Source organism: Notamacropus eugenii, chromosome 4, assembly GCF_028372415.1.
Source record: "Notamacropus eugenii isolate mMacEug1 chromosome 4, mMacEug1.pri_v2, whole genome shotgun sequence".
Classification (NCBI taxonomy): Eukaryota; Metazoa; Chordata; class Mammalia; order Diprotodontia; family Macropodidae; genus Notamacropus; species Notamacropus eugenii.
The window spans coordinates 289558719-289630807 of record NC_092875.1 but is presented as its reverse complement, the minus strand read 5'-3'; the positions used below and the strand labels follow the sequence as shown (position 1 = coordinate 289630807).

At 36.8% G+C, this 72089-nt stretch overlaps 1 non-coding gene across 1 annotated transcript; it reads left to right on the top strand.

The window, feature by feature from the left end:
- Positions 1 to 37426: 37426 nt before the first annotated feature.
- LOC140502951 (U6 spliceosomal RNA) lies at positions 37427 to 37533 on the top strand. The gene has a single exon (XR_011966668.1). It is a non-coding gene; the product is annotated as a U6 spliceosomal RNA (small nuclear RNA).
- The last annotated feature ends 34556 nt before the right edge of the window (positions 37534 to 72089 follow it).

Here is a 72089-nt window from a genome sequence, read left to right as displayed (position 1 = left end):
AGCCATTTACCTGACTTTTGAGCTCTTTGTCAAGGTGGTTCTCTACTTCCAGTGGGAGTGGGAGGTGTACTGTCGGCTGCTTGATTCCCCCCAATCTGTGGGCTTAGAGCTCCAGAAATAGTGGGTACAGTGCTGCTGTGGCTGCCTAGGGTTCCTACACCCCCTCCCCACTTCAGCTGCCCTGGGTTTGGGACCAGACCACTCCACTCTCTGGCACTGGTCCACAGGCTTTTCCCACTGACCTTCCAATTTATCTTCAGCATTTTAGGGTCATGCAGTCTGGAAACCACCACAGATGTGAGAGATTCAGTCTCCCCAAGGCTGCTCAGGTCCCCTCTGTGCACTCACCGCCCACACTGGAGTGCGCTCTGCTCCCAATGTGGCATGATAGACACTTCATGGTGACCTTCCAGGCTGTTTTGGGTGGGAGATTTGCTTCACTCTGTCATTTTTTTGCTTCTGCAGCTCCAGAATTTGTTTAGAGTCATTTTTTACAGGCATTTGGCTGAGCTTGGTGTGAGTGCTTTAAAAAGTCCATGTTGTTACTCTGCCCTCTTGGCTTCACCCTTCTATAAATAAAAGCTTTGAAGGTGGAGATTCAATAACTTGTTTTTAGATTATATAGTTCATAAGGATCTGAGACAAAATTTGAACCCAGGACTTTTTGACTCAAGCGTCCTGAATGCTAACCACTGCATAACAGTGGTTCAGGATAGTGAGAAAAGAGTTTGGCAGCTTTTCCTTGGTGTCTCCCCCTCCCCACATTTGCTCTTCCAGGATTAGGAGTGGAGTTATATGCTGTCAATAATATGTGCACATATTTCCTAGATATATAAACTTGAAGTCCTGACTTCAAAAGCTAGGGTCAGCGATCAGCATGTTCATCTATTTTTTAATCCAAAAAGATTCCACTGTGGATCTCATATGTGCTCAAAATTGTACAAAGCAGTGTGAGGACAAAGAAACAGTTAAAGACACTGTTGCTTCTCTTCAAAGAGATTCTACTCTATCTATGGTGGTAAGACATGGAATGTAGGAAACAGTTTGAGAATGACACAGAAGTTAGATAAATGCAAAAGTAAAACTGTTCCCAAGTAGTTTACATCACTGTTTGGAAGAGATGTGCACACAGTAAGTAACACTATAAGCTACAATACACAGGAAATCTGGGGAAATTGAAGGTGCAGTCAGATTTCTTTTGGGAATTTATATTATACTTTCCACCATCCCAAGTGGTTTGTACACACACACACACACACACACACACACACACACACACACACACACATGCACACACATACACACACTAAAAATGTCTTTTAGTATCAATAATATTCTGGTGAAGTTACATAATTTTGAATACTCTTAGAAGAATAAAGATTGGTGACTCAAAGGGAATCTGGTGAAAGGAAACTGTAATTTATTACAATTTATCATAAACATCAAATATTCAAGGAATTTTCTTTTCTCAATTTTTTCCCCTTGCTAGCATGTATTAGAAGGTTTATGATTATTCCTCCAGATTTTCTGAGGAAATAATCTATAAAAGTTATAATTTTATAATCAAGTCCCTTTTAAATTATATCAAGGTATAAAATAGCTTATGGATAAATCCCAAAATGAATGGTACAGATGAGTGACAGGAGTACAGAGAAGGAAGGGGAATATCATCTGGAGGACCTTACTAAATCTCTCATAGATTTGGACTCTAGCATAAAATATTCCATAACAGCGGCAAAGAGGTTTGATGGACATAGTTGTCTTAATTTTATGCCTCCCTTGACATTAATAAGCGGAGAGTTCTGTAACATTACTTTCAGACTAATACTTATATTCAAGCAACATAATTGATTGAGGCCCTCCTATGTGTATCAACACTAGGTACTGTGGGAATAATGTGTTACAATGATATTAACTCTTTACACCATGTTTAACAGATTTTCATTTATTGAGAGAAAAAGTATTTGGAATTTCTTACAGAATGATCAATAGAAAATAAAGAAGTGGACAATGTAGACAAAGCAAAGACAGAGGAGAATCTGAAATCAAGGAAAGAGACTTAAGGAAAAAAAGATTGAGGAAAAAAAGAAAAAGAGCCTAACTTCCTTAAATGTCTTTTCAGTGGAAAGGAAAATGCTTTTATACAAATACAATACTTTCCCAAAAATGCTAGGATGACTCACAACACAGTCTACATATCATGTAATTTTCCTATACATATTCAACCCAGCTGAGGTAATACTAGCCATCTCTAACAAATAATAATAGGATGCCCATAGCATTTTAATATAATATATTAATGGATTCCAGTTATTTAATTATAGCATGATATAATGGAAAGCATTTATAGTCAGTCATTAAGACAGATCAAGGTAACATTTTCCCCAATATTGCTGAAGAACAGTGGAACTGAATATTGATGGAACGCAAAGCTATTACCATGGTGAAGAAACAGCTTTTCCCGTCACTAAAAGGACAAACTGTAATCCATCTGCCACATGTAATTTGACAATCTGCAATGCTTAAACAGTAGGAGGGCAACATGAGTCTTCCCAAACTGCAATGCTGATGGAGAAGGTTTCAGCAGTTCCCAATTACCATCCTGGATAAATGTCTCACTTGAGACGGCTGCTCAGCAGTTAGCCAGGACAGCCTGGCACATGGGAACCAGGAGTATTTTCCAATTAGGTTTGCTCTGGAAGGAGCCAATTATCTGAACAGGAGTAATCAGAGTCGCAGGTCTGTGACTTGGCAACTTTAACTGGTGTGTTGCTGCATGCCTCAGGACCAAGTGGAAGCTCATGAGGTCATCACCTTTTTGTGGCACAAGGTGACAAAATTTACAAAGGAAAGAGCACATTTTCAGTATTGAGTCAAAATTTTTAATACATTTTTATTTATAATGAAAGAATCAACATCACAGAATGCCATAGATCCATGTTATCCAATATTATCTCAAGATACTATCTAGTTGATTATGTTTACTAAGAAACTTTCCTGGCACAAACTGAGAACACAAAGCTGCTTGTTCCAGGCGTAATTCACTTACCATATAGAATGCTTTTATAGAAAGAACTGCTTTTATTAGAGGGTTAAGAGGGTCAGGCAAAAGGAATAAACTTCTCTACAGTTAGTTGCTTATCTGAGGTGAATGAATAAATAAAAAATTTGCTAAACAATTACTATGTCCCAGGCACTGGGTAAATAAATATACAAGTAGAACAGTCCTTGTTCTCAGATAACTTACGTTCTAATAGAGGGAGACAATGCATATGATGAAGTAGTAGGTAGGGAGGAGAATTTTGCTCTGGGAAATCACAGGAATGGTAAAAAGATCTATAGCAGTCAATTGTCCAATGACGATATTGATTTGATTCCCAGAACATAAGGTAGAAAGCAGAGTCAGAGGGTGATACACATTCAGCAGGGAATATGAAAAGATTCTGAGAGGGATGGCTGTGAAATATGATTTGAGACTGGTGGGATATAGTGAAGCAGGTGAGTTTGTACTAACTTATCAGGACAATTCAGCCCCCAAACTCAGAGGTTACTTAATCTATGATCTTTGGAAGCAAGGACCTGAGAATACTTTGAGGGAGAAGGGGACAAATGGCAAAATATCTGGGGTAGATGGATGTGGATATAGGAATTCTGTGATAACTTTGGGTATCAAATGATAAAATACATTCTTAGCTCTCTACACAAAACTTTCTATAACCTTTAAGAAGCCAGAGTCAGACCCAATGAACACTAGTCTGGTCAAACCACATTTGGTCATTCTTTAGGCTACATTTTAGGAATGACATTGATAACTTATCCCAACCAACTGATACTCAAAGCAGGAATCTGCTTAATAATATCCCTGAGAAATAGTCATCTCTTTAAGATAGGGAACTCACTACTTCCTCAGACTATACATTCTACTTTTGGACAAAGCTTTGATAGAAGTTGGGCAGTGTGCTTCATCTTCAGGCCCCCATATTGGCAGGATGTCTTAAACTGTTATGCATTCATTCTGTGCCAGAGAGGCAATGTGGTATACTGGAAATGCCACTGGAATTGATATCAGAAGACCAGTATTAGCATCTTTCCTCCTGTACTTGTTAGTTATATGACCTTGGAAAAATATTATATGTTTTAAATACTATCTCTTTAAAGTGAGAAATCCTTTGTAAAATTCAATTGGTGTTAAGTTGGGAAATTAAAATTTGGTTTTAACTACAGGTCCTTTAAAACAGGGGAAATCATATTACATAATGGCTCAAACCTAGGGCAATAGAGGAAAGACACTCATAGAAGATGTAATAGTTTTGAACCTGAGGTATGGGATAAACATCCAGAAGTTGGATCCAACATCCAGAAAGAAGCAGTTAATGTTCCAAAAAACTATAGTCAGATTCACACAGATTCTGGCAGGTTATACTAAAAACCAGCAGAGACACTGGAATATAATATTCCAGAAGGCAACAAGATACAGGCTTTCAACCAAGAATATGTTACCTTGCATGGCTCAGTATAATCCCATGGGAGAAAATGTACCTTTCATAGGATAGAGGATTTTTCCAAGAATTTCTGCTGAAAAAAAAGACTAGAGTTGAGTAGGACTTCAAAATACAAACACAACAATCCTGATAAACCTTAAAAGATCAATTTATATAAACAACAGGAAGGAATTGTATGGAGATGTAATGTTAGCATTCTAACAGGAGGAGAAGAATGACCCTTTAGACAGAGCCTTAATATCTTTAAAATGTATTGAAAGGAGTTAAGAAAAACAGAAGTCCTTGGGAGTGGATTAGTTCTGTTTTGAGAATCTTAAGAGGGAAAAGAGAAGGGAAAATACAAGGAGAAATACACTGGAGTAGAAAGAAAAAAGGAGGGTAGACCTTGCTATTTGTCATAATTGGAGTAGGTGAGAATAAAAGCCTGTAATGCAGGAAGGGATGGGATGAATGAGCATCAGATAAGCCTCATTTGTACAAAACAAAGGAGGGTTGAACATACGCACAATTTGGTGTAGAAATACATGTCAACCTTCTTGGAGAAACATACGATGATGGGGAGATTTTAAAAGGGAAAAATAACGTTAGGGAGGGAATAGTCATAAGCAAAGTAAGCTTCTCCATCTTGAAGGAAAGATTAAAAATGGTGGGCAGCGGGGGAAAGGGAGAAGAGCAAAGAACCGCAATCTAAAGGGGCAGATGGTTCAGTAGAAAGTGTTGAGAAAGGTAATATCTGGCCTCAGACACTTACTAGCTGTGTGATCCTGAGCAAGTTACTTAACCCTGTTTGCTTCAGTTTCCTCTTCTGTAAAATGAAATGGAGAAGGACACGGCAAACCACTTTAGTATCTTCACCAGGAAAACCCAAATGGGGCCAAGAAGAGTCAGACATGACTGAAAACTGCTGTACAACAATAAGAACCTAAAGATATCCCTAAGATAGCCTTTTAGACAATTAGAGAATAGTTGAACAAACTGTGGTATGTGAATGTAGTGGCATATTATTGTGATGTAAGAAGGGACAAAAGAAGTTTTCAGAGAATCCTGAGCAGTATGAACTGATGCAGAGTGAAATTAGCAGAACCAGGAGGACAATTTATATAGAAAAGCATGTGTACAAAAATGCAGTTTGGAAAAGCTAAAGAACTCTGATCATAGCAATGACCAAGCACATTCCTGGAGAAGCTACTTCCTGTTAAAGAAGGGAGGGGCACAAGATGCCAAACATACATCTTTGGCAAGAACACAGTGTTGATTTGTTTTTCTTAGCTACTTATTTGTTGCAAGTATTCTCCCCTTATCCCCATACCCTCTTTTTTTCTCTCAGTTTTTGTGTGAGGGATGGTTTGAAGGGAAATAGTAATAAGAATACCAAAAAATAAAGCCCTTCTCAGCAATGCAAGGATCTAAAATAATTCCAAAGGACTCATGATGGGAAATTGCCACCCATATCTACAGAAAGAACTATGGAGTTTGAATGCAGAATAAAACAGACTATTTTCTTTTTTGTTTTGTTTTGTTTTTTTCTCATGATTTCTCCCACTCATTGCAGTTCTTCTATGCAACATCACTAATGTGAAAATGTGTTTAATAGGAATGTATGTGTAGAGCCTATATCAGATTGCATGCCATCTTGCGGAGGGAGAGGGCAAGGAGAAAATTTAAAACTATGGAAGTGAATGCTGAAAACTAAAAATAAATTAATTAATTCATAAAAAATAAAAGAGGGTTATCATAATATTTTAAAAATACACAGAAGAAAACATAAACATATGAAGTATCTGAGGCCAGATTTGAACTCAGAAAGAGTAGTCTTCTTGGTTCCAAGCCTGGCTCTGATACCAGGTCTGGCATACTCTGTACTGTACCACCTAGCACCCTCTGTACATAGACCTTATACCAATCTTGTTGCTTTTTCTCCTGGAAGGACAATTAGTCTTCAAAAAAAGGAAACAATGAGAAGTCTTGTAGGAACAGCCAAATGAGCAAACTCCAAAGCCTTCTCTGAGCATCTTTAATTGTGGAAAATGTGGGTCGGACTGAGTTAAAGTCACTTCATCAGCAGCGCTGATTTTAAAATGTGGATTTTGAAGGGTAAGTCTTCCTGGATAAGCAGATGCCGACAGCAGAATTGTAGGGTGTCTGTTGCCAAGGGCACAAACGATTTCATTTTCCAACTTTTGTCAATATCAAACATTTATGAATTTTACTTTTTTCTCATTTCAACAAATCAAAATGTGATTATGGTGCCTTACTAGACAAATTCCAGCTCATTATTGATTCTTTGGTTGGTGCTCTCCTTAACATTTATTCCAGAGCATTCACGTAATATATATTGTGAACTTATTTTTAAAACCTCGAGTTTTTTTATGTGGGAACATTATTCCTTTATGATTCCAGTATGTAGCTAAGTTGATATTAGTTATTACAGTAACAAAATCATTCTTTCTTCCCCAAAGCTGAATTTTAGTTTCTAGCATGATATGTGAATGAATGAAAAAGCATTTGTTGAGCACTTCTTGTGTGCCAAGTCCAGTGCTAAGGGATAAGAGGTAAAAATACAAAACTCAAGACAGTCCTTACTCTTAAGGAGTTTATATTTTATTTGGGGGAGACAATACACATAAAGTAGTGGTGGCAAGGGAGAGATACTTTAATTCTGAAAGATAGGTATGGTGAGTGGGGCTATAGGGGAATAAATTAACATAGCCCTTCCAGGAACAGCCTCAGGAGCTAGGAATATAGGAGGGAGGGTATGGCATGGTGATTGTAAAACAGCTGATGAAACTGTTGAGAAGACTGTTGGGTGTGGGGGGAATAGAGAGAAATTTAAAGATATTTGACACATTGTGTTGAATAGAAATGTAGAGTCTGGCTTATGTGAACGCTGAAATTTGTGTATTCTTCTAGATTTATTTTAGGTAAAGTCTTCATTTTGTATTTGGTCCTGATTTTATTTCATTAATGTGAGGAAAATCTTGTATGGAAATTTCTTTCAGTGATGCACATGGCCAGTTCATCTGTAACATGGATTTAGAGCATTTCCTCAGGGCTCAAGAGGATAAATGATTTTCCTATGATCACATAGCTGGTGTGTGCAAGAGGTAGACCTTGAATTCAAGTCTTTTTGACTTCAAGGCCTGTCCTCTGTCCCCCCAATTCCTCTCTTAATAATAATAGCTTTACAAACACTTTTGAGGAGGGACAGGGTCAAAGGAGAGACTAGAATAAATGGGGGACTGGATAAGATGGAGGGAAAGATAGTTAGTCTTTCAGTACATGAATGTTACAGAAGTGTTTCAAATTGCTTACCCTCTCAGTGAGGATGAGGGGAGAGGAAAGAAGGGTAAGAATGTGGAACTCAAAGTTTTATAAATGAATGTCAAAAATTTTTTTTACATCTAACTGGGAAATAAGATATACAGATAAAGGGGTATAGAAATCTATCTTGCCCTATAGGAAAATAGAAGAGACGGGATAAGGAAAGGTGGGGGGGAAGATAGTGATAGAAGGGAGGGCAGAATGGGGGAAGGGGTAATCATAATGCACCTGTCTTGGGGTACAGGAGGGGAGAGATAGGGAGAAAATTTCAAACTTGAAATCTTATGGAAGCAAATGTTGAAAACTAGAAAATAAATTAATAAAAATAAAAAAATAGTTTTATATAGCACCTTAAGATTTGCAAAGTGCTTGATGAATATTATCTCATTTGCTCCTCATTACATCCTTGGGGAGGTGGGTGCTATTTCTGTCCCTATTTTACACATGAGGAAATCATGATAAATAAAGGTTAAGTGAAGTACCCAGTGTTGCACAGCTAGTAAGTCTGAGGTCACATTTGAAGTCAAGTCTGTGTGAACTTGAGGTCTAGCATTTTAAAATCTGCCATGCTGGCTATCTCTGAATGATCCTAGAAAGGAAAGCACAGGTTTAGCTGATAAGTTGCGATGGTATACAGTTATCTTTTTCACATCCCAACTTTCCTTATGGTGGTTTCGATATGTAGCAGGTAAGCATAAAAGATTAAATGGGAGTTTTGGGGAGTTTTGTAGAAGCTGTAGATGACATGTGAAGGCCAGCAGATGACAAAGAAAAAGTTTAGAAATTTATAAATGCATAAAATATATTTATAGTATTGTATAATATCAACCCAAATTTTACAATAAGGTGCTATAAACACCCTATAAAAGAAAAAGAAAAAAAAATCCAGACTTCTGTAGTACAAAAGAAGGGCCAAAACTTTTATGTGCATTTTCCACATCACGGGAGTGCAAAGTCTCTCACCCCTTGGATGTAGAAGCGATAACGGGATAACTGTATTCTTCCTACTGAAGGGTTAGGTTTTTTCATAAACCTGAGTCTGGAAGGAAACTTAAAAGTTCCTTTGTCCAGCCCCCTCATTTTAAAGATGAGGAAACTGAGAAGCAGAGAGTTAAGTACTTACCCAAGAACTTACTTACTGGTAATAAATGGCAGAGCCAGTGTTTTCAATTCAGGTAATCTCTCTCCAGTTCCTCCCATGAACCTCTCATAACCTCAGCTACCTCATTTGTAAGATGCAGACCAGTGGTGCCAAAATGAAGCTGAAGTGGAGGTTAATAATAACCATTATCGTGATCCCAATGATAAAACAGTATCAATTAAGCACTTACTGTATGCTTAGCACTGTGCTAAGAGCTTTATAAGTTTTATCTCATTTGATCCTCACAACAACACTGTCAGATAGGTGCTACTATTTTTCTCATTCTACAGATGAAGAAACTGAGGAAGACAGTAATTAAGTGACTTCTTTAAGATCACAAGCTACTAAGTGCCTGAAACCAGATTCCTAGATGCTTAAATTTATATATAGATCCTGAAGGTGCATGTTGACTTAGAAAAACAGATATTAATGTTTCTGTTGTATTGCATTTTCATTTATTTTGTTAAGCACTTCCCAATTAAGAGGCAGGCCGTAATACAACCCGCTGGATGTGTTTACCACCCTTGATATAACTCTTTTTATGGTATCTTCTACCTTCAGAGTGTCATTGTGAAGAAAATTCTTTGAGTATTTTGAAGCACTATATAAACGCGAGCTCTTATAATTATTATTGTTTTTAATTAGGCATAGTTTAATTTATTCCTTATTAATGTAAAATTTCTCTGTGTGTTGTGGCCACAACTCTGCCTGAGAGCACTTAGAGCTTGGTTAGACATGGAAAACATCAAGGTCCTCTGCTGCATCCTGAGCCATTGCCATTGTCTTGACTTCTGTCTTGCCACTGGACTGTGATGCCCGGAAGAGATAATAAGGCTAATAACATTGTGCCTGACTTAAATCCAATTTATGCATGAGTCACAGGACATTATCCATGCCATTTTACCATTTTTACCGACCTCGAAGTCCTGTGGCGATGGGCAAGTGACAAAGCAGCAGGCGTAGATACACGGGGAGCTGTGGTTACAACCCAGAACAAAGGTGGCCCAGGTCACAGGGTCATCTTCTCATTGGACTGAAGCAGCAGCGAGATTCAGCAGCCCAAAGCTTGTCTGAGCAGCCTTTTGTAAGGACTGCACTATTTACCTCCTGGCATGAAGAAGGGACTAGAAAAGGTGCCCTAAAAATTGTCTGCTTCACCCAACCTAACTGCCATGTGAGGGTCCTACCCTGCAGTCAAAACATGAAGAAAGTGCAAAAACTATCATGAAGATGATTCCACTCACCACCGGTACGTGGAATTTGCACGCACTTATGGACAGCAAAATCCAGGAGGCTTGAAAGATGAAAAGGTCTTGTGAGAGAACTCAGCAGGTATTATATCTAAATAGTAGCCCTGACTGAAACAAGGCTAGCAAATGAAGTTTGCAACTTATTGAAGTTGCAAAGTGAAATGTGAAGTTCACATTATTGAAGTTGGAGCTGGATACACATTTTTCTAGAGTGACCATACTGGTGTAGATTTTGCAATCAAAACTAATTTAGTCAACAAGCTTGTATGCCTCTTGAAAAGGGTGAATGACAGGCTCATGACAACTCGATTGCCACTTGCAGAAAAGCACCCTAACCAGGTTAAAGGAAAAAAAATGGAGAACCTGGAGACCCTCATCCTCAAAGTGTTGAAAGACAAGTGTATAAATCTATGTGATTTTAACACCAGAGTTGGTATAGATGATCAGATGTTGCAGGATCCTTTGGGAGGAAAGGAGTTGGAAGACTTGTGCATCTCATGACTTTCTCATCACCAATACCATCTACCTAAATGCAATAAAACTTCATGGATGCACCCTCTCAGCAAACATTCACATTGATTAAACTATGACAGACAGGATGTCAGAGTGACAAAGGCAATGTGTGGCACAGAATGCTGGACCAATTCTAGACTTACCTTTTCCAGGCTTAACATCCCCATTCAACAAAAGCAGTAGCCCCAAGATAAGATGACTACTAGAAAGCTTAATGTTAATACATTAGACAGCTTCTTTGTGCACAAACAGTTTGTTGTTGGAGGGAAAGCTGAGCCAAAGCAATGTTGGCAATAGTGGAGTAGAAAAAGAAGGGACCATTTTCAGAGATTTGGTATATAGCATTGCATTCACTCATCCAGGTCAGAACATTCACAAACATCAACATCAGTTTGATGAAAATGGTAGGGAAATTCAGAAACTGCTAAGTGAAAAATGAGAACTCCACAAAGTTTACCAGCAGGATAGTTGGTCTATCTCTGGGAAGACAGGATAAAACTCCATAAAAAGTTAAGTGTAAGCATTGCTTAGAGAGATGTAGTATTCTTGACTCAGTAAGAAGGCAGAGGTAATTCAATTTTATTGTGGTCGTAACTATCCAAATACTTTGCCTGTACTACTCACTGATGATGGAGTGATAAGGACATGATCCAGGAGATATGGGCTAAACATTTCCATAATGTTCTCCACAGACCATCATCAGCCAGTGCTGAAGCTGTTGACTATTGAAATCAATCCCTCTGTAGCAGAACTTCCATCTGGAGAAGAGATTTCAAAGTGCCATTAAGCTCTTCTCATGTGGCAAAGGGCCTGGTGTCGATTCTGCTCCAACAAAGATTTGCAAAGAAAAGGGTTCACCGCTCATATAAAAGATGATGGAAATCTTCTAGGTTATATGGCAAGAGGAATTTATCACCCAAGAATTCAAGGATGCCTCCACTTTCCATCTCTATAAAGGACAAGGAAACATGGTGTCCTGTGACAGTCACAGGGGGAATCTCTCTTTTAGTCACTCCTGGCAAGATTCTTGCCAGAGTCCTCCTTAATAGACTGGTCTTTCTCCTGGAAGATAGTCATCTACCTAAGAGACAGTGTGGCTTCAGAAAGGACCAAGAAATCAATAAACTGTTTGTTGCCTGACAATTCCAGAAATGCCAGAAACAGAACAGAAGGTCTATGTACAATATTCTTTAATCTTCCCAAGGGCCCTGATACTGTCAGTCATGAGGGCTTGTGGAAGATCATGGCAAAATTTGACTGCCTAGGGAATTTCGTCAGTATCATAGACCAGTTTCATAATGGTGTGCTCGCACAAGTCCTGTACTTTGCCTGTTGGCAAAGCTTCAAACTTTTGCAGTCACCAATGGAGTGAAGTAGGGTGGTATGCTTGCTCCCCTGCTTTTTAGCATATTTTCAGCAATGTAGTCAGACTCCTTCAATGAAGACAAAAATGGCATTAAGGTCAGCTAACACACTGAAGGCAAATCATTTAACCTGAAAAGGCCACAAGCCAAGACTAAAATGGAGGGAGAGTTGGTGTGAAATTTTCTGCCTGCAGATGATGGTGCACTCATTTCAACCTCTGAGGATGAGATGCAACAGAATGTGGATTGATTCTCTGCTGTTTGTGCTAATTTTGGCCTGACAATTAACAAGAAAGTACAGGTGCTCTGCAAGCCGGTACCACATCATTCATATATATAACCATTGGTTACAGCAAATGGAGAAATTTTGAATACTGTGGATAAGTTAACTTCCCTTGGCAGTATACTTTTTGGGGATGTATACATAGATGATAAAGTTGATGCACACATTACTAAAGCTAGCTTAGTGTTTGGGAGTCTGAAAGAAAGTGTCAGGGATGGGGGGAGAAATATTAGGTTGCCACCAAACTGAAGGTATACAGAGCTATTGTGCTGACCTCGTTGTTGAATGCCTGTGAAACCTGGACAGCATACCAGCACCATGCCAGGAAATGAAACCACTTTCATTTGATTGAAAAAGATTCTGAAGAATCACTTGGCAAGAGAAGGTACTGGACACAAGTCCTTTCTTGAGCTGAACTGCGAATTTCTACTGCAGAGAGTGTAACTCAGATGGGCTGGCCATACTGTTCAAATGTCAAATGTGCATTTGCCTAAAAGACTATTATACGTAGAGCTCACACGAGCACTCACACAGAGGTTGGAAGAAGTGACACAATGACCCTCTCAAGGTCTCCCCGATGAACTTTGGAATTAATTGTGAGATGGGAGACACTGGCAAGGGCTGCCCAGCATGGTGTATGTGCATCAAAGAAGGTGCTGTGCTCCATGAGCAAAACAGAATTGCAGTAACCCCAAAGGAACATGAGATACACAAACTTTGGGATATCTGCACTTCATTGTTCCTATGGACTGTTTGTGCCTGACTAGTGGTAGAGTCTTCTGAGCTTATATTGGTCTGATTGACAACAGCTGGATATATTGTACCTTGACACTGACATAGTGATGTCATTGTAGTCCTCTTTGAGTGTGAAGGAGAAAGACCCACAACCATAATATAACTTGTTCAGTATTTCCCCAGTTGGGAAATTGGACTACAAAAGCTGCCATATATATATATGAGTCCTTTTCTACTTTCTTTGATCTCCTTGTGGTATAACCATAGTAACAGTACCGCTGGGTCAACATTATGCACAGCTTAATGGATTTGGGGGCATAGTTCCATATAGTTTTACAGAACAGTTGGACCAGTTCACAACTCTACCAATAGTCTATTAAATAACATGCCCCCTCTAGCATTTGTCATTTTCCTTTTTTGGGTCAATTTAATCAATTTGATAACTACGAAGTGGCACCTCAGAATTAAAACAAGGTCTACCTTGTTTTAATTTTTATTTTTCTAAATATTAGCAATTTAGAACATTTTGCCCCTTATAGCTATTGATAACTTGGATTTTTTCCTCTGAAAACTGCTTATTCATATCCTTTGACTATTTATCAATTGGAGAATACATCTTACTCTTATAAATTTGACGCAATTCCCAGTATAGATGAGAATTGGAGCCTTTATCAGAGAAACTTAGAGCAAATATTACCTCCCAAAATTTTCCATTTTACCTCTTGTGAAACTTTCTATAATTTGTTGGTCATGAACTGTTCCCTCAAGCACTGCTTTGGCTCCCTCCCACTAATTTTAGTATGCTGCCTCATTGCTGTTATTATTTTAAATGTAATGTTATTGATTATTTCTATGATCTCTTCTTTGATTCACCCATTCTTTAGAATTAATTAATTTAATTTCCCATCAAGTTTTAGTCTATGCTTTAAAGTCATTTTTGATGTAATTTTTGTTGTAATATGATAAAAATGCACTTAATATCTTTTACTTCTCTGTATTTGTTTGTGAGTTTTTTTTAATGCCTTAATACATGGTAAATTTTGTGAAGGTGCCATTCACAGTTGGAAAATAGCTATATTCCTTTCTATACTCATTCAATATTTTCTAGAGGTCCATTATATTTAACTTTTATTATATTCTATTCAACTCATTAACATAATCTTGTTAATTTTATGCTTAAATTTATCTAGGTCTGAGTCAGTTAATAAATTGAGGTCCCCCAGTATAATCATTTTACTGTTTTCTCCTAGAGCTCATTTAACTTTTCTTTTAAAATTTAGAAGCTGTGCCGTTTGTTGCATACAAGTTCAGTAATGATATGAATTGATTATCCATGGAACCTTTTAGCAAAATGTAGTTTCCTGTTTATTTCTTCTAATTAGACATATTTTTGCTTTTTCTTTGTCTGCAATCATGATTTACCCCAACTCTACATGTATCTTTTTTTTTTTCCAACTATATGTTTGTAAATATATCATTGGATTCTGGTTTCTAATCCCAGTCACTGTCCTTTTCTGTGTGTTTTGCTTTATGTGACAGTTCATCTCATTTACATTCATAGGTATGATTATTAATATGTATCTTTCTCTAAGACACATATTAATAAGAAACATATTAATGTGTCTCTCTAAACTCTAAACATTTTTCTCTTTTTTTTTGCCCATTTTCTCTTTAACATTCTGCTTTGTTTCTGACTACTGCTTCCCTTAATCTACACTTATTTTCCCCTTTCCCTTAACTCCTTTCCCTCATACTTCTCTGTTACAGGGGAAGATAACATTTCTATACCCAACTATGTATGTTTATTTTAACTACTTTACCCAGTTCAAATGAGAAGTACAAGCATTGCTCCACCATTGTCCCCTCCATTGTATAAACTCTTCCTTATGCATCATATTTATTTGAACTAATTTCCTCCATTCTTCCTCTTTCCCCTTCACCCTCTCCTAGATCATACCCCTTTTCACCTTTCTATTCTTTTTTGGGGGATCTTCCAAACAAAATGGAACTATACACAAGACCACTGTCTAATTAGACTCCCTCTAAGATATCTGTTGATGATAAAGCTCTGAGGGGTTACATGTATAATCTCATTGTATAGAAATTTGAACAGCTAAATCTTATTTAGTACCTTGTAATTCCTCACGTTTTAATGTTTCTCTCAACTAATGTGTTTGTAGATCAAATTTTATACTCAGCGCTGGTGTTCTTCTCAGTAATGATTGGAAGTCATCTTAAAGGTCCATTTCGCATTATACTCTTTTGCCAGGTAGTTTATTCTTTCTTATGAGTCTATATCCTTTGCCCTCTGGAGTACACTCTAAGCTCTCTGTTTCTTTATAGTAGAAGCTTGCGTGAGCCTCATTATAGCTCTTAGTTTTCTTTCTGACAGCTTGCATTACTTTTTTCCTGGACTCAGTACCTTTGGATTTTGGCTATTATGATCCTAGGGGTTTTCATTTGGGGCTTTATTTCAGGAGACAACCGATAGATTCTTTGACTGTTTACTTTGTCTTTTGGTTCTAAGATATCTGGAAGGTTTTCTTTTATGATTTCTTGAATTAACAGTTCAGGCTTCTTTGTTGTTGTTGCTCATGGCTTTTGGGTAGTCTGATAATTCTTAAATGATCTCTTCTTGATCTTTATTCAGGTGAGTTGTTTTTCCTATAAGATGCTCACATTTTTTTTCAATCTTTTGACTCTGTTTTATTGTTTCTTGATGTCTCATAGAGTCTTTACCTTTCATTTGGCTAATTCTAATTTTTAAGGATTTATTTTCTTCAGCAATGTTTTGTACTTCAGTCACCAAGCTATTAACTCTCTTTTCATATTTCCCCTATTCCCCTCCCCTTCCACAGCTCTCCTTTGGTTTTTAAAATCTTTCTCTATTTTGCTCTTTAAAAATAAAACTCTTAACTATTCTAGGAATTTTTAGTGGGCTTATGTCCAATCTTCATTTTTCTTTGAGGCTTTGCTTATAGATATTTTCCAAGTCATTCTCTTCTATGTTTGTATCTTGAGCTTCTTTGTCACTATAGTAACTCTTTATGGTCAAATTCTTTTTCATTTGCTTATTGTTCCAGCCTCCTTCTTGACTTTGGACTTCATCTGTGCACTTCTGGGGCCATGGGGAGGATGTCTGGCCTGAGCTTATGTCTTTTAATGTCTTTCTGGTGCTTTCACAACTTAGTATGGAGCTTGAAAGTTTTTAGTGTTCCCAAGTCTTGTAATCCAGGGAGAATTCTGTTCACTGCCTTCCTAGTCTGAGCTCTGCAAATTTTTGATCCTGGTTTGGGTCTATTGGCTTTCCTTCAGTTGAGTTTTAGTACATTGTTGCTGGGCTCAGTCACTATTAGCCTGCTGGGAGGTTCACAGACTCAGAATGACTGAATTCCTGGCTTTCCTTTGGTCTGGGACTCCTGCCCTGGTTGTTCCACTGCAGGTTTACATATTGGGTTAAAGGCTAGAACTGAGTCACTGCTATGCTCCTGGGCTAAGAGCCACACAGCTATGTTTCTGGAATTTTTTCTTTGCTCAATACACAGATAGGGCCCATACTCACTCTTTCTGCCCTGGATTTAGGACTCAGCAACAGGCAATAAATAACAGAGATATAAGATGGCATCCATTCTGATTCTTTGCTCAACGTCAGGGATCCCCTGGGATCTCTTTTTGCCATGCTGCTTCATGCCCTGGTGCTCTATCTTGGCACTGTTTTCATCCTGGGCACTGGAATGCTCCATGCTGCTTAGCTGGCTGGGTTCTCATCTCCAATTTCTCCAGACCTCTATGCATGAATCCCCAAACTTCCCTGGGATGAAAAAGCAACTTATGGTGATGTCTTCTTGGATTTTCCTATTAGAATTCAGTTTGGTATGTTTTCCAGGTCTGTATAGAAGAGGTTTATTGATCTGAGCAAAACAGCTCTCCCTCACTCTACCATATTGAGTCCACATATGCTTCCATTAAGAAAAAAAACACTAAAATTTTTACAATGTTGGACTATTTCATTCAGATTGGAGTAGATTGTAAGCAAACAGTAAATCCTGTCTTAGAAAACAGTTTATATAAGAGAATATTTGTCACTATTCACCTCTAGCTTTTTTGTTACTTGTCTTTTTATGCCTTTATTATTGAAGCCGTTGCTGACTTTTTTCCAGAAGGATTATAAAAGGTGTAATGCAGCAAATATTTTGTTAGTTTAAGTAACAGGAAGGAAACACATTCTTTTTAGAAACACAAACTCCTAGGAAGGATTTTGTTAGGAAATCTATGGGAGGTGACTTTCCAGTTTATCTCACATGTAGAGTTTTGAATTTCAATAAGCCAGTATTTTTCAAGCTCCTACTATGTTTGAAGGACTGCCATACGTGCTGTGGATAGATATAAAACCAAATTTGCTGATGCGAACTTATAATTTAAATGGGCCATGAAGGGACAGGATATATAAGATCCAGAAGAAATATAATGAAACTGTCAAAGACTAATTGTAAGAAACTCAGGTCAAACTGCTTACTTGTTATATATAAAAATGTTATCAGTATTCTTAAGACTGTCATCATTACTAGGGCAGCTTGAAAGAATGGTTGGAGCTGAGTTGAGCATGAAGGACAAAACACACAATTGGGAAGGAAAAGGTAAAAAGGAGCAATCTCATACAAATGGGGTGTGAAAGGAAGAACTGATATAGAAGATTCAGGCGGGGAGTGGAGGATTGGTAGGGCTAGAACCTTTCTCTCATCAGATCTAGGTTAACAATAGGGAAGACTTTTACATAGCTAGGACACAAGGAAGAATTCTGAAAGCAAAAGGAGAGTTCTAGCCTTTTAGAGAATGGAAATTCATTCTTTGTATTTGTATCACCTGTTCCTAACATAATGTCTAGCGCATAAGTAGGAAAAGAATTAAACCTGTGATTTAGTTGATAGAAGGAACTCCTATGTGAGGAAATCTACCAATTCAGATCAAAGCATACTCTGCAATTTAGAACCTTAGAGAATTGCCTGGGACAATGAAAGATTAAGTTACTTGGCCATGGTCACACCGCCAGTATTTGTCAGAGAGGCAGAACTTGAACTCAGACCTTCCTAGTTCTAGGGTGGTTTTCTGTTGTGTTATCCCACAATTCCTCTGTGCCACATGGGCATGTGGTGGACACCTAATGGATGCTTTTTGACTGGTCATTGTTGATATTTAAAGAAACAGAGAATACTCTGAGTTGGGAGGAGGAAAATCAGAAATCAGGAAAACCTTTGTGGAAGAAATTGCCTCTCAGTTGGACCTTGAAGAAAGGGAGGGAATCCTATAGATATGCACACATATGCACACATACACACATGCACATACATATACAAAATAAATATGTACATACATATATGTATACAAACACAGATAGATATTTTCCAGTGATCACTTAAAAGAAAATTGCTTCTTGGAAACACAACAGTGCAGCTTATGGTTGATTTCTTTTTCTTATATTTTTCTCCATCCCTGTCTCTTTTTAATGACCAATTTAAATACACTCAGTTCAAATCTCTTAAACTATATGAATATAGAAACTCATCTCCCCCAACACACTATCCATATTACCAGGACAATTTCAACTGACATTCTTTCTTTTTGGCGTATGTTGCTGCTCTCATGTATGAATATCAGATCAAAGCTTAAGAAAAATTATAGTGCTTTCAAGCATCTTTTGACCTAAATGACCACACTCCAGGCATTCAGCAGAATATTTTAGTCTCAGTGCTTATCATTCTTGGGAAAGGACACAATTTGGCTGTGAGGTTTTTCTAACTTCCGTCTGTTTTTGCTTCTTTTTTTTTTTTCTCTTTGTTAAATAATATGTGTACATAACATACATGTGCACAAAAGATTGGTGATGGATTTGTTAATAGCACTCACATATATTTATAGACAGTAAAATGTTTTTTAATTATGAATAATCCTTTCTCAAACACAGGAAAACTGACTTTTATTTTCTCTTTTAAAGAAGAAATGGTCAACTTGCAGTTCACCGGATTTTTCGGAATTATGCTTTAATATGTCTGAAGAACCACATTCAAAACTAGCATCCCTTTTAGTCCATTATATTTGCAGGATAAGTATTCTCATTGATATTTTCTCACTATATAATTCTCCCTCAGTTGTCCTGAAATATAGCTGTACAGGCCTACACAAAACATAGCCTGCGGTCTATTTGTAGCCCACCAAAGGATTTTGGGTGGTCCATAAAAAATGTAGAAGATGTAAGAGAAAGTAAAGATGTAAGAGCTTTGTCTGAGCCCACTTGACCTGCCTTCCACTAGTCAGTATTGTGCCAATTGTGTAACTTGGCCAGTGGGATGCCAGAGCATACTCTCTCCTGTTTGCCATGTGACCTGCGGCAACCATCATCAGTCTGTTTCTGTGCTGAGAGGAGAAATTTCCTGATCAGTGAAAATCTTAAATAATAAATGAAATTAATTGATATTTATTGAAATTTTCATTTTTAAAAAATGGTTTATTTGCAGAAGAGTTTGATCATTGTTTTTATCTTTACTTGGAAGCAAGCCACTAAAAATCTGTGGTCTGAAGAAGTTGAGCCTATGTTACCTATTGACAAGTTGTATAGATCTGATGTATACTAGCCTCTCTCTCTCTCTCTCTCTCTCTCTCTCTCTCTCTCTCTCTCTCTCTCTCTCTCTCTCTCTCTCTTTCTCTCTCTCTCTCCATACACACACACACACACACACACACACACACACACACATATATACATATACACACACACATATAAACTATGCACTCAAATGCACAGTCCTTTGGATAGTTAGGTGGTATAGTGGATAGAGTGCTGAGCCTGCAGTCAGGAACACTTGAAATAAAAACCAGCCTCAGGTACTAGCTGTGTGATCTCGGGTAATCCCTTAACCTCTATTTGCCTCAATTTCTTCATCTGTAATATGGGCTTAATAACATCTACCTCCCAAGGTTGTCTGGAGGATAAAATGAGATAAGACTTGTAATACACTTAGAACAGTGTCTGGCACACAGTAAGTGCTATATGAATTATTGTTGTTAGTTATTAATTATTAATTAAAGTTTCTCATAGTTACCTTTGTTGGTGTCTTAGTACCCTTTGAGACTCTAAGTTCTGCGAGGGCAGACACTGAGTCTTATCGAGCTCTGTGATTTGCACAGAGTGAGCACTAAATAAGTGTTCTTTGAGTGCTAGAATTACTGACAAGGAGAGATGCATATTTTGCTGTTGATAAAATTCTAGGCCAAGGTATCATTTTCTCAAGAAAAAAAATATTACCTGATTTTCTGAGAGTTCAATTTTTGTTTAAACATCTTTCTTCTTACTTCAGGAGGGGATTATAAATACAAACCAAACAATTGCTTTGAAAACACTGATCTCTTAAGAAGAAAGACCTGATTTAGTGCAAGTTAGTGTTTAAAGATGCCAGTGATGGAAATACCACTGTTCTATCCTCTTCATTTGAGGTGATGATTTTTTAAGTACTTTGTTTTTGAAGACGGGAGGTATCATTTGGCTCTATTCCTGTCATTTTCACGTGTGTATCCCTTATCTTTGCTTTCTTTCCAAGTCTAGGAAAAGAGAAAATATTTAAGGTAAGGCTTAGAGGAAGGGTCACACAATTCCTGCTGTCTGCCTATTTAATGTCCAGTGAAGATTTCCATGATTATGTCTTCAACTTGCTGATATTTTTACACATTTAATTACATCCACTGTACTTGTGTCAATGCACCACATTGTTTTGAAGTCTAGTGGGAAGGAGAAAATTATGTTCCATAGACATACGTTACCTTCAGACAAAGGCTAAAGAGCATAAAAAACTACTCCCCCTTTCTTCGTGGAGCCAAATGGTGCACATGTAGACAAATAACACCTCTTATTAATGTTTTCCAACCAAAGGCCAAATAAGATTGCTGTCACAGTCAAGTTCACTGTGGTTTTTCATGACCTAGGCTTGTTTTCTCCTTGATTTAGATAAATCTAATTGGAATCTTATTCACTACGGCTCCCTTTATTGCTCCTGTAATGAACACTTGGCATGGATACCCATAGTGATAGTTAGGACGACAGGGTTATTTTAATGTCTTCTTTGACTTTCCAGCTTCTCTGTTACCACAGCCATCAGAGGCTAATTTACTTTTCTGGGGCCCTCATCATTCTATAGGCTGAGCTGGACAAAAAGAAAATAATTTGTTCGCTTACAAGAAAGAAAGTCTATACTCCCCAAACAAAACCAGTCAGACAGCTAGCTTAAAAATAACAGGCCTCACTGACTAACTCTTTTCCCTGTTTTTCAACAGTCTGGTGGCAGTAGACCCAGAACATAGATAAATGAGAAGTCAAGCTATCCTTCACTTTTCTAAAGGATTATTTTGCTCACAGATAAGGACCTGAAGAAGGCAGTAATATTCCAGACTAGTCTGTAAGACAACAGCAAAAAAGGATGATTTAACAAAAGACCATTCTTTCAGGGGTCACTTATCCCACTAGTGTGTGTATTCTGGGTTTTTTTTAAGACAGGGAAAACAAAGCAAGATCTGCTGAGGATAACTAGGTGTCACATTCTGATTTTTATATTCCTTTGCATTGATTTGCAGGAGATTTATGAAAAGCAAAAGATAAAGCAAGCTTCTTTCTTCTACAAAGAAAAGAAAAAATGTCTTCTCATTTTGTTTCAAAAAAGACAGAACATAGGCACCTATGCAAGAGAAATGATCTCTTGCCAATGAGTAGATTGGACATATAAGTATAGCCCTACCAATGTGTGCTCAGAGTTTTAGCTTCCTAACAATAGAATGAAAAATAGTCAGAGAGCAGCCCTTGGGAATGCAAGAGGAAGGGAAGCGAAGGATACTATTGCAGAACAGCTAATAATGTATTTTGACTGGTATCCACTGTGTGTGAAGCAGAAAGGAATGAAATTAGGTTGGAAAGGTAGGTTGGAGCCAGATTGTTGAGGGTTATAAATGTTGGACCTATGAGTTTGTATTTTATTCTATCTTAGTGGCAATGGTGAAGTCTTAAAGGTTTAGTAGAAGTGACACAGTTAGATCTGCATATTAGGAAATTTATTTTGGCAGCTTTCAAGAGAGGGAAACCAATTTTGAGACTTGCTACTAGAGTTCAGCTAGCTAAGCATCTTATATTCTTCATGGTGAAATTCTCTTGTTACAGGGACTGGTGCATGAACAGAACATCATTGATGCAACTCCCATGTAGAAGAGGCTTAGGAATTTGCTCCTGGGAGAGTTTATTATAATAGCAAGATTTTGGCAAGATTTTGGAGCATCAGATATGTTCTAAGTGGTTCAGGTCTCCTAACCACACAGTAGACCACGGTTTCTCTGATTAGCTGCAGTTTGTCTTTGCTTGTGTATTTTCTGTAAGTGTATTTTTGCTTTTGAGTGGATTCCTTCACAGAAGGGATCTGATGGGAGACAGTTCTGTAAGGGAAGAGACCTCTCTCCCTCTGAGGTCAATATGTGGTCCCATAGAAATAGGACTCAGTCCTTTGCCTTGGTATTTGTTCTTTCATTTTAGGTAAAGGAATTGGAAGCTATCACCATGGAAGTTTAAAAAAAATGTCAGGAGAATGGACTGTTCAGAGAGTCTAGAAGTCTAGTCTATGTTCTGTTTTGCAGTCAGTGAAACATAGATACCCTAAGAAATGAGGAGTTTTCTTTTGTATTCAGCCTGGCAATTAAGGAAGACTCACCTAGCAGTAATGCCACATTTGGATGTGAACATGGTGGGACCGATTCTATGAGAAAACTGTGCTAAGTAAGTCTTAGCCCACTTTCTCCAGAGACTAAAATAGTTTAGGGGATTGTAACCCCAAGGTACTAGGGGAAAAGGTTTTTACTTTTATTTCTTGCTGTTATCTTTGAAGTAAATATCCCTTTCTAAAAGCTAATTGATGTCAAGTATTTAAGTGGACTGGAGTACTGGCCATTCACTGGTCACTATTGTAGGGGAAATACAACTGGTGAAGACTGAGTCAACAGCGTTAGAGGAAATATGTGCCAATATTCCAGGGTAAACCTAGAACCCTAAAGGAAAGATAGAATGACTTGACTGAGATAATGGGCAAGAACATACTTGCTAGACTATGAACCCTGAAAATTTGCTTTAAAAGTTCCTGGAAATTACTGACTGGAAAAAGAGAGTCTATCACATTGCAGATCCCTTCAGAATGATGCTACTGGGCCATCATCCAAGTCTGTCCAAAGAAGGGGCTTTAGAGTTCTTAAAGATGACTAGCCAAAACTGTCAGAGGAGTGGTCCAACAAGAAGGCACAATGTCTTCCTTGGCTTCTGGGGAACTGAATATCAACAAGAAAAAGGTGAACAGTGGGGTCAAACGCTACAGAGGATTCAAGGAAGATAAAGACTGAGATAAAGTCATTGTGCTTGGAAAGAACATTTTTGTTTACTTAGCAGAGTTGGGTAGATAGAAGCCAGATTACAAGGGACTGGAGAATGAGGAGGTGGTGAAGATGGGAGGAAGTGATCACAGCCTGCTCTTTTTTAGAAGTTCAAAGGTAAAGGGAAGACTAGAGAAAGGCATCATTTAAGAGATAGATATTAACATTTAACAGAGTCAAGGATTTTTTTAAGGATAGGCAAAAGAAGAAGAAATGTAGTGAGTGCTAAAGTGAGAGGGAAGTAAGTATTTGAGATCAGCTGAAAAAGTCAGCTCAATTTAAAAAATGAAACTTTGCTTTTAGTGGTTGTTGTTACAGGGTAAGTCAACCATTGGTTAATTGCCTTTTAAATTTTCAAACCAGATGCTTTGGCAGCTTGTGGAGACTGCCTAAGAAACTCAAATCTGCATGTAGAGAAAACACTACAGATGCATCATTTCATCAGCAATCTGAATTTATTTTAATTTGTAAGTAAATGACTAGGTTGGCGAGAACTCCGAAGATTGAATATGATAAAAGAAAGCCCATAAGATTATTGGATAATAGCTTCAGAGGTCATCTAGTCTAACACCTTAATTTTACACATGAGGAAACTAAGGCCGAGAGAAAGATTGAGAGATTGAACCAAGACCAAAGTGTAGCCAGTGGCTAGTGGAGGCAGTAAGCTCTACTGCTGATTGATTAATTCCTTCAATGTCACCCACTCTGGCAACAACTGTTTTGGTTAAAGGAGAAGACCTGTGATGAAGTTCTCATGTTTGGATTTTGAAAAATAGTCTGGAAAAGCAGAGACATGGGCCCAAAGTGACCCTGCACTTTGCAACCCAACCTTTATAGAAATTATAGAATGGGAACGGACATTTAAAAGCTGATTTCTTCATTTTGCAGATGAGAAAACTGAGGTCAGAAAAGGAAAGTAACTTATTCAAAATTACTCATGCAGTGATAACAATAGGAAACTGAGTTTTATTCTTTAAGGTTTATAAAGCACTTCTGTCACAACAATTCTGTTGGCTTGGTTAGGCAAGTATTTTTAATCTCATTTTACAGATTAGGAATCTGATTCTCAGAGAGGTTAAGTGACTTGTCCAAGATCTCACAGCTAATAAGTAGTAAGCCAGAACCTGGTCCTCTGAAACCTTGGGTCATCCCTGTATAATGGATGACTTCTGTCCACTATACACAAAAAGAAATGTTAGGGGTTGTGTCTAGGAAGGGATCAGAGCAGCTTCGGGGACTCTAGATTATTAAGTTAAATGGCCGGGGAGTGGGATGAGGAGGGCAGGTGGAAGAGGGACTGCATATAGGGAAAATACTTCTGCTAGCTAGTATTACATTTGCTACTACCCAAATGCCTTATCTAGATGTATATTATGTTTTTCTTCTAAAATTTTGCTGTATTGACCTTTAATGAGTATAAGGGAATTTACTTAGGGGATAAGAGAGGGGCAAACTAGAGAGTAGTAATTTTGGTCAATGGACACTTTGGAAGGAACATAGGCCTAAACCAAATACCATAGTGAGAGGTTTGGGGCAACCAGTGAGAAAACACTAGAAATTTAAAAGTAAGGAAGTAGGTAAAGAGTAAGTAAGGAAATGAATATAAAACTGGCCTTGACCATACTCCTGCCTTCAGACCCAAGGTAAGAAGCCATGCCTTCTCTTCAGATAACAGGACCTAAGCTTGGCGGAGGCCATATCCCCTTCCTTCTCTAGATAACCTAGGATTGCCTGGGGCAGTTGGCAAGGCAAATACCAGCTTTTCTAGATCTAGACCAGCAGCATCTTAGCAAGTCTCCTGCATCTTTGGGATTGAATTGAATTATGCTATTTCTCCTTCACTTCTATCATCTGCTAAACTCATTCTTTAGAGGAACGAAGAAAATCCTTACTCATCTTCAAAGGGTTAGGCTGAGAGTAACTGGGGAAAAAAACCCAAACAATGTTCTGGGAGGTATTTTTAGTTTAAATATTTCAAGAAACATTGGTTGTAAGTTAGATTTTATAGGGTCATATGAACTCTTCAGTCCTCCCTCCCCCTTCCAGTAATATCATTTGGCACCATTTTGGAGTGTCAGATTTATGACTAACATAAGCAATGGAAATATATGAATGTGTTCACCTCTTCAAAACTGCTTAAATTCATCCCCTTTCACAATGGAATATAGTTATAGCTGTCGCACATAGAAGGAATGCTAAGATAGGAAAGAAGGAATCATCTGTAAACAAACGACATTCCATCAGAACTTGTTGAGCAAGATTCTCTCCTGGGACTAAGCTACTTGTAGACATAATGTGGACACCTTTGAAATCCCACATTAACTCTTTCAGTTCTTTAAGGGAGCTCATTTAGTGAATTACTCACTGTATTCAAGGCTGACTTTACTCTCCAGGAAGGCTGCTGGAAGAATCTCATTTATTATAAAACTATTATACTCATTAGTCTAATAATAAAATAGGCCGCTAGGTGGCAGAGTGGATATAGTGCTGAGTCTGGAATCAGGAAGGCTCATCTTTCTGAGTTCAAATGTGGCTTCAGATACTAGACGTGTGACCCTGGGCAAGTCACTTAACCTTGTTTGCCTCATCTGTAAAATAAGCTGGAGAAGGAAATGGCAAACCACTTCAGTGTCTTTGCCAAGAAAAAACTAAATGGGATCACAAAGAGTTAGACACTATTAAACCTACTGAAAAACAATAAGAAGCTTAATAAAGATGGAAACTTTATCAAGAGTGTTAGATTTGGTATCAAAAAACCAGTGTTCAAATCTCACCTTTGCTGTTTCCTTACTATCTGACTCTGGACAAGTCACTTCTCTCTGGACTTCAGTTTTCTCATCTGTGAAGTGAGGGGATTGGGCTGCATGACCTCTTCGCCCTATGCTCTTAAATTCTTTAAGCTGCACCTAGTTTCAGGGAGTTAGGAAGACTTGGTTTAAATTTTGCCTCTGTTAAATATTGACTGTGTGACCCTCAACAAGTAATTGAACCCCTTAGTGCTATAGATAACACTCTAAGACTTTAAATTGCCAAGAAGATATTGACTTGCATGGGTAAGAGAGTTTTCTTACCTAGTTCTATACCAATGAAATCACAGATCCACTCTTTACCCAATTTCAATTAAAAAATAACCTTAGAATTTCAAGCATAAATGAATTTGGAAACCTGTAGTACTGACTATCAACTCTTCATTTATTAATAGGGATTTACTTATCAATGCTTAGAAAATATTCAATTAACATTCCAAGATTAGATATTCACTGTAGGTGGCAGAATAAAAACTCACAGACAAGGAATTCATCTGATCTAAAGTATATATTATTTATTCACTGTTATGAATGCTACATTATGCCTTTTGATGTAAAAAGCCAGATGTTGCCCTTATGGAGTTACTGAAAATCATTTAAATATGAGAACAGCTCATTTTCATCAAATAAATAGAGCTTTTGATTAAAAGAAAGAGTTGATATATTTGAATTGAGATATGCTAAAAGGGCAAGTCATGAAGTTAAAATAGCTTTTATAAAACCTCCATGAATTTCAAACTCTTTCAAATTTCAAAACGTGCTTGAAATCCTTTATGAATTCCAAAAAAAAAAAAATGACAGCAGATTTAGAAAATATGGATAATCATTGTTGTGACACTACTGAACTAGAGGTCGATTTTTTAGTCTAGCTAGACCAACTGCCAGAAGCAACAACTCTTTAACCATAAGGAGAAAAAGATGCCAAATTAACAATTATGATTACAGTTAATGTATTTTTATGCATAGAAAACTTACATAATTTGAAAACTCCTCCTTTGGAGAATAAAGCACACTTTATAAATGCACACTTGGGTTATATTTTTGTGTTAATGTGTTCACTAAACTGTCACAACATTAATTGGAGTGTAGCAAAGACACTAAGGAAAATCACATGCTCTGAAGGGACTAATTTTTGTTCTTGATCCATTGGGTATGGTCCTATGCATCACTAAGTATGCTGAGATGCTTAAATATGCAGGGGGTTGTGTTGACCTTAGGGAAATACCATGTATGTGCTGCTGTCTGTTGTGATTAGAATTTATTCCTTGGGGTCTTGACCAAAACAAACAAACCAACAAAAAAGCTTGCAGCTTTGCTAGTGAATTGCACCCGGGGGGCTCTACTCCAATTTCGGATACTTGGCTTCACATCACAGTTTACCCAAGAAAATGAGTATGGATTTAGGGAGGTAATTTTATATTCTTCCCAATTCCCCACACAACAAAACCTACATATTTTCTCTGATAGCAGCATGAATGTCAAATATTGTTCATCACCATCTCTTTTCCCTGGCAATGTGAAGCCTGAAATTCTGTGACAAGTAGCAGATAATTCAATAGATGAGAATCATTGAATTTCAGACTTGGAAGGGTCATCTTGTCTAAGACATATGTGAATATGAATCTCCTCTAATACACTCAGCAAGTGATCACATGGCCTTTGCATAAAGGTCTCCAATGAGAAGAAAACTTATCACCTCCTCCAGGTTCTTTATTTCTTCCATGACTTACTCTGATGGTTCATAGAATATGCTGATGTGCCCAAGCCAATCAGTGAATGGTAGTTAGTCTGCAGGTATAGTAAGGAGAACAGTGGATGAGGTGGATATGCCAGACACTTCCTTTGTGAACATAAGTGTCATTCATGCATAATGATTTTAATCAGTAAAGAATGATTTTTTAATAATTTCCCTAAAAATATTGCTGCTTAAGAGAATTATTTTTTCCAATTCATTTATTTTTAATTTTCAACATTCCCTTCCATAAATTTTAAGTTTTCTCCCCCTCTTTCCTCCTCCCTCCCCAAGATGGCATGCAATCTGATATGGGCTCTGCACATACATTCCTATTAAACACATTTTCACATCAGTCATGTTACACAGAAGAATTAAAACAAATGGGAGAAAGCATGAGTAAAACTAAAAACAACTAACCACAACAAAAGAGAAAGTAGTCTGTTTCATTCTGCGTTTCGAATCCATAGTTCTTTCTCTGGATGTGGATGACATTTTCCATCATGAGTCCTTACATTGCTGAGAGGGGCTAAGTCTATCAAAATCAGTCATAGCACAGTGTGGCTGTTTGTATGAACAATGTTCTCCTAGTTCTGCTCACTTTACGCAGCATCAGTTCATATAAGTTTTTCCAGGTTTTTCTGAAGTTGATCTGTTTGTCATTTCTTATGGCATTTCTTATAGCATTATATTCATATACCACAACTTATTCAGTCATTCCCCAATTGATGGGTTTTCTCTCAATTTCCAGTTCTTGGACAGCACAAAAAAGAACTTGGTCCTTTTGTACACGTGGGTCCTTTCCCATTTTCTATGGCATACAGCCCTAGAAGCAGTATTGCTGGATCAAAGAGTATGTATATTTTTATAACCCTTTGGGCATAGTTTCAAATTGCTCTCCAGAGTGGCTGGATCAGTTCACAGCTCCACCAACAATGAATTAGTGTTCCAACTTTCCCACATCTTCTCTAATATTGATCATTTTTCTGTTTTGTCATGTTAGCCAATGAAAGGTGTGATGTGACCTCAGAGTTGTTTTGATTTACATCTCTGTAATCAATAGTGATTTAGAACATTTTTTCATATGAATATAGCTTTAATTTCTCTGAAAACTGCCTGTTCATATCCGTTGATCATTTATCAACTGGAGAATGACTTATATTCTTGCAAATTTGACTCAGCTCTTTATATATTTTAGAAATGAGACCTTTATCACAAGGACTAGTTGCAAAAATTCCTTCCCAGTTTTCTCCTTCCCTCCTAATCTTGCTTACATTTGCTTTATTTCTGCAAAAACTTTCCAACTTAATGTAATCAAAATTATCCATTTCGTGTTTCATAATGTTCTTTATCTCATGGTTGGTCATAAATTCATCCATGCTCCATATTATCCGACAGATAAACTATTCCTGGCTCCCCTAATTTGTTTATAACATCAGCCTTAAGTGTATTCTTTTTGACCATCAATTAGTAACATTAATTATCATTTTAGCACACGGAATGTCCCACATATATATATATTTTTATATAAATATATGCATGTATACACACATATGAGTTTACACACACACACATACACACACACACACACACACACACACACACACACTAACAGGTTTGAGTTTTCCTCAGCATTCCGTTACCCACCCTTAGCACTTATCCATACATCACCATAACTCATCTATTTACCTCCATCCTTCCAATTTTTCTTTAACCACTTATTGCATATTTATAAAACCAACCCATTCAGCTGATAACTAACGTGGAACTGAGTTTGTAAATTATTTTTGCTATAACCACTAATAAGCTCTTTGAACTGAGAGTTTCAGGTCATGGGGAGGTGATTAAGCTCTCCTGTTCTTTCCCTTCATCATTCCATAGAGACTGCTTTCTAAATAAGCACTTTTGTGGTGAATTAATGACAAAAGAAAAGGCTTAAAACTTGAGAATCTGAAGCTAAATTTATTGAATGATGTTTTAGTGGTACAGTCAGCTCCTCCTGGCTTTCAAATGGGTGGGAATATAGTGGTTAAACTGGATCCCAAATAGCCTTCAGGTGGTGATAGGGGTGAAGCAGGGATCAGCATGAATATAGTTGGAGTGAGAGGAGAGAGAGGCATGGTGCTTTCATTGCTCTACAAAAACAAACCACACTAACAACCCCCCAAACAAAATATCAGCTCTTATCCAAAAGTGAAATTACCTAGATATATATGAAATATATGTAAAGCCATTATTTAATTTTAAAAGTTAAGGTAATATGAACCTACCTTTAAAATTGAACAAATAAGTTTGTTTAGGCTCTTATTGAGAATACTAATTTCAGGAATAAAAACTCCTTCCTGTTTAGTGATTGTAGAAGGGTGGAAAGGATATTGATAACTATTTCCTCAGCTGATTGTTTTAGTGTAAGTTCAACCATTTTCTCAAGGTGACTGTTTTCAACAACTGATCATTTGCTTTTTTATTAAGTCAAGGAGACTCACTCCCACTCACACCACATTATTAACCAATTGTCAAATCTTGTTATTTTTACTTTCACATTATCTCCTGCATATGCTCCCTTTTCTCTACTCACTCACCCTATTTAATGCCTTCATCGTTTCTCTGCTGAACTTCTAATAAAGACTTCTAATACTTAAGCCCCTTTTTATTCAAATCTATCTTCCACTCAGGTACTAAGATGCTTTTGCTAAAGCACAGGACTGACCATGTCAAATCCCTGTTCAGTGACCAACCAGTTACCTTCAGAATCAAATATAAAGTCTTCCATTTTACATTTAAAGTTCTTCATCACTTGGCCCTTTGAACATTTCTAGTATTATTTCTCTTTTTTTCACTTCACAAATGTAATGATCCAGCTATATTAGCCTACTTGGTATACCTTGAAAATGAGATCCACTTCTTATCTCCATTTTTTTTTGTTTTTTTAAATTAATTTTTGAAATCAATGGAAATCTATTTTTTCTCCCTCTGGTTCCCTCCCACCAAAAAACCCAAAATCCTTGTAACAAATATCGTGTTGATCCACCATTGCTGAAGAAGACCATGCCATCAGAGAAATGATGACATGACTTGCACTTGACTTTGTTTTGAGTGAGGGAGGACTGTGCAGGTCACCAGCCTCACTTCTCCTCCAGAGCCATCTGAATATAGTGACCAGATATTCCTCAGGATGGCTGAAGATGGCCCAGGATGCACTGGGAGACCTTGGGCCCTTTAGGCCAAGGTCTTTGCAGGTACTCACTTAGGGTGAGGTAATACTCATTCATTGAATAGGCCTGTTTAAGAAGTAGCCAGGGCATGGCCCCTTTAATGAGGTCAAGAAAAACAGACATCAGACTGACCGGGAAATAGCAACAGCTACTATGGATAATCAGTGTAAAGCTAGAGGGGTCTAGGAGCCCTTGGCAGGGGTCCCTTGGAGTCCCAGTTTCAGAGTGTAGTAGATTTAAGGTTTGGGGAGGGGACAGGGGAGAGGACAGGGAAGGGAAGGGAAGGGAAGGGAAGGGAAGGGAAGGGAAGGGAAGGGAAGGGAAGGGAAGGGAAGGGAAGGGAAGGGAAGGGAAGGGAAGGGAAGGGAAGGGAAAGGAAGGAGAAGGGAAGGGAAAGGAAAGGAAAGGAAAGGAAAGGAAAGGAAAGGAAAGGAAAGGAAAGGAAAGGAAAGGAAAGGAAAGGAAAGGAAAGGAAAGGAAAGGAATAAATATATACAGTGAAGCAAAACATATTCCCTCATTGACTGTGTCTAAATAACTATAAATATAACTATATAACTATATATAACTCTGAATCATGAGTCCATTACTTCTTTATTCAGGAGGTAGATAGTATTCTTAATCATCAGTCCTCTGCAATCATGATTTGTCACTGCATTGATCAGAGTTTTATAGTTTTCAAAATTACATAATTTTTCAAAATGATTTTTTATATTATAGCATACATTGCTTTTCTGATTCTTCATTCATTTCACTGTACATCAGTAAAGGTCTTTTCATGTTGCAGAGCCAATGTGATTATTCACAGCAGTGGCCATGAATATCCTGGCACAATTCTGGCACAAAATGCAAGAGATTCCACATGGAAGTCAGAACCAAAATGTTTATTTGGACACCAGAAAGCCGAATCCATTATAGTAACAAAAATCTATACACTGTAACAATGTAGAGGACAACATCATTCCTAAGTCTTCCCCTTGCTGGGCTTCCCACAAATCAGCTCCATTAAAGAAAATTGCAAACAAGCTCTCTTACTCATGCTAGCCAGCTGCCTGTGTGCCTGCATCCTTCCTAGCTCTGACTAGACTCATGGCCAACTTCCTCTCAGTTCTGCTCTAGCTCTGCCTCTTCCTCTTCCACCCTTCCTGTTCCACCCTTCGGCAAACTCCTCCCACCACAGGCTCCATGGGATGCAGACTCATGTGACTCAGGCTTCCATGTTACCCAGGCAGGTCACATGTTCCTAATAATGAATGGGAAAGATCTTCCCATTTAAATTACCATTACACATGTCTCTTTGAAATAGTCTTTTCCCACATTTCTTACAACAAAAATCCACCTTCTTTCTCTGCCACCTTTCTCCACTCTCCCCACCCCCCACCCTACGAAAAGCAAGAAAACAAAACCCTGCTTCAAACAAGTATATAGTCAAACAAAATGTATTCGCCACATAGGTATTATCCGAAAAAAAAAATCAGTCTCCACTCTGGGTTCATCACCTCTCTCTCTGGAGGTGGGTAGCATGCATTATCATAAGTCTTTTCTTTTCTTTTCTTTTAAGCACCTCTTTGAGATATAACCTTCATAGTTGAGAGTTTGTTTTATGTCTTTCCCTTCTCTTTCACTCTCATTTCTCTCTTAAGAGAAATATTTCTGTACCCAACTGTGTTTATGTGTGCATTCTTTTCCACCTTTGACCAATTTAGATAAAAATGAATCGTGAGTGCTGCATACTGACCCCATTTCTTCACCATTTGTCTAGATTTGCATATTAGGACAAAAAAAGGGACAAATATATTTTTTCCATTAATAAAACTATATCAATTTCATTGTTCTATTAATTTTGGTGATGGGAACTTCTTTTGGGGGGACTTCAGTAACTATAGATGCTAAGAATAGATACTATACCTACCACCTACAATTACCAGTTGTGTAAAAGTGCCAGTTGATTAGTAGTCAATATTGGCTGTGTCAAGGATGGTGGGCCCCTTCTGCATAGGGATTTCTTTCCAGGGTGACAGCTTGAGATGGGTAAGGTGGAGTTTGGTATGGTCATTGTGGTTCCTGTGGCCCTCAGGCTTACCTGGCTACCAGTGGAAATTGATGGGCAGTTGATTTTGGTGGTGATTATTCTTTTCTTTGAAAACTAGATGGCATAACCTTCTCTGATGTAGATTGCAAGCTTTCTACATAAACCTTAATACAACCATAGTTTATTTTTTGTGACAAAAAACTTCATCCTTGATTTTTATGAGCCTTTCCAAATATATCTAGGCTGATCCATCTTAGACTCCTACTTGACCTAACTTTAGGTTGATGTGACCCAACTTCAGCACTCACACACTTTGATGTGTACCACACTTTGGCACAGTGGAAGGACCCTGGTTCAGGAGTCAGAGTATTTGGGTTCAAACCCAAGCACTAATGATTTCTGTGTGACTTTGGGAAAGTCACAAGTTCCCAAGGCCTCAAGTTCTTCATTTATCAAAAGAGGAGGTGCAATTAGATGACCTCTGTGATTCTTTCTAGTTCTATGTTCATGGACTGTGAGTCACTTTCAACATAAATTGTCAAAGTATATACTTCTTGAGAGCAATAATTGTTTACTTTTTCATCCTTTTATCTTCAACTATTTGATAGTTGCTTATTACTATTGCTTATTACTGATTTCAACAATGGAATCTCGATTGTCTTATTTCTTAAATCCAATTCTTGGTCTAATATTTGTAGAAAAGTTGGTCATACATAACTGAAATTATAATTTGAAGGCTTCATGCCATGAACCTCATGCATGAAGGCAAAATCCCTACAGAATGTAGCTCCTCATCTATCCTGAATAAGGAATTTGAATTCATACTAAAATTGGTACCTCTAGGATCCCTGCCAAGCATTTGGTTTGGTGGTCTCCCTCCACATCATGAGATATGAATTTAAAATGTAAATTTTTAATCTAAACTGAATACACCTATTATATCTCAGCTAAAGCAAAAAATATGTTTGAACAATTTGATACAATTGGGCATGAAAATTATGGTTAATTTTAAAAAAATAAATCAAGCTAAATTTCTTTAAAATAATTTATTTTCTTCTCATTTATCAGAGGTCTAATGTTTGGTAGCTATTAATTCTTTCTGCAAGAGATGGAAAAAAACAACAACAGCCCAATGAATATAGACAGTATTTATAAGACCTTGACTGAGGAACCTTTATGAAATGATGATCATTTTAGTGCTATAGTAACCAAAAACAAACAGCACAGTGAGAGCCTTGTTCTCCAACTGGCTGTCTTCATCAATCAACAGTCAATGCAAAAGAAATCACAGGCCATCAACTTTCATTTAAACACTATTTACTTTTCTTATGTTTTTAATTTGGGCTAATTGTGTTTCCTTCTAATTAACAATTTTCTGACAAGTCTTCCTTGCTATTTTGGCTGTAAACATGATCAGATGGATTCTACTTTGCGTCAAATGGCATGCAGTGTGTGGATGCTTACTGGGAAATCTCTACTCTCAACCTATTTTTCTAGTCCTTCTAGAGGGAAAGGAGAATCTCACCCTTGCATACATTACCATGAGGCTCTAATCACTGCCTCCACTACAGTAAACAAATGGACAGACACCATCCAGATGCTTTGCCTTCATGGAAGCAGTCTACATTATATGTTATTTATTTTTCAGTGCTTCAAAAGTGCTGACCTTCAAATATTAAGAACAATTAGGCAGGAAATGGTGTGAGACTGATCTCAGATCTATTTTTCTATCACGGCCACAAGGGGCTTTAGGGTGATATAGGAAAAATCAGGATTTATGGAAGTATTTTATTAACCCTGCATAGTTTTAGGTAAGGGGTACAGGAAATGAATTTTCTGTGTATATAAAGCCCCAATTCCCTCTTTGCCTTTGAATGCAGAACTTCTTATACAGTAAGCTACATTTCAGTTCCCTGCTGTATTAAGGCATCTCTCATCATCTTCATCATCTTTATTTCATTAAATAACTAGTAAAATTTTTAGTCGTCAGAGAAGGGGATGTTAGCAGTCTGGTAAATCCTTGATCCGTGTGATGAGCTCATTGATCAATCTAATGAGTAAAAGAAATCTTCTCTGAACACATCTGATGGGGTCTTCCCCATGGAAGAATACATTATATCATATACATTGGTGTCTTGTTTAGAAGACACAGGCAATTTCTGTTCATTTTTTTAAAAGTGACTATGTCTGTTCCCAAGATGATTAACTGAATAGGACTCAGGAGAAGGTGTCCCTTCCCATGTTATATAAAATCAAGTTGACATATCAGCTTGGTGCTTTTTACCTTTTCTTTCTCCGGCCCAAAAGTTAAACCAATGTGTAGTAGAATGGGCAAAGTCTTGGGGGCTGGGAGTGGGGAGAAAAATGTCTGTGTCTATTTAAGGTCTGTTCCCCTAGGAATCAGTAATGGCAGCTTTGGGGCAAGAGCACATGAATACACTCACTTACAGTTTTATTAGCAGAAATCAGATTATTGTCCCTGAGAATGCACTTTACCAACCAACAAGATGACAGGAACTGAGGCACTGACAAAGTTGCTGAAGAAGCAGAGATGTGCTTGACCATGTAATCCAAGATGATAGTTCCTGAAGAGTAAACTTCAACCTCCTGTGTAAATAAGAAGAGATTTTGAATTCCCAAATTGTGTGTTTTTGAAGTAAACCCTCCTAACAAGAGAAGGGAGATTTTTAAAGCAAGTTTTGGTAATTATCTTATAGGTGACCCAAAGTTGGAAAGGTCAAAAGATCAAGAAGACAGAACTGTGGTCTTCTAGAGGGAGACTTCTTTAACAACAACTTTCTTGGGAAAGAGAATCACTTACAAAGACCCTAAGCTGCGTTCTTAGAGACCAAAAACATTACATGATGGACAAATGATCTGGAAAATGTCACTCCTTCCCCTACTCCCAACTATTGTGGTGAGTTTTTCAAACAGTTCAAGGCTGATGGAAAGGGGACTATTTGTTCAATAGTCCCCAAAGTATGTTTACTTTCTGGGGGAAAGCCAAACCACAGAGTGGTTCTATGAGTCTTGGGGAGACTGTGTAGGGCTCTGTGGTGAAGAGAATCTCACTAGAATGTCAAAGGGTGGCCCCAATGGCAACCCCAAGTTTGGCTCTCTTCCAAGGGAGCTATGGGCTATTTAAGTGCTTCATATGTTTCTATATATATATATATATATATATATATATATATATATATATATATATATATATATATATATATATATATATATATATATATATATATATGTATATATTTTTTGAGCTACTGTGAGGCCTTCATATCTTCTGTATTTCCTTTGAAATCCAGATTATCCTACCTATATGCATAGCTTCATTAAATGCTTGCATGAGGCTTATGAAACCTATTATCAGGGATGGGTTTGAACTGGTTCACAAGAGCTGACTGTTAAATTTTCAGTGTGAATATTTATACCTCAGAAGTCTACAAATTAGTGCTTGTTTATTGTTTTGCTGATTGTCAAGAGTTAGGAAAGTAGCGAAGAAAATGTTAATAAGACTAGACTTTAAAGTATTTTCAGAGAGCGAGTTCTTAAATATTTACCAGTATATTCCTGCCTATTACTCACAATTAAGGAAACTTACACATGAGGTGCAATTTTTGTTCCTATTCATCTGTGTCTGACTCTTTTGTGATCCCATTTGGAGTTTTATTGGTAAATATACTGGAGTGGTTTGCCATTTCTTTCTCCAGCTTATTTTACAGATGACGCAAACAGGGTTAAGTAACTTGTCCAGGGTCACACAGCTAGTGTGTCTAAAGACAGATGTGAACTCATGAAGATGAGTCTTACTGACTCCAAGCTCAGAGCTCTATTCACTGCATCACCTAGCTGCCCATATTTATCATCATATTTCTGCCTATCACTCACATTTAAGGAAGTCTACACATGAAGCATAATAGCTAAGATTTATATTGAAAATTTCCCCATATTAAACTCCAGGATGGGACATAATGCTCCTTAGACTCAGCCCCAAGTATCAGTATCAAGAGCCACTTAAATCCAAAGGTGGTGTGGTGGAATAGAACTTCATCATGTGTTACAATTCTTACAATTGAAGCATGCTTGCTTCAACAGCACATATACTAAAATTGGAACAATACAGAGAAGATTAGCATGGCCCCTGTGCAAGCATGACATGCAAATTCATGAAGCATTTCATAGTTCTAAATGAGATGGATGATTATTTTAAAAAATCTAAGTTGCCTGGATTAACAGAAGAGGGAGTTGAATACTTAAACAACCCCATCTCAGAAAAAGAAACTGAACAAGCCATCGATGAACTCCCTAGGAAAAATTCTCCAGGGCCAGATGGATTTACAAGTGAATTCTATGAAACATTTAAAGAACAGTTAACTCCAATGCTATATAGACTATTTGGGAAAATTGGGGGAAAAGGAGTCCTCCCAAATTCTTTTTGTGTTACAAATATGATTTTGATACCTAAACCAGGAGGAGAAAAAACAGAGGAAGAAAATTATAGACCAATTTCTCTAATGAATATAGATGCTAAAATTTTATATAAGATTTTAGGAAAAAATACAGCAATTTATCATGAGAATAATATATTATGATCAGGTAGGATTCATACCAGGAATGCAAGGTTGGTTCAGTATTAGGAAAACTATTACCATTATTGATCATATCAACAAGAAAACTAACAGAAACCGCATGATTATCTCAAAAGATGCAGAAAAAGCTTTTGACAAAACACAATACCCATTCCTATTAAAAACACTGGAAAGCATAGGAATAAAGGGAACTTTTCATAAAATAACAAGCAATATCTATCTAAAACACTCAGCAAGCATTTATATACAATGGAGACAAGCTAGAGGCATTTCTAATATGATCTGAGGTGAAACAAGGATGTCTATTATCACCACTATTAGTCAGTATGGTATTAGAAATGTTAGCTGTAACAATTAGGACAGATAAAGAAATTGAAGGAATTAGAATAGGCAAAGGAGAAACTAAGTTATCACTCTTTTCAGATGATAGATATACTTAGAGAATCCCAGAGATTCAAGTAAAAACTACTTGAAATAATAAACAACTTTGGCAAAGTTGCAGGTTATAAAATAAACCCACACAAATCTTCTGCATTTCTATATATTACTAACAAAGCCCAACAGTAAGAAATGGAAAGAGAAATCCATTTAAAACTAGGGTAGACACTATAAAATAATTGGGAGTCTACCTGCCAAAACAAATCCAGGGACTACATGAACACAATTACAGGACACTTTTTGCACAAATAAAGTGAGATCTAAGTAGGTGGAAAAACATTTGTTGCTCATAGGTAGGCCATGCTAATATAATAAAAGTGACAATTCTACCTAAATTAATTTACCTATCTAATGCCATACCAATCAAACTATCTGATAATTATTTTCTAGAGCTGGAAAAAAATAATATCAAAATTCATTTGGAAGAACAAAAGGTCCAGAATAGCAAGAGAACTAATGAAAAGAAATGCTAGGGAAGGTGGCCTAGTGCTACCAGAACTCAAATTGTATTATAAAGCAGCAATTATCAAAACTACTTGGTACTGGCTAAGAAACAGAAGGGTAGACAAGTGGAATAGACTAGGTACTCAAGACACAGTAGTCAATGAAAATAGCTATCTATTGTTTGACAAACTCAAGGACCCCAGTTTCTGGGATAAGAACTCACTGTTTGACAAAAATTGCTGGGAAAACTGGATAAAAGTGTGGCGGAAACTAGGCATAGACCAATGCCTGACACTGTACACAAGAATAAAGTGCAAATGGGTATATGATCTAGGTATAAAGATTGATACTATAAACAAATTAGTGGAGTAAGAATTAGTATATTTTTCAGATTTATGGAGAAGGGAAATTTTTTTGACTAAGGAAGAGATAGAAAGCATTATGAAGTGCAAAATTGATAATTTTGATTACATTAAACTGAAAAGGTTTTGCAAAACCAAATCCAATGCAACCAAGATTAGCAGGGAAGCAGAAAACTGGGAAAGAATTTTTGCAACTATTATCTGTGACAACGGCCTCATTTCTAAACTATATAGAGAACTGAGTCAAATGTACAAGAATACAAGTCATTCTCCTATTGATAAATGGTCAAAGGATATGAATAGGCAGTTTTCAGAGGAAGAAATTCAAGATATCTATAATTATATGAAAAAATCCTCTAAATTGCTATTGATTGGAGAGACCTAAATCAAACAACTCTGAGATATCACATTACACCTATCAGATTGGTTAACGTGATAGAACAGTTAGATAAATGTTGATAAATGTTGGAGAAGATGAGGGAGAGTTGAAACACTAATTCATTGTTGGTGGAACTGTGAGCTGATCCAAACATTCTGGAAAGCAATTTGGAACTATGCCCAAAGGGCTACAAAAATGCACATATCCTTTGACCCAGCAATAACTGTTTCTAAGAGTGTATCCCCAAGAGATCACAAAAATGGGAAAGGGTCCCACATGTAAAAAAATATTTGTAGCAGCCCTCTTTGTGATGACCAAAAACTGGAAATCAAGGGGATGCCATCAATTGAGGAATGGCTGAATAAATTATGGTATATGAATGTAATGGAATACTATTGTACTATAAGAAATGATGAACAGGAAGACTTCAGAGAGGCCTGGAAAGACTTATATGATCTGATGCTGAGTGAAAGGAGCAGAACCAGGAGAACTTTGTGCATAGCAACAACCACAGTGTATGAGAGTTTTTTCTGGCAGACTTGGAACTTCATAGCAATGCAAGGACTTAAAAAAAATTCCCAATGATCTTTTAATGGTCAGCAATTGAATTCCAAAGTTCTTTCTCTGGGTATGGAAATGCCTTCCATACCCAGAGAAAGAACTTTGGAATTCAGTAGTAGAATGTAGCAGATCATTTTCTTTTGTTTTATGTTTTGGTTTGTTATATGATTTTTCCCTTCCATTTTAATTCTTCTACACAACATGACTATAGTGAAAATGCACTTAATAGAAATTTGTGTATAGAACCTATATAAAATTATATGCTGCCTTGGGGAGGTAGGGGGGAGGGAGGGAAAAAGTAATCTAAGTTATATGGTAGTGATGGTAGAACACTGAAAAAAATTAATATTAAAAAAATATTTACTTGCTTGGCAAAATATACAAATATTATACCAAACTAGTAACATCAGGTTTCTTGGCCTGACATCCGTAGTGCTCAAGGGCAGTGCACATGCCTTTAATTTCTGTGATTGCCCCCCTGCCACCTTTTCTGATGAGATTAGAGACTATTAGACACAGGATACAACTGTTTATACCACATTTCCATATTTTTGTAATCGTAAATAAAAAGACTTTATTCTCTAGTGGAAAATCTGAAGTGGAAAGCTGCCATTAATTGGATTAAAAGAGTAACTCCACAAATAGAAAGATATTCTAGCCTGAGAAAGATATCCATATCTATCATCTGTAATTTCTGTCTATATCCATTTATACCTATATTTATACACATGTTTATATGTTTACATATTACATATCACAAATATATTCATATATTTATACACATGTTCACACATATATCTATACACATATATGCATATTTACATTTACATGTGTACATGTATACAAACATGTGGATGTGTGTGTATATATCTATGTATATACATATTTACATGTACATATGTATGCATTATGAATGTGTAACCCTGGGTTGTGGAGACCAAAGACCACAGAGAAATTGGCTGAATGTTTTTTCTAGCATTATAAAGATTGCTTGATCTAGACTGTTTTCAGTATTGAGGAGTGCTTTGTTTTTGTGGGCCAGTGACCTTAAGGAAAGGATTTCCAGCCAAGTTTTGGAGTGCCAGACAGAGGAGGCAGAGAGGAATGAGTGAGCAATGAGAAGAGAAACTCAAAGACCAGAGCAAAAGAAAAGAAAAAATGGGCCCATGGCAGAAATGAACTGGAACTGAGACCGAATTTACATTTATAGCAACTGGTGAGAGTCAAGTCTAGTGGACAGGTTTTTTTCCCCTTGTTTTGCCTCTAGAGAAGACTGAGGAAATTTCCACCAAAAGTTTAAATCTTAATCCCTTTCTTAAAAACAAATGCCCTTCAGACCATGAATTGTGTAGTTGGGGAGAAAGATGTGATATTGGCTGTAACACCATCTTGCCCTTCATTACCTTGCTTGAATATTTATCCACATTTCTGTGTTACTTGATATGATACTCTGAACACATCATTTAGACATCAATCATTCGGATGATGTCTCATCCTATAAGTTCAAGACTGAGAAAGGAGAAACTATTTCTTAAGAAAAGAAAGCCCTAAGAGGGCATCAAGTCAGTTAGGAAGTTTCTGCAATTTGAATAATTTCTGAGACTGTCCTAGGGCATATCCATTAGATTGTCTTTGAGTCTGCAGGAAGAGGATTGATAAAGAGATGAGCAATAGTGGAAAAGGATGGGAACTGATATAGTTGTTCCTGAATGTACCAAAAATAATAATAGTTACTATTTATATGGCACTTTCAGATTGCAAAGTGGTTTACAAATATTGTTTCACTTTATTATGCCCCCAACTCCCGGGAGTTAGAAACTAGTTACTGTCCGAGGCTGGATTTGAACTCAAGTCTTCCTCTCTCCATTAACAAAGCTTCCTCATTGTTGTCTCAAACACATGTGTAGGAATGTATATGGTCCAACGGATAGAGAACTAGCGTCAGAGCAAGGAAGACCTGAGTCCAAGTTCTGCTTCTTGCATAAACTGCCTGTGTGACAGCAAGTCACTTTATCTTTTAGAGTCTAAACCAGATATGTCAAGTACACAGGTTCTGGGCCGTATATGGCCTGTAACACCATCTCCTATGGCTTGAGCCAGATTAAAATGTAATTGAGAATTATCTAACAATAACAACAAACACAAATAATGTTAATATGTGATTTTCTAACACAATACACAACATGGAGAGATCCTTACATATGGTTTAGTGGTTCCTCCCATCCCCGTTTTTATTTCAGTTTGATAGGACTTCAAGTAACATTCTAAGAAGGTACCAAGTTGCATGGGTAGAGGGAGTTTATTTATTGTGACTTCATTGTTTCGCACCAGTGAAAACACAGTTCTAATCCCTATGCTATATGTATGTATACATATATGCAGAGATATACATGAGTACATATGTAAAATATATATGAATATATGTATTTGTGTGTATATAGGTATAGTGGTGAATGTATATGTGTATAAACACATATGTATCTGTGTATATGTATATATAAATACACACACACATATTCACCACTACCTTTGAGAAAAGAAATAGAAGCACCAAACCCCTTATATTTAATTCAAATCTCTTCCTTGATCTTTCCTTTAGACATGAAAATAGAGATATTCATCACAGTCAAAGATTTTTACTATCTTCAGAACACTGAAATTTGGGCAACATTGATGTTTTAACATTTAATTTCATAGTCTTCTACATCATGAAGCATGAATTTAAAAATTCCTATTCTAATTTGAGAGGATCACTGGCTGGAGGCAGACAAAGTTGCTCCAGATACATTTTGATAACTGTGCAGCCACTATTATACAATGCCTTCTACTGAGGAGACTAGGCAAGTCCCCCTGTAGAGGCTATTGCTGATGCCTTAGTATGTAAGAAAGTATAAAAGGTATGAGCTACATCGAACAAATGTATAACTACATTCTGAGGGTCATTCAATTTTACTTATGTGTGAAGACTTTAATAGATAAATTTGATCAGGGTGCTGTCAGTCATGGCCTAGAACACGTTAACAGTGAACCTGAGATTTTCCACATTAAGTAGAGCATATCTAGGAATACAGAAGTGGACTGTATTTTCAATTCTTGCCTAACAAAGATTTTCCCAGAGTTTTTTTGTTTGTTTGTTTGGTTTTTTGGTGGGTTGGGTTGTATTCTATTTGAGCTATGAGTAGGAAATCCAGCTGAATAGAATTAAATTTCAGTTGTAATGAAATTAGCACTGTTAATTTTACTAATTCACAAGACAGTGTGGTATAGCGGATTGAATACTACTGGAAAAGACAGTAGGAGATATGGACTCTAGTGGTCTACTGGACTCTGCCACCCACTGGTTATGTGATGTTGAGTAAGTTACTTCAGTTTTCTGTAAAATTGCCTCATTTGTAAAATGAGGTTATTGGCTCTGATGATCTTTAAGCTTCTTCCAGCTCTACAATGATATGATTCAAATCCTGCGTACTTTTAATAGTGGTGAGAACACATCCTGTCTTCATCAATCCTATATGTGAATCAAAAACTCCATGAATACTAGGGTGTCTAATTTATTTCATCATTTTCCCCTTTGGATGATCAGATTTCCACATAAATTGGGTTGTCTGTAGGCTGTTGGCTCTGGACAATTTATACTTTATTGAAACAAACCTTTCCCATCCAAGAGGAGAAATGAATCATCAAAATTTCATAACTGCTGCAAAAAGAGTGTAACTTTACATCCTCACAATAGGTACCAGTTTCCATGTACTATAAAACAATCTCTGGTCAGCTAAAAAAAATTTACATAAGATACAAAAGAGAAGGCAGGTATCCCATGACCTAATAGCAAAGTAGAAAGAAGTCACCTGATTAAGCCACAGTTTCAGTTCAAATTTACAAATCAGTTGAAAGCAACTTAGTAGTTTGAACTGAACCCAAGGGAGCAGAAAACGATTTTATTCATTCATTCATTCATTCATTCATTCATTCATTCATTCATTCATTTATCTATCTATTGCTTTATTTATTCACTTGCTTACTTACTTTACAGTTAGTTGGTCTTCTCTCACCAACATTGTCTCCAAGGGGTTGGAAGATCTCAGAAGTCAAGCCACTTGCAGAGATAATTTAAGTAGTGAAATCTAATATATTCAGACAGTCTCTTTTTCCAGGTTTGTGACAACCCTTGGATTCTTCATGGTACTCTTTAAAAACTCTCAGGATGTGCTTCTCACTGCCAATAACTCTATGCATAATGATAAAAAAAAATACCTAGTATCTCACGGTAAATCCAAGAAGGCACAGGAGGTCAATAAATTTCTCATATAGAAAACTTACAGGCTGCATCTTGAGGCATTCTTTAGAAACAAAAAAATAAAAATAAAAAAATAGAAAAAATTCATTTTGCAATCCTTTTATTAGGGAAGGAGGAAGGACTCCCCTTCCCCCCCACCCCCACCAAAAAAAATGAGAGAATGTGTGAAGGGAAACCTTACCTCTTGCCCTACAATGTTTTGGAGCAGGACCAAAAAGATGTTGTCTAAATCACACAAAATTAAATCTAAAGTGAGAGACAAAAACCTGATTTACTGGCTTTTTCAAGCTGGAAGGAGGTAGAACTAACTAGAATGATGATTATATGATGAAGTCCGGGAAGGGTAAAGTGAACATCCAAAGGAGAAGAGAGCTTCACCCTAGTCACAGTTATGGGAACTGATAAAAGACAGGAAGCAAATAGAAATTGAAATTTGAACTACATTTTAGAATTACATTAGGTTCATAAGCAAATTTAAGAATCCTTGTCCCAGCTCCTTGCATAGGCAATGCAAGGTATGCAGAGGGTGGCTACCTCTCTCCCTCATGTTCTAGGGGGCATCTCTGACAAACTGATTCTTTCACTAAGACTATTATTCCAAGTCCTCATTCTGTATATTTTCCCCCTAATACAGATCAATCAGTGGTAGCTAATATCTCCTCAGTGTCCTCAGTATCAATGATTAGCACCCTATCATCAATTTAACCTGTCGATTTTCTCTCAATATCAATTAACCAATCAACATCAATTAGCCTGAATAGATATAGTAAAACCTGAAGTGCAAAATTCGCCCCTCTGTCACCTAATAGAGGTACACTCTTATTTTCTACCTTAATCCCTGAGCAGAATGGGCTCCAACTTGAAACTTACAATTTACAGCCATTCTTCGCTCATTCATCAAGTTCACTTTCAAGGATGTTGTAGCCACAGAATGAATTGCTTCTTTGTTTGTAGGACACAGTGATTTAGCTTCTGATTTAATCTGTTGCTGAGCTGCATCAAGAACTCCTGGATGGGCCCCTTCCTGGGTTCTGTTACTGGCCCTCCAGTGTTCTTCCAATCATTAAAAGTTCATAAAGTCACAAATGACTCTATTCCATTCTTGATACTTACTCACATGAAACGAGGAAGGAAGAAGCCCAACTGAAGATATAGTGCAATTTATTCAAAGCCATATCTCATTCCAGATTGGAAAAGTAGGCCATTGGCACAATCTACTCTCCACTAGGGACATCAAAAAGTTTCACTTCCTCTTTTTGGAACCTTTGTATGAACACTCATTTCAGAATCAGAAGCCAATTGAAAAGCTTTTTTAAATTTTTATTATTATTGCTTTCATTATTTACTATGAAATAAGCAGACAGAAGGGGCAGCCAGGTGGTGCAGTGGATACAGTAGTGGACTTGTAGTCAGAAAGACTCATCTTCCTGAGTTCAAATCTGGACTCAGACACTTATTAACCGTGTGGCCCTGGGAAAGCCACCTAACTGTGTTTACCCCAATTTCCTTATCTGTAAAATGAGCTGGAGAAGAAAATGGCAAATCACTCCATTATCTTGGCCAAGAAAGCCCCAAATAGGGTCACAATGAGTCAGACATGATGGAAAGAACTGAACAACAAGCAGGCAGAAATTTCTCATAGAATTGGTAACAGGGGTCTTCCATTATGTGTCATCAAATATTCCCAGAAGCAAGCTCCCAAGCAACCACATGAGTTACAATTAGCAGAGAAGATTGTACATGCCCAGCTGAGTAGGCCTTTATTGTCTAGTTCCCCATTGAAAAGAGTAAAATAAAAAGGTCAAGATAATGAGGAATGAAACTGTCATTTTGGACTTGAATCTGCATTACAAGGAGGACCTGTTTGTCAAAGTAGAAAGGATGGGATACATGGGAGAAAATGACCATTTTAGTTTAGAACTTGCGTTATCAGAGTAAAAATTGAAACATCATTGCGTGTGGAGTTCACATTCTAGAAGGATATAAAAAAAAAAAAGCGTTAATATTTGGTGACTTAATAATCCACAAGGAAGACTGGCCTACATGATCTTAAGTATAAGATTCTGATAAGATGCCTACAAATGATTCTGTGGAGGAAGAAAACAGGCTAGCTGTCTAAAGAGACCAATATGAATATACATGGAAACCACTGACCGAATTATATATTAATAAAATAAACATGGAGCGTAGAAGCAAGGAAAAATGAATGGAAGCAAGTGATATGGCCATGTTAGAATACTGTCTAGAGTACTAAAGCTCATAATGATCTAAGGTTGATGCTAAATGTATATCTAACTTATTTGATATTGTTCTAGAAATGATTACTTTAGCAGTAAAATCAGAAAAAGTGCATCCATATTAGCAACAGGAAGATAAAGATCTCAGTTTGCAAACAACATAATAACTTAATTGGAAAACCTCAGAGAAAAAGAAAATTAATTGAGACAAGTATCGTTTTAGTAAAAGAGCAGGATTAAAATCTATCTTCAAAATAACAGCATTTCTACCTAGTATTAAAAGAATAGCTAATATAAAGAGAAATTCATCAAGATAATGACAAAATCCATAAACTCTCTGGGAGATAATCTCTCAAGACATGCTCAAGACACAAACACACATAACTATATAATTGCAAAACAGTTTTTACAGAAAAAAAGACAAATAATTGGAATAATATTTTCTGCTCATAGTTGAGCCACACCAACAATAATAAAAATTATTTATGTAAAATTAATTTAAGGATTTAATGCTATACTTAGGAAATTAATTTCTAGATATAATATTTTACCTAGCATACTACCAAAGGCTTACTTTAAAGAAGAGGAAAAAATAATAAAATTCATTTGATGGAACAAAAATATTTCCAATTATCAAGGGAAATATTGAACCAAATAAGAATGAATTAAAGATAATACTCTATACCTCAAAAAACATTATAACGTTCATCATATGAAGTATTTGGTACTTGATTAAAAAATATTTTTCAATGGAACAGATTAGATAAGCAGGAATAAGAAACAATCAATTTAACAGCCTGATTAATTCAAGAACATAAACTACTAAGAGAAGGATGCTTTAATTGACAAGAACTGTCAAAAAAAAAAAAGAACCTCCCAAATTTATACTATATACTACAATAAATGCCCATGATATATGAAATGTAAAGTCACATTATTAAAAAGTGGAAGAAAATGGAATACCTTTCCTAACTCTGGCTAAAGAGAGAATTCTTAACTAACCTAGAGGAGAACACTAAAACATAAAATAAATATTTTTTATTATAAGAAATTCCATGGACAAAACTAATCTAGCTGGGGTAAGAAGGAAAAACTTTGATTTTTTAAAAAGTGAGCTTTGTATCAGAGGTAAAGGAATGATAATCTAACATATATAGAGAATCAACACAGATATGTAACATGAGTTTATGCAACAGTTAGGATTTATTTGTTACTTTTAAGCTCCCTATGAGTAATGGAGTAGAGATTATTTCACATTATATTTGTATCCTTAACTGTAGTTAGTACAGTGTGCACAAAATAGGTGTTTATTAAATACTTATCGATTGCTTATTTTTCTTTCCAAAGTGAGTTAAACTGACACTGTCCTTACCTTCCAGAAGTCTGCAGTGTAAGATAAAGGTTGATAACTTCCAAGTGTCTTTAGATCATCTCTGTTATATCACTACAGAATTTAAACTCATATAAGTAAAAAAAAAAAAGTGCTGTTTTGCAATGTGGTATCCAGAGCTCCATGCTATGTTTCAGTTTCACCATACTTCACTGAAAGCTCACATCAGAATCTCTCAACACTTTTCATCAAATGGTTACATTTACAGCCCATTTGTAACACTTTGCCAAGTTTCTCCCTTTCGTGGAATATCTATATTTGCAACCATTTGTTGCCAGATGTATCAACTTGCATTTTTGGGGCCTGAGCTCATTTTATCATTTGCTCATTAATCCTATCTTTCTTAAGTATATTTGTTTAAGGTTTCTATCTCTTTTGGAATTTGCATAAATCTTTATCGTGACATATTTTTACATACATCTTTTTAGATTGCAGAGGGAGATTTTATACATGTACATACACATATAATCTACATACACATATACATATCAGAAGTCATGAACTCAGTTCTCATTCTACCTCTGACAGTCACTTTTACTACAGATATATGTATCTATATATTCATTTGTAGTTGTTGAGTCATTTTTCAGTCATATCCAACTCTTCATGACCCTATTTGGGGTTTTCTTAGCAAAGATAATGGAGTAGTTTGCCATTTCCTTCTTCAGCTTATTTTACAAATGAGGAAACTGACAAACAGGGTTAAATGTCTTGCCCATGATCACACAGCTAGTAAGTGTCTGAGGCTAGATTTGAACTCAGGAAGATGAGTCTTCCTGACTAGACCCAGCACTGTATCTACTGTGCCATCTAGGTGCCCCACATACCTATATCTAGATCTATCTATCCATACATATATTTACATATCTAGAGTTATGAAAAGCTTAGTTCATGTTCTATCTCTGACATTGACTATATGATCCCGGGAAAGTCACACCAAGCAATCGATTCAGCAAATGAAAAGAGTATGGACATTCACTATATGAATTCATATCATTATAAGCTGTACCATTATAGGTACTACATTATATAATAGAGAATACTATAGACTGGATACAAGATGCAGAATAAGCCTTTAGCTACATAGTAGAATTATTATATAATATAATTTTCCAACTTTTTCTGGTGAGAGGAAAAAGCTTGAGGTGCAAACGATGGTTGTCTAATTCGGAAGAAAAATTGTGTATAACTTAAAGCAAATACAGGAAAAAACTGATGGCTCAGTACAACGTTGTCTGCTTTGCCTTGAATGATATCAAGACTCCAAAAGGTCACCTATTCAAATTCTTTGCAGATCCTGAGTCATCTCAAGTTGTTGAATAGTAGTATATTTTTTTTAAAATAAAGATCAGTATTTTAGGAACATATTGAAGGACTAAATTACATCGATTTTAGTAGTAGGAAGAAATTTTCGTTCCAAAGTAAAATTACAACATCTGCTTTTAGTTATTTTTATTCGAAATGAACTTGCAGTGATAGGGGAAAGAAAATATTTATTATCAAATATATTTTCTCATCAATTGATGCACATGGGAGCACCTGGGCTGGACTTATTCACACACACACACACACACACACACATATACACACATATATACTTAATGTTCCCTTTGTGTACCAGATTAACCAAGGCAAGCCAATAGTTAAAGCGGGGTCATAAGTAGATCTTCCTATTTTGGGATATTATTTTCTGAAAAAAAACAGTTGTGTCTGATTTATTTTCTAAGATGAGAAGAAAACTTAAAGACCTTACTAGATAAAAATGTAAGGTCCAGGTTTGTCTTTTTAAGTTCTCCCACATCCACTCCACTGCCAAGCTCCTAGACTCCTTAAATGATGGCTCTCATAATGTCCTTTTCTGGAAAAAGTGACTCAACAACATTTCATAAGTTGCTGTAGAAAGAACTGCAGATATTTAGCCCAGAATAGAAAGGGAAAAAAAAGCTCAGGGAGGATGTGGTCACTGTCTCTAAATATTTGAAGAGCAATTACTTCCTGAGCCCTTTCCCTCTTGAACCTCTAGCACCTGGTTGATATCCTCCAGTGCTCAAAACCTCCAAATCAGGAGTACTCTCTACACTCCCCACCCATAAAAACTCTCAATACAGTTAACCTTAGAGTGAGAACAACCCCATTATCTAACAAAAGTAATTTTCAGAAATGTATATGTGATTGACATACCTATCTTGAGGGCTATTTGAAGATTTTAAAATTCCAAAAGAATTTCTAATTGGAGGAATGAATAGAAAATTTTTGGAAATAGGTGATAAGACTTCATGATTTCCTTTTCATTTAGTACTTGTTGTTTAGTTATTTCAGTCATGTCCACCCCTTATTGACCCCATTTGGAGTTTTTTTCAGCAAAGATACTGCAGTGGTCTGTCATTTCCCTCTCCAGATAATTTTATGGATGAGGAAATTGAGGCAAATGGGGTTAAGTGACTTGCCCAGGGTCACACAGCTAGTTACTATTTGAAGCTGGATCTGAACTCATGAAGACAGATGTTCCTAATTCCAAGCTCACTGCTCTTTCCACCACACCACCTAGCTGACCCCCTCCTCTAGTCATCATTCACTAAATATTCACTTATTTGACAAAAATAGTAACAATTACTTATTCATATATACACAAGTTATTTAATGATTAGGGATCCTAGTTATGGTGGATTCCTCTCTTTAATTACTTTATAATACATACACAAATTTCAAGATTTATTAATATGTGGTAACATAGTTTATTGTCCATAGAATAAAGTGAAAACAAAACCAATAGAAGGATCTATGTGGAAATATCAGCTACTTGCATTTCTCCCATTTTCCTTCCAGATCTCTGGGTATGGAGGAGATCTCTGACTAAACATGCTTAGAGTTAGTGGAAAGAAATGGTTAGAAGGAGTGTGCTCATCTCAGATGCAGGAGATCTTAGATTGGAAAGCAAAGAATACAGTGATAAGCTTATACTCCCTATCTGAAACTCATGGACTTAAAAAGAAATCAACTTTGTTCATTCACCAGCCACATGGAATTTCTAGTCATTGGCAGTCTCAGTAGCTGTATCATTTCTTCTTTCCCACATCACTATTTCAGGGAATCACATCACTTTTCAAGGAATGGCAGCTAGCTTCCCTCACATAGTCCTATCTTCTGGATGGTGCTGTTCATAATGTCTGAGCTTTTAAATCTTTTTCTAAGTAACACTGGCTATTCCCCACTCCAGTCCATTCTATGTGAAACTAAACAATAATTGCTTGCATTTATATAAGGCTTTGATATTTAGGTTTACCAGGTGGTTTACAGATATTATCTTATTTTATCCTCTTAGCAATCCTGAGTGGAAGGTGCTATTATTATGTCCATTTGGTGAGAATGGAGGAAGATTAAGTGATGTGCCCAGCATCACACAGTAAGTGCCTACAGCCAGATTTCAGCTCAGGTGTTCTTAATTCCAGACCCAGTGCTCTACTCACCATGCCACCTAGCTACTGGATTTTAAACCAGAAGAACTGAAGTTTAATTGAAGTTATGCAATTAAATTATCTACCTGTGTAACTTTGAGCAAGTTAATTTATGTTTCTATGCCTCAGTTTCCTTATCTGTAAAATGAGAGTTATTTGATTACATGAATTGTGAGTTCACTTCTAGCTTCAAAACTATTACCCTATGAAAATCAAAGGAGTTGATTGAACAATGTCACAATTGTTAATTTCTACTGTGTTTGATTTGTTGGTATCCTTTATTGTGAATAATTCACTTTGTGACATAAAAAAGAATCATCATACAACAGATTCCTTTTGGAAAAGAATACTAGTGGGGGGGCAGAGATAAGATGGTGGCATAGAAGCAGAGATCTGCTAGAGCTTTCCCCCCAAAACCTCTCAAAAAACCTGCAAAAAATTGCTCTAAGCTAATTCAAGAGCAGCAGAAGCCACAAAAGGACACACTGGAGCAAATTTCTAGCCCAAGACAATCTGGAAGATTGACAGGAAGGTTCTTTCTCACTGGGTAGGAGAAGAACGCAGTTTGGCCACGCCGGGCATTGACAGAGCTGGAGCAGGCCTTAGGAAATTGAATAGCTAGCAACTACTATAGTTTCCAGACATCTCAACCCACAAAAACCAAAGATAGCTTCAAAGGTCAGTGGGAAGGGTTTCTCATCTGGCAGAGAAGAGAGCATGGTCTGGACCCAGCCCCAGTCCAACCCTAGCCCCAGGGCAGGTGGCAGCCAGTGCTGAAACAGAGGCTGCTTAACAAAGAGCTTAAGAGTGAAGTATTTGGTTAGGAACATAAGCAAACAGGACAAAAAGAAACAGACTACACATTCTTACTTTCTCAGTGAAGAGGTCTTTTCTTATATGACAAGAAAGAGCAAAATATACAACCAGAAGAAGACAACAAAGTCAAAGCTCTTGTATCCAAAGCAAACAAGAAAAATACAAATTGGTCTCAGGCCATGGAAGAGCTCAAAAAGGATTTCTAAAGTCAAGTAAGAGAAGTAGAGAAAAAATTGGGAAGAGAAATGAGAGTGAGGCAAGACTGTGGTGGAAACTGGACATAGACCAACTGTACACAAAATAAAGTCCACATGGATACATGATCTAAGGATAAAGATTGATACTATAAACAAATTAATGGAGCAAGGATTAGTGTATTGATCAGATTTATGGAGAAGGGAAAAATTTTTGACTAAAGAAGAGATGGAAAGCATTATGAAGTGCAAAATGGATAATTCTGATTACATTAAACTGAAAAGCTTTTGCACAGACAAACCCAATGCAGCCAAGATTAGGAGGAAAGCAGAAAACTGGGAAAGAATTTTTGCAACTAGTGTCTGTGATAAAGGCCTTGTTTCTAAAATATGTTGAGAAATGAATTAAATGTACAAAAATACAAGTCATTTCAATTGATAAATGGTCAAAGGATATGAATAGGCAGCTTTCAGAGGAAGAAATTAAAACTATCTATAGTTATATGAAAAAATGCTCTAAATCACTATGGATTAGAGAGTTGCAGATCAGAACAACTCTGAGGTACCACATCACACCTATCAGATTGGCTAACATGACAAAACAGGAAATTGATAAATGATGAGAAGATGTGGGAGAGTTGGAACACTAGTTCATTGTTGGTGGAGCTGTGAACTGATTAAACCATTCTGGAGAGCAATTTGGAACTATCCCCAAAGAGCTACAAAAATGTGCACACCCTTTGGCCCACTAATAACTGCTTCTAGGACTATATCCCCAAGAGATCATAAAAATAGAAAAGGGTCCCACACGTACAAAAATATTTATAGCAACTCTTTTTGTGTTGGCCAAAAACTGGAAATCAAGGAGATGCCCATCAGTTGGGGAATGGCTGAATAAATTGCAGTGTATGGATATAATGGAATACTATTGTGTATAAGAAATGATGAACAGAAAGACTTCAGAGAGGCCTGGAAAGACTCTAAGCTAATTCAAGAGTGGCAGAAGCCACAAAAGGACACACTGGAGCAAATTTCTAGCCCAAGACAATCTGGAAGATTGACAGGAAGGTTCTTTCTCATTGGGTGGGAGTAGAACACAGTTTGGCCACGCCGGGCATTGACAGAGCTGGAGCAGGCCTTAGGGGATTGAATAGCTAGCAGCTACTATAGTTTCCAGACATCATATATGAACTCATGCTGAGTAAAAGGAACAGAACTAGGAGAACTTGGTATGCAGCAACAACCACAGTGTCAGAGGAATTTTTCTGATAGACTTAGTACTTCATATCAATGCAAGGACTTAAAAAATTCCCAGTGGTCTCTTAAAGCAAAATGCCTTCCACATCCAGAGAAAGAACTATGGAATTCAATTGCAGAATGTAACAGATCATTTTCTTTTGTATTACATTTTGTCTTGTTTTATTATTTCTCCCATTCATTTTAATTCTCCTTTGCAACATGACTGTGGTGAAAATGTATTTAATAAGAATGCATGTGTAGAACCTGTATAAAACTGTATGCCATCTCAGAGAGGGAGTGGGAAGGTAGGGGGGAATGAAATGGTGGGAGGGGAAAAATCTAAGATATATGGAAGTGATTGTAGAACACTGAAAACAAATTAAATAATAATAATAAATAATAATAAAAATATAAATAAATAAATAATAAAAAAGAAAAGAATAGCTTTAAAATTAGACTACCCCAAATAGCAAAAGAAGTCCAAAAAAGCCAATGAGAAGAAGAATACCTTAAAAAATAGAATGGACCCAGTGGGAAAAGAGGTCTGAAGCTCACTGAAGAAAATTATTCCTTCAAAATTATAATGGAACAAAAGGAAGCTAATGGCTTTATGAGACATCAAGAAATTATATTTCTAGTACACTTAGTCCTTCACAGCAATGCAAGGACCTAAAGAATTTCCTATGGACTCTTGAGGCAAAACTCTTTCCACATTCAGAGAAGGACCTATGGAATTGGATAGCAGAATGAAGCAGATTTTTTCTCTTGTGTTATGTTTTGTTTTATGGTTTCTCTCATTCATGTAAATTCTTCTATGCAACATGATTAAGGTGAAAATGTAATTAATATGAATGTATGTATAGAGCCTGTAGAAGATTGCATGGAAGGGAGGGGAGAAGAAGGGGGAGGGAGGAGAAAAATCTGAGATATATGGAAGTAATTGTGGAAAACTGAAAATGCATAAAATAATTTTAAAAAAGAAGTTACAAAACAAAACCCAAATAATGATAAAATAGAAGACAATGTGTAGTATCTCCTTGGAAAAACACCTGGAAAATGAATCCAGGAGAGATCATATAAAAATTATTGGACTACCTGAAAGCCATGATCAAAAAAAGGAACCTAGACATCATCTTTCAAGAAATTATCAAGGAAAACTGATCAGATAGTCTAGAACAAGAGGGTAAGATAGAAATGGAAAGAATCCGCCAATCACCTCCTGAAAGAGATCACCAAAGGAAGATTCCTAGGAATATTGTAGCCAAATTCCAGAGTTCCCAGGTCAAGGAGAAAATATTACAAGCTGCCAGAAAGAAATAATTCAAGTACTGTGGAAGCACAGTCAGGATAACAAAAGATTTAGCAGCTTCTACACTAAAGGATCAAAGGGTTTGGAATGTGATATTCCAGAGGTCAGAGGAGCTAGGGATTAAAACCAAATATCACCTGCCCAGCAAAACTGAATATCATACTTCAGAGGAAAAAAGGAACTTCAATGAAATAGAGGGCTTCCAAGCATTCTTGTTGAAAAGATCAGAACTAAATAGAAAATTTGAATTTCAAATACAACACTCAAGAGAAGCATGAAAAGGTAAACAGGAAAGAGAAACTATAAGGGGACTATTCTGCATTTCTACATGGAAAGGTGATTTTTATATCTCATGAAACCTTTCTCAGTATTAAGATAATTGGAGAGAATATACATACACATATACATGCACACACACATGCTCAGTATGAAGGAATGTTATCTAAAAAAAAATTAAGTATTGAGAGGAATGTATGAATGCACTAGGAGAAAGAGAAAGGGAGAGGTAGAATGTAGTAAATCATCTCGCATAAAAGAGACAAGAAAGAACTTTTACAATGGAGGGGAAGAAAGGGAAGATAAGAGGGAATAAGTGAGCCTTCCTTTCATCAGATTTGGCTTCACTCTCAATTGGGTATGGAAGTTTTTCTTATCCTACAGAAAAACAGGAAGAAAGGGGATAAGAGAAGTGGGATAATAAAAGGAAGGGAAGATTGGAGGAGAGGGTAATCAAAATACACACTGTCCTGGAATGTGGGAAGGGTGGAGATAGGGAGATAATTTGAAATTCAAAATTTTGTAGAAGTGAATGTTGAAAACTGAAAATAAATAAATATTTTTAAAAAGAATACTAATGGAAAATCATTTCCACCCATTCACTATATCTCACTCCATTCTCTAGTAAGAAACTAAATGCATATTCCCTAGATGGAGCTCAAGACAAGAGCTTTTGTGCTACTCTGCCATAGTTTTTTTCCATCAGTAAACTAGAATAATGAAACTTATTTTTACCTACCTGATAGAGATATTATGAGGAAAGAACTTTACAAATCAAAAAGAACTCTGTAAAATGTATTCTAAGTATTAATAATTTTAGTAAGAAAATTATGGGCTCCTGAGATCCTAAATTGTAGCTAAAAAGGACCTTAGGAGTCATTTAGTTCAACCTCTTCAATTTTACAGAGCAGGAAACAGAAAAGCTGAGTGACTTGCCCAAGTTCGCATATGTGGGATGTGGCAGAGCCAGGATTCAAATACAGTTACAAAATCCACTACAAAATCCAGCAACAATCTGCTCAATGTACATTCTTACCAGTAAATTATTATCACCTTTTGGGCAATAATGGTTAAGAGTTGTGGTGAATTCCTGGGCAGTTGATTGCATTTTATTTTTCATGACATTGAAATCATAGTGTAATAGAAGATCAAACATAGTAATCAACACCTTCCATGCCAGTACCCTGCTTGGGGGATATTGTGGGCAAGTAGCCATAGAATACACATCTGGGATCCAGGCACAAATAACCCTCAGATTTTCCATACAAGGGAGGAATTTCTTTTGTAGTGGGGATGAGTACTATTACCTGATGTTTTGTTCCTTCTGGTCTCCACTATTCCTGGAGGGTAGAAATGAAACAAATTGCCAGGAGCTACTTGTAGGTTGAAGCCACCATGAAGCCACCTTTGGTGTCTGGATTTGGTCTTGTGTTCTCCCCTACCTTGCATGCAAATATTAGGTAGTAACTAGCACTGAATCTAGATCCTTCAACTCCAGATCCAGAGCTCTTTTTACTCTATCTACCTCTGAAACTTCTTCTGGCTCTATGATCTCTCCGGGACTTACTGGATAATGTATATCCTTAACTTAAAAGAAGGATTCTAGCTACAGAATCATGGAATTTTAGAGCTGGGTTGGACATTAGCTATAATAGTCATTTACTATGTGAGAAAATGCTTATTATTATTATTTTTAAAGTAGGGATTCTTTGGAAATATTTTGAATTCAACAGAAAATTCTCTTGTATGCAACACCTAATTCCTTGACAGAATTTGGGTAAATGAGGTGTTATTGTATCTGTTTATTTTTACTTGACCAAAGGGTAAAAGAACTCTTGTTGATGTTTTTTCTTGGGAGCCAGAATTTAACCTTTGCCCCTTGGCTAATCTATTTATTTAGGAGGGTTTTTTTCTCTTCTTCATCTTTCTTTTTGTCATCTCTTTAATTTTCTTTTCTTTTACTTTTCATCTTTTAAAAACTTTCTTTTTTCCTTACCCATCTCCTTTTTTTCCTTTTCCTTTATTATCTTACTCCTACATATACATTTCAAAGGTCCATTATTTTTGCTTTGCCAAACAAACTTTCATGAACCAAACCTTCAGATCATAAAATACTTTTTGTTCTATTATGAAATGATATATCTATTTAGAAATCCTAAAGTTGGAAAGGACTTTAAAAGGCCATTCAGTTTAACCCTCTCATTTAGCATCTGGGGAAACCGAGGCCAAGAGAGGAGATTCTGTTTGGTCAAGACCATGTAAATGGTAAGTGCTAGTGCTAGGATGCAAGCCAAGGTCCTCTTACTTCAAATCCAACACCTTTTCTGTACCATGCGTTCTGGTGTATACTTATACTGCAATGTACATAAAACATTCTGTAGGCATAACATTCTATATAGTATAATTGTATAATTATACTGTATAGTATAACAGTAAGATGAGAAAGCTTAGGGAAATAATAAATAGATCACTGGATTTAGAGTGAGAAAGACTTCAGTTTAAACCTTACTTCTTGACTTTTATTTACTTTTTTCAGCCTCAGTTTCCTCATCTGTAAAATAAGGGAATTGGACTTGTTGGCTTCTAGGGTCCCTTCCAGCGTCAAGTATATGTCTTTTATGGAAAAACTAGGGGACATATCACAACCCAAAATGAAATGTTTGGGAAATATGAATGTGTTTAAAACATCTTTTTCATTTTTTTTATCTGGATGTTTTAATCTCATATATACTCTGCCAAAAGTCTCCACTGAGTTTATATTCTCTTTGTAAACTTCAGTTATTTTTTCAGCCTATTTCAGTTTCTCATGAACTATATATGTAGTCCATCTAATGTATCCATGTCTTGATTCATTGTTAAGAAGAAGGATAACGCTAAAAAGATTTGGGCTTTAAGCTATTTCTGTCACTGATCAGCAACTGGATATGAATGATCCAGAAAAAAACAAGTAGAAGAAAAACTTGACTGATTTGCCCCCTTTTTTTCCTGTTGTTGCTCATTGTTTCATTTAAACAATGTATTTATGTATTTATTTCACAACATTTTTCCCTAATAGAGCATATTCTTTAGTGAGAATAACTTTAGGGAGCAAAGATTGAAACTCATTATTTTCACATAAATACCAGCAAAGTGCTGGGGACAGCAGAATCAATTATCTGGACAATTCAACCATAATAACGTGCTATTTGGGTGAAATAGGTCTCTATTTTGGAGACTGATCATTGATATTGTTTGACTTCACTGAATGCTTGCCCAGTTTTCAACTTTTGTCTATTTCACTGAATCACATAATCTGAAAAGTTAGAAGAGACTTCAGAAGTCAATTTACCCCCAGCTCATGAACTCCTGATAACAAAATCTCCAACTAATCATGCATTCTCCATTTAAGGGCCTTTAACAGCATGTAATTCATTACCCCTTAAGGTCACTAAATCCATTTTAGAATAGCTCTAATTGTTGGCAAATTTTTCCTTAATTTTGGACATAATCACATTCTCATCTTCCCTCCCTCTTCCCCACTCCCACTACCATAGTTTTGCACTTTGGTTCCAAGAAGAACAAGTTTATTGCTCTTCTATTGGATATCATTTCATTTGTTAGAAGATTGATGATATCACCAGTTCTGTGTGTCCTTCATCTTACTGGTAGCCTCCCAATAGAGTCCTTACACTTGCACGAATAAAAAACATGGCATTCCCAAACTGTGCACTGTGCTATAGGTGTGGTCTGGTTAAGAAAGAGCACAGTGGGACTATAATTTTCCATGCAGTCCAGTGTTATAGCACCTATGGAATATTAAAATATATTTTATGTATGTGTGTATATATAAATATACATATATATGTATGTATGTATATACATATATATAGAGAGAGAGAGAGACAGAGACAGAGACAGAGACAGAGACAGAGACAGAGAGAGACAGAGAGACAGAGAGAGAGAGAGAGACAGAGAGGAGTCATCTATGGAGAAATTATGAGACAAATCAGTTAAAATACACAAACTATTGGAGAATTTTCCTTGTTATGATAAATCTGTACACATCCATATCCATATAGATGAATCCATTTTGATAAAGTGGTTTAAGGTTGTTTTGCAGCAATTCTTCAGAGAGTGCCTGTAAGTTCTCTCTCTCTTTTTGCCTGAGTAGTGTCCTCCAAGCTAAACCTGTTATGCAACTGTAAATATTCCTACACCAAGTTTGACTGTGATTGATGGAATTCAGTTCTTTAATTGTTTCCTTATCATAGATTAGAGCTACCAGGAGGGAACATCAATCTTCAGCACTTAAAAAGCAAGTCTTATTTATCCATAAACATTTTTTCCATCTGTTAATCAGATGTACAATCAAATTGCCAATATTTGATGTTGTCAGGCCAGAAAAAAAGATATTTATTATAACAATATGCTTTAGTTTCATGAAAATTAATCACAAACACTAAAAACAAAATACCATTAAATGTTTGCTAACTGGAGATTAAGAATTATTACATTCCTCTGCCCTTAGCCAACAGAAGAGCCACATGAACACAAAATGCATTTGTTATGATTTCGTTCCAAATTGGAAATAGATTTTTGGCTTATTGTCAACACACAAAAAATACGTCTTTTAAAAATCAATTTATTGACATATTTGTTTGACAACAGACATTCCCCAGGAGACATCTAACATCCTCTATCTCTTTTAAATTATATTTACTGAAAACAGTTGGTGTATCAGTTAATAATCAAAAAGAGGGCTGCGTCTAATTTATGTAACTAACATCAACTGTTGGTAGTATTTGACCAGAATTCTATTGCCTCTCCCTGTTGCCTTTTTGGATATCTTTGTGATTATTGTGTACCATCTATTCTGTTGATTCTTGTTTCTTCATTCTGCACCATTTGCTTTCAGAGATGAGCTGAAGTACTTTGGGAAGGACAGAAGCTACCTAAGAAATCTCAAACGTAAATATATAAAACTTTCTATCCAAAAATATTTCTAAAATAGAAATTGTGATTTTTCACTTCGTAAGCATTTTGTTGAGTCATATTAGACTTTTATGACATCCTATAATTTATGTTTTGTTGAAAGAAAAATTCCCATTGTCTTTATTCCAATATTAAAAAAGCTCCTTAATGTAGAGTATATACATATGCCTGTCTGTTTCTCTTAGAAAACAAAAATAAAATCTTTGGAACATTTAGAATGATTCTTCTCAAAACTTCAGGACTGAAAAGGACCTTATTGAAATCAATAATTTATATTGAATACAATGCTTTCATTTTTTTCAGATGAGGTAAACGTGTCTTCCTGGCCCGGAAAACCTCTCACAAACCAGTATAGACTTGGAGGAGTTTCTGATTTTGGCAATCAGTGATTTATGTCATTTGGGAAAAACAGAATTAAAATGATTGTAGGTTTGTAAATATTTTGGTATGAGAATCAGTTGAAGATGTTTTTGTCAGTAATTCTATTGAGTTTCAGGCAGTAAAGTTGCTAATTTAGCTTCAGTTGGAAGAGATCAGTGATATGGATTTGTAGTAAAAAATGTTGGTTCCAATCCTGACTCTGCCACTAACTCTGTGATCTTAGGCAAGTTTCTTCATCCCTTTTGGCCATCAGTTTCTTTTCTATAAAATGTGAAGTTTGTACTAGCTGCTGACCTCTAAGGTCTCTTATTCATCTCGCAGTCTATGAACCCATGAACATCAGTTTGGTCATTGACTAAACGGTGACAAATATAGGAGGTCACACATTTTTTGATTTTCTAGGATAAGCCTATTCTGATGAAAAGATTAAAAAGTGACATTGTCTTCTCATATATCTTTTTAAAAATCAACTGAAGCATAATAGATTCTGCTCCAGCCCCTAATTTTTATTCTATCTCTCTCTCTTTCAAGTGTGTTTCTTGTAAACATTATTATTGTTAGATTCCAGTTTTTAATCCATTCTGTTATCCACTTACATGTTATAGGTGAGTTCATCCCATTTACTCTCTTTTCATGATTTTCTTATATCACCATCATTTTTTCCCTCATTTTTCCTCTAACTCTCTTATTGGATTTTAAAATCCATTTTTAGCTCTTTTAGAACTTATTTTTGTTCTTTGTCCAGTTCACACTTTTTCTTTGAAGCTTTCTGTGTAGCTGTTTTGACTTTATTGTCTTCTGTGTTTGCGTCTTAATCTTCCCTGTCACCGTATTAACTCTCTCTGATCATATTCTTTCTGTTTACTCATTTTCCCATCCTATTTCTTGACATAACCTTATATTACTGCTGCTCCCTTCTCCTGAGGTGGAAGGTGCACTGTCCCAAGGTTTAGGCCTTTCTTGCTGCTGTTTTCAGAGCTACCTTCAGAGGTGTACAGGTTTTCGGTTCTTCTAAGGTAGTATGATCTAAGGAAAAGTGTGGTCACTGCTCTCCTGGTCTGTGCTCTGGCCTGCTGTTGCCAGGATCCCTATATCTCTGCTACAGCAAGCAAGCGATAATAAGCTAGTGTTCTTTATAGCTCTTGTACTTCACCTGGAACCGCATATGGGAAAGCAACAGAGTCTGCACCCAGTACCAGCAAAGGGTCCTTCTGACTAGTTGTTCAACTCCCTTACCATACTCCCAAAACTACTGCTGCTACTGCCATTGATAAAATGCCTCTAAGGTCTGCTGCTGGTGTCCCGGCTATTGTTTGGTCTGTGCTGGGCTCCAAAGCTGACCACCACCCTGCCGAAACAGACCTTTCCTGCCAACCATTTTAATTGTCCTGAATTGGAAAATTGTTTTACCCCAATCTTTTGCTGGTTCTGCCCCTCCAGAATTCAATTTGAGCCATTATTTTAAAGCTGTTTAGAGAGGAATGTGGGAGAGCTCAGGGAGTCCTTACCTTTATTCCATCCTGGCCTATATGTCTTAAATGCCTGAAGAATATTTCACATATATATTCTGTCTCAAATACAATATTTCTAAAATCGAATTCATCATCTTTCTCCTTGCTCCATTTGCCCTATCTCTGCACTCCCAAGCCTCAGGATTACTTTTCTTTTCTACTACCAAGCCTCTGATCTTAACCCTCGTAATGTCATACCTGGATCCAAGTTCTAAGAAGCTTTACATGCCGAAAAGCAGAATCTTTGTGATCCTAGAGGTATTAAGAATTTGTTAAGTAGGTTAGTGAAAGTCAGACCTGTGTTTTAGGAATATCACTTTGGTAGTTTTCTGGGAGATGGACTGAAGAGAGGAGAACATTAAGAGACATACAGTGTCCATAACAATTGAAGTGATTGTCCCATTGAACTCTGTGCTGGTCAGACCAGGAGAATAAAGTACAGTTTTTAGGAGGGCATTGACATGATGGCATATATCAAAAAGATTAACCAGGCTGACATGGACTAGAAACCATGTAATGGGATAGGAAGTTGAAGTAACTATGGATCTTGATCCTGGAGAAGAGATGTTGGGAACTTATAGTAGATATTCACTCTACTGAGTCACTCTAAAGAGTAGGTAGAACTAGGACCAACGTTTTGCCAGGATACAGAATTTGGCTCCATAAATGAAGCACAGATATGAATCTTTGTCATTGTGTCAGATTTGGCCACTCTTTTGGTAGCTATGTGTTCCTTACTTGCAAAGAGCTATAACTATCATTTTTCATGACTTAGGCAAGCTTAAAATATATAGTTTGGGCAAATAGCGCAAAAAAGCAGCCTTGAGGTTTTCCCCCCTTCGTCTGTAAGGTTGCTGTCATGATATTATAAGTCTGGAGAAGCATATTGCTTCATCTGGGAAATCAGGGGGTCTAATGGAAAGGGAAAAGTGGTGATGTTCTTAAGCATCTGTTCGCTTAGCTACTTTGTCAATTATGTTATTAAATATAACCTGTCCCATGTTTAATGCCTTGCCAGCTTGAAAGTTTATAAGGGAGCTGAAGGCCAGGTTTTGGAGGAGTACCAGATAAGATATTCCCTGAGTATACTAGGTGAAGACAGATGAACCATAGGGAGGAATGAGAATCACCCCACAAAGTACATTGGGGGCCATTTGTATCAAGAAAGAGTCATTGATATAGGGGTTACATAAGAAAGACCCTTCTAAATATTTACAGCTGCCTACAAATTAAATGAGCTGACTGTGAGGTATTAAATTCCCAGCCTGTTAGGTTTGCAAGCAGCAGATGAATGACCACTTGTCAGGGATGCTACAGAAGGCATTCATGTTTTGGGGAGAGGATTGAAAGAGCTAACCTTTGAGGGCTCTTCCAACTCTAATATTATATGATATACCATTTACTAATCTACACACTGATCCCTTAGACGTCTGGAACCAATTTGATCTTCTTCTGAATATTACATTCTCTAAATGCCCATCATCTTGCATAATAATTTCAGGAAATTTGAACTGCAGTATTGGCAATGGTCTTGTCAAGAACTGATCTATACAAATCTAGTATGAGAAGACTGTTTCTCCACTAACCATCTCTCTAGGGATAGTAGTTTGAGCCAAAGGAGAAAATACCTCATCAAAGTCATTTATCTTCACAACCTCATGATATTAAAAGGCAGTCTCTGGAGTAAATATAGGAGAAATCCCCCATATATTTCTAACCAGGGGGTCAATGTAATTGACTGCAAGTAAAATTCTTTGTTTCTTATCTTCTCCCTAGAGATTGACATTATAGACTATACGGAGAGTTATCATTTCCTGCTTAAACTTATTCTGACTCTGAATAATCACTGATCCTGAATGTGACTGCACACTCAATTGGAGGGATAATAACATGGAGATAAAAGGGCTAAGGTTCTTTCTCCTGATAGCACTCTGCTCTCACTAGGAAAAACCCTAGAGAAATTGAAAAGAGCATTGTACTTAAGATCAGTGTTCAAATCCCCATTCTTCCATGTTCTAGCTATATAGCCACAGGCAAATCTTTTCTACCCCCTGGGCCTGTTTCCTCATCAATAAAGTGAGGGAAACAGACTAGTTGTCCTCTAAGGTTCAGCCAGTGCCCCCTGGCTGGACCAGTCCTAAATCTGCAATAGAAGCAGTTTTTGGGGGGGAAGGGGTCAATTGGGAGCAGCATGCTTTGGTGTTCCAGTGGGAATAGCCAGAGGTCATTTAGCCTAGGATGATGTCAGCTAGTCAGGAGGGTTCAATAAGTTTTTGAGCACCTAGTCTGTGTTCAGTGGTATATATTTAGAAGCCTTTTTGATTAAGGCTCACTTTATTCCTGTCATTTATATAAAAATTAGTCTGGTCGCTGGACCCAGATGGCTCTGGAGGAAAAAGTGAGGTTGGTGACTTTGTACAGCCTTCGCTCTCTCAAATCAGTCAATTGCAAGTCATGTCTTCATCTCCCTGATGTCATGACCCTCTTCAAGAATGAAGGACAAACCCTACAAGCAACAACCTTCCCCCCTTTAAATAAATACCACGGATAAAGACACTTGTGGTTTGTAGTACTAGTAGGAAGATAAAGGAGGAAAAGAGTGATTGTGCATAGAGCTAGGGCACCCACATATAGGAGCACCAGGTTCCTTTTTTTTTTTTTTTTTTTTTTTTTTTTACACACAGAGTATGGCAGAGTAGCTGTGCAGGGCAGCTGGACTGAGTAAGAGAAAGCAAAAGTAATTCCATATAGAGTACAGAAAGAGCAAAGTCCTGAGGAATCAAGCAGCATTCATCAACAAGTGAACCAATTCCTTGGGAAGCAGGGTTTGTCCACATCTGAGGTCCATAATCCCACAAACAGTCCTTCACATGTTCTCTTCTCAAGCTAGATAGATGGGGCTGACCTCTGGAATATCAATCAAATACTTTTAAATATATACGTAGATATTACTATTTCTTGGGTTTTTTAAAATGTTGACTATATTTTCTCTTTATCCCTTCTTCTCTATTGGCCCAGAGAACCATTTCTTATAATCTTAATTTTTTAAGGTTAAAAAAAAGAGAAAGAAAAACCAGTAAAAAAAATAAAGAATTCTGATATATCCAATGTTCCACACTATGCAAGCCCCAGCTCTGCAAAGGTGTGGGAGAATCAACAAAATACTTTTAACAAACGTTTGAAAGATTCCCATTTTCTGGAGAAAAGATTGGATTTCTCCATAGACCTCCATTCAGAATGAATTTGCTGTAAAGTGGGTTAACCTGTTGCCCGTGTAAGGATACAAATCTGAATCAGACTTTCATAATGGAATAAAAACTCTTCTTCATTCATGATCAGTATTGAAACCACATTGTCCTCACTGTCATCAACAGCATGGACTACTCACACTATAGGTGTTTGCTAGAACCTTCATTATTGCTGTTGTTTGTCCTTCATTTGGAAAAGGACCCAGTTGTAAGGTGTTGCCTTGACTTGTGAATGAATTGAATTGAAGTGACGCAGAGTTGCACAGTCATCAACCTCGCTCCCTCTTCCAGAGTCATTGAAGTCCAGTGGCAGGACAAGAGTCAGGATGACTGATAATGGCCCAGGATACAATGGATGACCTTGGTTTTTTCATGTCTGACCAAGCTCTAAGTTCTCCACAGCCTACTTCAGCTGTCTTTTTGGTTATTGGACCAAATTGTTCTCACGCATTCATTCTACTGAGGGAAGTCACTTAGAACCTTCACTGACAAACTGAAGCCTGGGAAAAAGCTGGGTAGAGTGGAGATAGCACCAGGCTATAGATCTAAATTCAAATCTTACTTTTATAACTTTGCTACCTGTGTGACTTCTAGCAAGTTATTTCACTTTTCTAGGTTTGATTCCTTATATCTAAAATAAGAGAAATTGGTCTAGTGGGCTTCTGAGGCACCTTCCAGCTCAAAATCTTTAATATCATTGTGGAATCCATTCTGGGTTCATTTGTCCAGAACCTGCCTGAGCTCGAGTTCTAGAGGGTGGCTGGCTACAGTTCTCCTCATTGATCTAGAGATAACATTGAAGTGTTGGAGATTCTAGTACTATCTAGTACTTATCGCTTAAGTACTATCCCTTAAGAACTATATCTGGTGCAATAACTTTCACCCAGTTGATCTTTCTCCAATATAAATTAGTATCAATTAGCTTTCACAAGATGGTACAATGGATACAGTGCTGGGCCTGGAATCAGGAAAACTCATCTTCTTGAGTTCAAATCTGGCCTCAGACACTTACTAGTTTTGTGACCCTGGACAAGTCACTTAACCCTGTTTACTTTAGGTTCCTCATCTGTAAATTGAACTAGGGAAATAAATGGCAAACCATTCCAGTATCTTTGTCAAGGAAACCTCAAATGGGTTTGTGAAGAGTCAGACAGGGTTGAAAATGATTCAATAAACAAAAACTTTTACAAAGAGGTATTTACAGAGAAGGCCTAGTACAGACTGAAATACACAAATATTCTTCTTGCCTCCCTCCAAAAAATATTCTGGGACACACTATCTCACAAGTACACATATGGTACATGGAAACGTAGGCTTGACCTTTGCGAGTATGTTCAGAAAAAGGAAAACTTATAGTTCCAGGTTAAGTAGAAATCCTATTCTTTTTTCCAAAAAGTTATGAGTCATCATGAATTTCCCTTGGTTCTGTGTAGGTCTTTGCTGGTCTAGAAGAGTCAGTGGCCTTGTAGAATCCTGAGGCTCCTTTTCCTTTCCATGTCTAGTTTTTTCCTCAGTTCCTTGCTGCACACACATTACTGACATTATAAAAAGTCTAAATCTTCCAACCTTTTAAAGGTTGGGGGAAGAGATAGTATCTCTCCAAGTACTTCACTCCCAAAGCTTGACTGGAACTACTCTACCACTGGGGTACTATTGGAACACTGGAATCCGCACTGACTTTATTCAAGCCCCACAAGATATGAATGATTCTTGTTAAGCAATCCCAATACACTTCCTTTGTAGTTATCTCATTTCACTCAATGGCCTAAAACTTTTCATTCCTTTCAGAGTGAGATATGTATATATGTATGTATGTGTATATGTGTGTATATGTATGCATGTATATATGTATGTGTATATATACATACATATGTGTATGTGTGTATATATGTATATGTATGTATCTGTGTGTATATATGTGTATGTGATTCTATATATGTGGTATGTGTACAAGTATGTGTGTATATAGCATCTAGTTTGTGGCTTTGATAAGTGAGTGATTCAATAGCAGTCTTTAGGAATTGTTCACACCTATCGTACATGCTTAATTGATTCTGTAACTCAGCCAAAGAAGTATTCTCATCTCTCACCACGTAAAAGTATCAGGGCAATAGAAAGTCTTGTTAGTTACATTAATTGGAGCAGCAGTCGTTGAATGATTTGGAGCCTTCTATGCTCAGTTGAAAAGCGTTGGATCAATATTCTTAAACTATGAATGCAGTATAGTCCTCGTTATGGTTTGCTGAAGACATCTGACATTTGAGTCATGTTGGAAAGGACAGAGAACATAGTTTGTACTATGAAAGACCTATGTTTAAATTCTGCCTGACATATTCTGGCTGTATGACCCAGGGCAAATGAAGTTCTCCCTGCCCCCAAACCTCCCACCTCCTCCTTGGGCATGTCTCTAAGACAATAAATTATATGGTAGAGGAAGATCTGCGGTGGTGGAATGAGTTTCTTCATGGGGAATTCCCTATACCATAACATTGTATGTCCGGAGCAACAATAAAAAAGAATATGGTATTAATCTCTTCTAGATTTTGCTAGCTCTATTTTTGCTTTAAGTGAGATCATTAAGTAGAGAGGCAATAGGGTGCAGTGAACCAAGAATTAAGGATATTTGGATGAAAATCCCCACTCCTACCTTTATTAGCTATCTGGCTATGGGGAAGCCCCTTAATCTCATTGTGCCTTATTACTGTCATATATAGGAAGTATATATATATATACTTATATATATATAACAATACCTGGAGAGACCTTAAGAATAATATCTATCAATCAGCCAGCAAGAATTTATTAAGCTATTTATTTTAATCTTTTGTTTATTTATTATTTTAACATATAATTTATTAGTTATGTGTTCGCCTTTTGTTTGTTTGTAAACCTATTATATGCTAAATTCTGGAGATTCAGAGAGAACAAATAGTCTTTCTCTTCAATGATAACAAAGGAGATGACATTTATCCTCAGAGTATAGTTATATACATGATGTATTCAAAGTAGATACAAGAGAACCCTGGAAGGAAAGGCACTGGCCTTTCTAGGAGACTCATGAAAAGATCTCCTCCAGGATATGTAGGAAACCTAAGATTCCAAGAGACCCAAGAGAGGAGTGAGAGCATTCAGGTATAGGGCAGAAACACTCAATGCAAAGGGATAAGGACTCCAAATGAATTGTCTATTGTGAGTAATAGCAGCAAGTAGACTGGTATGGTTTGACTATAAAGTATGTAGATAGGAGGAATGCATAAGATGACTAGAAAAGTAGAATGGGACCTACAGATTATGGTGAGCTTTTAATGTCAGACTAGAGAGTAATATGAAACCTCACTATAGTTGTGAAACTCGAATAATATATAGAAAGAGCTATATTCATGTCACTTATCACTATCACAGAATAGTAATGTGCCCGTGCTAATGGTAGCCTAAAAGTGTTGCTACAACTTCCTAGAATTTCTAACTGGTTTGAATCTAATTTATGCATTGGCAAGAAAAAAATGATTCAAACTTTGAAAGTGCTCATATAAAAAGATCTAAGGGGACCAAATTGTCGGAAAGCATTGTTTTTATAAGGAGATTTAAAATTAAATGAGTTAACCAGAGCCACATCAGGGAGTCAGTGAAAGGGTTGAGAACAAAATTCATGTTCTTTGACATCTGGTCTAGCTCTTTAGATTCTTTGCCTGCTGATTCACTGTGTGTTCTTGGGAAATCACTTCCCTTATTTTCGTTTTATGGGAAAGTTACATTAAACCCATCTTATAGTATGCTACGGAAAATAGGAAGTCCCCTGAGGGCAGGAACTGTATTTGTATTCACTTGTTTGCATGTGTATTGATGTCATTCAGATTTGAAGAGGACACTATTGATTGAATGTCTTACTATGACATTGTAGCCAGTGATCCTTTTCTAAATTGTGTAGACGTGTAGAAATTTATGAGATAATTCTTTCATTTCTGATCAGTTAGTTTCTGGAGAGCACCAATGAATGGGATTCAAGTATTTGTTCAAGACCTTGAAATGCTTCAGATAGCTTCCTGTTTTCTTTTCCAGGCTCCCCTTTCCCCAACACTACTTCCATATCTCTGAGTACATTATGGAGAAAGTTTCAATTAGGTGCTAATGGTCTGAAACACCTGTCTTTAACATCTGTTAATCACCCTTTTAACCAGCAGTGCTTGCTCCAGGCCCTGGATATTTCCTAAACAGGAATAGTAATAGCTAGGAAGGGGTTGGAGGGGAGGGCAAACAGCTGGAATGGCACTAAGGAGTAGGAATCAGCAGTGAATTTTCGGAAATTGCAAATCAGAATGGCTTGCTATTTTGTAGTCAGAGTCTTTCTCTTTGTGTAATTATGCCTCTGGGCAATGATTTCAAGTACTATCTAATGTGTAATAAGCTCTCATTTTGGCAAGGTTTGCATGAATACATCAGAGGTAAAGTAGATGTGGCAAGCTTATCAAACGACACACAGGTTAGAAGAAGGGAGAGCTAACATAACTAGATTCTAGTCAGGATTCCAAAACTTCTCAAAACCATACAACAATGGGCCAAATGAAAAAAGATTCAATTTATGGGGATAAAGGTAACATCTTATACTTGAATTGAAAACGTCAACTGCTTAAGTGTAAGATGAGGTGTAAAAAGGCAGAATTCCATTATATTCTACCTTGGAATACTGTGTTCATTTCTGAGGGGTACATTTAGGTAAGGAAATTGAAAAGAACATTCAGAAGAGGACAACTCAGAATTTGGAGGGTCTGCAGATTCATACCAAATGCAGCTGAGTTGAGGGAACTGGACATGATTAGTCTGGAAAAGATACTTGGGTAGGAAATCATGTTAACTTCAAATATTGGAAAGATTAAAATAGAGAAATGGTACTGATTTATTCTTTTTGGCCCCAGACAGCAACATGAAGAAAATGAATAGAAATCACAAAGAAGCCCATTTAGGTTTAAAGTCAAGAAAGGCTAACTAATAATCTTAAAGTAAAATAGACTGACTCTAAAGGTATTGGGTTTTTTACATTGGAGGTCTTCAAGCAAGAATAAGTGATCACTTGTCTCGTATTTACTGCAGGGGGTTATTTGCAGACATGGGTCAGATTTGATGGCCACAGGATTACCTTCATCTCTTTCATGCTGTGATTTTGTGATTGTGACACTGATAAGTTTCCATTGATCTTATTCTCAGTGGCTTCCAAAGCTTACTGTTCCTCCCACATGATATTTTATCTCCCATCTCTCTGACATTGTAAGGACAGTTCCATTGCTTGGAATTCTTTCCCTCCTCACTTCTACCTTTTAAAATCCCTCCCTTCCTTTAAAACTTAGCTCAAACGCCACCTGCTTTATGAGACCTTTCTGCATATATAAAATAGCTAATTTCTTCTGAAATTACCTTGTATTTTCTTTGTATATATTTTACCCTTATTTATATGTGTGCTGATAGAAGGCAAGGTCCTTGAGGACAAGTACAATTTTATGTTGTCTTTGTATCCCTAGCACTTGACACAGTGACCGACACCTAGTTAGTACTAGATAAATGCTTAATAATTTATTAATTAATGCAGCAAAAACTTCTTTTTCCAAGTTCCTCTCATTTGTGCAGCCATATAATGGCAGGTCATGACAGATGAGACTCAAAGGTCTTTTGTACTCATAAGCTAATTTTAAAGTAAAGGCCCATGCAAAGACAATTGTCCATGGATCTCCCTTCAAGGATTACATCAAATTTTAATTTAATGACTGTTTTCAAAAATTTTCAGAATAATGGCACACAGAGTGAATGATGCTACAGCAAAGCAGTATCAAAAATATGAATTACTTTCATAACTATTTGGAGCAATATCTTCATTCTTTATCAGTCCATTTTGAAGTCCAGATGATAGCAATCCCATTGTTATTTTCACGTTCTTCTAAAAATTATATATTGAACAAAATGCATGTGCTATTAAAGTAGAAGGGAAACAGGCAACTAGAGACCAAAGTGCTAACATGCCATTTGAGTGGAAACACATGCTCAAGTGGAAAATGACCACAGGGGGAAAAAATAGGAATTGGAAGACAAGAAGGTTGGGAATGAGTGACATGCAGCAAGCAACAGGTATGTTTGAGCCTTCATAAAATCTGTGGCATTTTCCCTCAATTATTTCTTCATTATTTCCATCTCTAGTAGAAATCAGTTGAAATGGCATACCTGATCCAAGGAAATGACAAGCTTTAAAATGGAGGCTATGAATAGTGACTCTAGAATTTTACAAATCAAACTTCTGCATTTGGAATGGGAATTCTCACTGGTTGATGTGTGGAACTATGTCAAAGCTGAATGTGGTTTCTGGGATAATTCATAGCTGCAGCTGTCGCCACCAGATGGGTTGATGTCGGAGTTTGGTAGAGAGATAGAGTTTGTCGGGGGCTGATAAATGGTGTGGTTTTCCAGTTGTCTGGCATAATGGAGGAACATTTTATTCAATTTGTTTTTAGTGGGCGGTAGAGGAATAACACAGATGGGCAGGGAAGCTAGGAGAGGAATTATCTCTTCAGATTTCCCCACAACACATAAATGAAATTGGTCAAATTGGAATAAAAGAAGGAACATTGAAGATACATGAAATAACTCCCCAGAAATTCAACA